This window comes from Rattus rattus, chromosome 2 (assembly GCF_011064425.1).
Source record: "Rattus rattus isolate New Zealand chromosome 2, Rrattus_CSIRO_v1, whole genome shotgun sequence".
NCBI lineage: Eukaryota > Metazoa > Chordata > Mammalia > Rodentia > Muridae > Rattus > Rattus rattus.
The window spans coordinates 61,201,664-61,273,752 of NC_046155.1; the positions used below are offsets into that span (position 1 = coordinate 61,201,664).

The window sequence follows — 72,089 nt, forward strand, 5'->3', positions numbered from 1 at the left end:
TGGTTTTTCTGTATGTTGCCCTTACTATGTTTAGGTATGGACCTTGAATTCCTGATCTTTCTATGACTTCTATCAAGAAGGGTTATTGAATTTTGTCAAATGCTTTCTCAGCATCTATTGAAATGATCATGTGCTTTTTTTCTTTGACTTTGTTTGTATAGTAGATTGCATTGATGGATTTCCATATACTGAACCAACTTTGCATTCTTGGGATGAAGACTACTTGATTGTGGTGAATGATCATTATGATGTAGCATTTCTGTTTTATGTTTTTACCTCCACCTTGAAACACACACAAGGGATTCTTTCAGCAAAGTTAAATCATCTCTCTTGAGAGATTGTTGAATGTGCCCTAAAACTGACTGAAAAATTAGGTGGATTACAGGAATTATCTTTTAAAACATCTATTGTTGGAGAAATGTAGAATGCAAACAATACTAAAAAAAATAACACCAAATGTATTTTGTATTTTGTAGGGCCAATATTTTTAATACAAAAACTTGCAAAGATAATATAGTCCGATATCTTACAAACTTGTAACAAAGCACAAAATAGCAAGAGGAAATCTTCTGGGTCATGAAGTGTTCTCTATAATTATTTTGTTTGATAATAAAAAAATACTGTATAATTTAGGCAACATGTGGTTAATACAAAGGCATATTGTCAAGAACTGGGAGGCAATATTTTAATTGATTATAAAATTAGAATTCAAAAATATTTTTTCTGAATATCTAATTTATACTAGGAAAAACAAGTATACATTTTCCATCATTGACCTCTAATGTTTTTTCTCTCTTAGATAATTGGTTGTCTGCTTTTTTGCTGTGAGACACTGATTTTTTTAACTGAAGTATGTCTGGTACTGAATTTGAATTGTATATTTTATTCATAAAATTTCATTTCTATTTATGAGCACTAAAAGCTGCTTTTTTTATTTAACCACACCTTCATCTGAATTTCTGACACAATTATGAGGATGTTGCTCATTTTATTTAAAAGAATATCCTAACAGAAGCTACTTATTGAAATCCTGCCCATCTTTGAAAACATATTAAGACATTGATCTCAAATATCGGAACAAAGTATAGGAAGAAACCCTATCTTAACACATAATAATAAAGAGATATTAGTCTCCATAGAAAGGAAGAATTAAAGAAAGTCAGGTTTTTGCTCAAATATATGAACAAAGGCAGGAGATAGGGAGAAACTCTATTTCAAAACATAATAAAGAGACATTAATCTTGTTTTAAGAGTTTTGAGTTGTTTTAAATGTCAAAATGATGGTGATTATGATGGTAGCATTAATGATATTACTAATCCTCTGGGAGAGAAGTCAGATTAGAGCAAGCTTAGGAAAAAGAGAGGTTGATAATTTGTCCAATTCCTAAGACTTTGAAAACATTTTCTTAATTTTCATTTGAGTCACTCTATTAACTTGCCAATCTGTGCCAGAGCCCATTCCTGACTGTTCTTTTCTTCTTGGTTCCTCCTGAGGTAGTGGAGGGCAAAGAATGCTAGCAGGGACAAAACTTGGTCATGCGAGATATTTATCGTTGCTGTTTAATAATAAAATGTTTTCCTATCTGAAGTCTAAGTTACTTTCCTACTGAAGCTGACCTGCCTGAGTTCCTTTGAGGCCAGAAACTTCACTGTCTGGTGTTTAGCACCTCATCATAAAACTACAGGGGATTAATTAAAGGATTAGCTGCTGGAGCCTTTTCGTTTATGTTCAGAGGCTTCTTGTTTCTTAAGATAAGGGGAGGTTTGGAGCAATAAACTTCTATTGAACCAGGAGAGTCACAATAGCAGAAGAAAAACTTTCACACCAGCAAATATGGATCTACTTAAATAGATTCATATACAAATTCATTTTTATACATTCATACATCTTTATTCAAACCAGTTGAACCCGGGTTACACAGTTACCTCATAATTAGATATTTATGCACACAATCCCACACACACACATCCATACTTACATGTGTATATAGAGCAAAAGGCCGAGTACCAGTGCAGAAAGAACTCACCCATTCCGAATAAAAAATGATCTCCAATATTTATTCCATCGAGAAAGAAAAAGCTTCTAGCCTTTCATTGCTAAGTAAATTAAAACCAAGTCTGTAAGAGAAAAGCTTTCTTCTCTTTAGTAAGACAAATCCTGCATTGCTATTAAGAAAAGGCCTATCCTGTCCCATGATAAAGAGAAGTTGGCCTATTCCTTCTGCTCTCTCTGCAGCTTTGTTTTTTTTCTTTCCCTCTGCATTATGCATAGTGCCCTCTTAGCTTTTTTAAATGCCTGATTACTTCTAAGCTATCCCATTCTGCCTTCTTCTAATCTTGCTTTCCTCGTGATCTGATTTAACAATGTTCTTGCTCACCAAGACCTTACTACAAAACTAACACCCCACAATGTAATCATTCTTAGTCTTTTGTGCTTTTTCTATAATACATCACATGGTTTTTTTCCAAGCACCTTTTTTTAAAAAAACAAGTTCAGTAGAAATTCAAATATAAATTCAAATAATAAATCGAATAAGATACTTCCCGTGGAGAATATTTACATTAAGAGTAATTATCTGGCTAAACATTCATCATCAGTCACTAGGTCTACAGTTAAAGACCATAACTAAAATGTCATTGAAGATTTGTGTAGATAAACCCAGTCAATCTTGTATCTTCTGTTCTTGTTGCTATAGTAAATCCTTAGTTCCCTTTTTATGACCTTTGAATAAGTCTTCTACAACCTCTTATAATGTGCTCTAAGTTGTGAATGCTCCATTGCTATCTCAGAAGCAATTAACTCATAACACTTGAAGACTGGCAGAGTTCTCAATGCTGTTTTGAATCAGAAAGGATTTAATAGCAGTCCTATTATAAAAGAGCTTAGTTAGTAATTATTAATGTAAGTTCAGGAATTCTTATAGAATCATTATTAAGAATTGAAAAATCATCTATCTTCATAGCAGCATATATATAATATATAACATAATATATAATATAGATAGATGATTGATAGATAGATAGATAGATAGATAGATAGACAGACAGACAGATAGATAGTAGGAATCTTTCCTAAAATGAAATATAGTTGTTCTTGCCTAAAGAAGCAATGCTGTCATTAACTTTTACCGTCCATAGCAAAACTACCTCAGTAAAATCAACTGCTGTTTTTTAGCTACTTCTCGACAGTACCTGAAAATCTGAAACATTTTGACATAAGTTTTTCATACAGAAGCATAATGATACACCATTGGCTATTTGGATTAAGGAAGTCTGAATTCCTCTAAAGTTGTACAGAAACATTTTAATATCCACTTTAAATATGTAGGGCTTTTTTTTATAAATAAGAATTCTAACATAAAGATTAGTTATGTGTCTGGTAAGATGGTCCAGTGTATAATGATGCTTGCCACAATGACTTGAGTTCAGTTCCTAGGACTCACATGATATAAAAAAGAACTGACTCCTGAAAGTTGCCTTCTGATCTCTACATGTGTGTGATGGCATGTATGCTTGCACACACACACACACACACACACACACTTTTAAAAATCACTAATATACTGTCTTTAAGATCTTATTGTTTCCTTGTAGATTTTAATAAAAGCTACTTTCAAATAATTTTTATATTGGCAAGTCTCTCAATTTAAGATGGTCTTGTCTAACGAGTATTTCTTGATATAAGTATAGGACAAGCTGCACTTGTGATGTCTTAAGCCATGCAGCAGTAGGGAAACACAAAGCATGAAAAGTACACTGCATCTGTGCATGTGAGTGATCTGAGCCAAGTGTCTGGCAGAAAGATGTACAATTAAGAGGTCATGGAAAGGACAGAAGCTGTTTTTGAACTATGCATATGCAACTTGGTTAAATTGGCTTTTTTTTTCAAAGCATCTAGGTTATTGTTCAAGACTTTCAAGACTTAATGGGAATTAGTAGACGGCATATAGATTCTTTTAAGTTGGGTTTCTTACTTCCTATAAAATATCGTGTAGTTTGAGTTTCATTGTTGGAGTGAGATCTAGGCAAACCATATCTTTTTCAAATCCTTTCTGAATATATATTTTAGTATATTCATGCTGCAATGAAAGAACATAGAGATAAGAATTGAGTTCTTTTAGCAAACTAAAAACCTTAGGAGATGCTACCTAACCTTTTGGGGGAGTAAAGAAGGTATGGCTTATATCCCACTTCCTCCTAAAGGATTAAAAATTATTAGAATGTAAAGGCAAATCCCATACCAAAAGTAGGTAGGGTATTTTGTTCCTACCAAATACCATTAGTAAATATTTTGTGCTTCTGTCATAAGTCTCTGTGTTGCAACTATTTGATTCTGTTACTGATAATCACCATGGGAACTATAAATATAGACATGTTTCATTAGTACTTTGTTCATAAGAATGGGTGGTATATGGATATTTTCCTTCATGCCTAGGATTACTAACTTTACCCAATGATGTGCCCCTTACTTTCCAATGTGTTTTTCTGCAGTGTTTAAGCTAGAAGCCAGTGGTTTAAAAAGGATAAAAATGACATTGCCTCTGCCTAAATGATTGCCTTCTGCTTACAGATAATTTGGCTCTAGCATCTTATTGAACACCCAGCCTTTAATTTCTGGTAATCACATTATTCTCTGCATCATGGCTTTAGTCGATTTTCTAGTAAGCATGCTTAGGTACAGCACACAGATGCTGTCAAAATCAGATCCCTTCTCCATGTGTTTAGCAGATTTCCTGGTAAGTATATTGGGGCACAGGCATACAGATGCTGACGTACTCAGCACCCTCCTACATGTGGCCTTACTTGTAGGTACAACCCTTTATCATGTCCTGTCAATTTGGTTCAGACACAGTGTCATGGATGACTTTAGTTCTTAGATCAAAGTATGGATTTCAGAGTGCTAACTGAGTCCTCATTTGAGGTTGTTGTCAAAATTTTTCTTATACAGGGAATATGAAATGACTGACCTAGTGCACTCTGCTCAAGCCTAGAAGAACTGAGTTTGATTCCCAGAATTTATAATTGTAGAAAAGAGAACCAACTACACAAAAATTGTCTTTTTCCTTCTAAACACATGTATGGCAAACATATTCCCCACATGCGATTCATGTGTACATTCACACCCCTACACTCACATTCACACCTACATAGCAATAATAATAAAAGAAAAAACATTTTCTCATACAGATGATTCAGTTGTGAGATTAATTATGTCAAAAAATATGAACCCAGGACTATTACTCAACCCTATTTCGCAGGGGTGAAAAAAATATTTTGTATTTCATTCTTCTGAGATTATATATATATATTATATATATATTATATTTATATATATTATATATATATGCGTGTGTGTGTGTGTGTGTGTGTGTGTGTGTGTGTGTACATACACACACACACACGCACGAATGTATCCATACTCTTCTCAAGCACATTCTGGCTCAATTTCTTTTCATATCACTTTTTCATACTTTTAGTATTTGTTCTTTCTCATTGATTAAAATATATGACTTAATTTTACTTATTTGACTATTTAGATATTATTATTATAAGTTTTAAAAAGTTAATACCACAAATAAAATGCAATGTTCCTTAATATATTTCATGTTTTAGAATATTTACATGTTTCTGCCCCAGTGGCTAGCCCCATATCCACATATTTATGGTCAGTTTTAACTGAACTCAAGGTAATAATTATAATAGTAACAGTAGTAGTAGTAGTAGTAGTAGTAGTAGTAGTAGTAGTAGTAGTAGTAGTAGTAGTAGTAATGGAAAGACCATAGAATATGGAAAGAAATGTGGGATAAAGCCGAAGTATCTGAAAGTTAGTAGAAATATATATGATCAAAATACATTGCAACATGAATGAATATTTCAAAGAAAAAAATGAAAATATTATTAAAAATTAAATTATCAAAGTTTTATGTTTAAAAAGAGTTTGGCAAAATCATTTTTTTGAAATTTTACCAGGACAGTTGGAGAGATGGCTCAGTGGTTAAGAGCATTGACTTCTCTTCCAGAGGCCCTGAGTTCAATTCTCAACAACCACATGGTGGCTCACAACCATCTGTAATGGGATCCGATGCCCTCTTCTGGTGTGTCTGAAGACAGCTACAGTGTACTCATATACAAAATTTTCCCAGGAGTTATAAGTATTCTTTGTCAAATTATGCAATAATTTTTTAATGTTGAGAAACAAATTTCCCCCTAGAAATGAATTTCCATGTTTTCTTTAATAATTAAACAGAATTTTGCCTAAGATTAAAGAGAGAAAGAAATTTTGTCTAAGTTTTCAAGGGGCCAGCCCCAGTGGGTCTTCTTTCTCCTTTGGTACTTCATGAAGCAGAGGAGAGGGAAGAGCACTGGCAGGCTAAAACTTGAATTTACTTATTTAGGTTTGCTGTTAATAATAAAAATGTTTTTCTGTGTAATCTAGTCACTTGGCTACTTTAGCTGACCTACCTGAGTTCCTTTGAGGACAGAACCTGCAGTGTCTGGCATTTTGCAATTTATCCTAAAACAGCATGGTATTAAGTAAAGGATAAATTCCTAAAGCATTAAAACTTGTGTTCAGGGGAAGGTCTGGACCAATACCCTTCTATTGGACTAAAAGAAGAGAATCACATTCATGAAAGAAAAAAAAACTTTTACATAAGCAAAAATGTATAAACACATAAATTCATATACAAATTAATGTATGCTTATTTATACATTCTATTGAACCAGTTGTGTCCAGATTTTATAATTTCATAATTACATACTTACACACACACACACACACACACACACACATACACACACACACACACACACACACACACTCACACACCTCCATACTTACATCAGAATATGGAGCAAAAGAACAAGTTGCAGTGCAAACAGAATTCACTCATTTGGGGTGAAAAATGAGCTCAAATATTTATTGCATAGGAAAAGAAAAAGCTTCTACCCTTTTACTACTAAATGAATTATGCCCAACTCTGTAAGAAGAAAGCTTTTTTCTCTAAGGAAGATTAAGTCTGCCTTGCTATTAAGAAAAGACCTGTTCTGTCCCATAGTAAAGAGAAGCCTGCCTGATCCTCCTCCTCTCACTGCAGCTTCTTTTTTCCTCTTTCCCTCTGCATTCTGCATATTACCCTTAGTTTATTTTAAGTTGCATTATACTTTCTAATGTTATTTTAACCTGAAATCTCCTTCTAATCTTTTCTCCTCCTACTCTGAATACACAATAATACTCTTATTCTTAATGCCTTTTCTACCAATGCTATGCCTTTACCCCTAAGTTCTGAATTCCGTTCTGTCTAAAAAGTGTTCTGTCTAAAAAGTTCTTCTCAGATTAGGTCAGTTCTGTCTAAAAAAAATTCTCATCTGTTCAGGTCTATCTGAAAGCTTTCTGTCTAAAAAAAGCTGTCTTCAGCTCAGTCCTGTTTCCTCAGCACTTATACATTTTCCAGAATACATGATCACATGGTAAAAAGTTCATCACAAATTTACACATAAATTCGAATCATTAATCAAATAAAAAGTTTACAACAGAGAATATTTACATGTATATCCATTAGGAGAAATTATCTGGCTGAACATTCATCATCTGCCATAGCTCCACAGGTTCATGAAGAGTTAAAGAAATATAACTACATTAGTGGTGATTTGCTTGGTTTTTTGGTTGGTTTGGTTTTTTGTTGTTGAAGTTGTTTTTGTTTGTTTGTTTGTTTGTTGTTTTTTTTGCTTTTTTTTTGTTAATCCTAGTCAATATTTCATCTTTGGTCCTAACATCTATAGCAAAATGACCTTTGGTTAATGGTTTCACCACCTCTTAGAATGTGCTCTAAGTTGCAGAATGATGGCTTACTATCTCAGAAGTAATTAAATCATGACACTGAAACACTAGTAAGGTTCTCTATGTTATTTTGATTATCAGAAACAATTTAATAGTATTTTTATTTGAAAAGTTTAGTAATTATTATAAATTTAGAAATTCTTGTCCAATCATCGTTAATGCTTAGGAAATCATTTATTTGTCTATATAGCATTACTACAAGACAGTACATCTTGTTGTGCAGAAATGTGTTCAAAACAATGGATTAATGCTTAGAGATCATTATATATGTTTTATAATAACAGGAAAAGTATGTTAATTGCATGAATATTTTTGAAAATGAATTCTTCAGGGCCTTGCCAACTAGAGCAAGTCCATCATGGATTATATTCCAAGGCAGACTCATATCCAGAAGACCATCTGCTAGTTATTAGGTTATCCTATGATGGCACCTGACATAAGAGGGTTTCCAAATAGACTATGAAAAAGTAAAGGACTATGAAAAAGTTAATCTAGCTGAAATAGTAAAAACTTCCAGAAAAATAAAAACTATTCAACTACCTGCTTAAATTCAACATCTTCTTATTTGTGTAAGAGATCTGCAATTTTTTGACTGTGTCATTCAAAGCTTGCTTCACTTGCTTATTTCTCAAAGTATAAATAAATGGATTTAACAAAGGGGCAACAGATGTATTAAGCATAGATACTCCTTTATTAATGTCTACCTGTTCTTTGGCAGAAGGTGTCACATAGATAAAAATGCAGCTGCCATACATGATGGAAACCACAATCATGTGGGAAGAGCAGGTGGAAAATGCTTTCTTCCTCTGATGAGTAGAAGGATATCTAAGAATTGTCCGGATAATGTATACATAAGAGAGAATCACAGCTATTAGTGTAATGACGAAAGTCAGCACTGCACAAGCAATGACAGTCTGCTCCAAAAACCATGTATCTGTGCATGAGATTTTGAAAAGAGGTGACACATCACAGAAAAAGTGATCAATGGTGTTGGAGTCGCAGAATTCCAGCTGGAGAACCATGCCAAGGGGTATGATAATGATCAGCAGCCCAGAAGCCCAGCAACAGAGGACAAGGATGGCACAAAATTTGTTGTCCATTATGGTCATGTAATTCAGGGGCTTGCAGATGGCCACGAAGCGATCATAGGACATAGCAGACAGCAGAAAAAACTCTGTGGCTCCAAAGAGTCCAACAAAAAATATTTGACTGGCACAAGCACTATATGTTATGGTATTAATTCCAGTTGATATACTGTATAGGAATCTAGGAATACAGACGGTTGTGAATGAGATTTCTAAGAAGGAGAAGTTTCGGAGAAAAAAATACATAGGTGTATTAAGATGGGAATCCATCAGGGTAAGAATGACAATTGTCAGGTTCCCCATAATGCTTAAAATATATGTCAAAAATAACATGACAAAAAACAAAACTTGGAGCCCTGGATCATCTGTAAATCCCAACAGGATGAATGTTGTTATTTTTGTGTGGTTTCTCATAACTACTCTTCGTGTTTTAGGCAATTTGTATGCAAATAGTCAAATTATCTAGGCATAAAAAAGGAAATAAAAAATAAAGTAAGTACAATGTATAAGTTTTCAATAAGCTATTATTCAGATAGGTGAAATAAATTCAGACATACCAAAATGATAAAGACCAGAAACCATTTAAAATGGGAAACAAAGAGAAATCAAAAGAATATTAGTAATTAAAATTTGATTTTTTTAAACAGAGAACTAGAAATGATAAACCAGAGAAGGCATTTCAAACAATACACTATGAGGAAGAAAACATATACATTTGTCAAGTACTAAAGAGGGGAATTTACCATAGATCCCTCATGAATGTATATTAAAAGTAGAATATGGCATCATTTCACCATAGATAGAAATGGCTATTATCAGATATAAACAACAATAATAATAATTACTAATGAAGATATACACAAAGAAGTCTCTTTTATATTGGTCAATTATTATAGCCATTATGAACAGAAGTATAAAGATTCCTCAACAAACAAACAAACTGAACCTGAAATCCAGGAATCCCACACATGGATATGTCTGAAAGAAAAACAGAGTCAGCATAATAAATGATTCATGTTTGCCCAGAAAAGTGTATTTGTGAATGTGGGACTATTATTTAGACAAAGAAAAGGAAATCTTGTCAGTTGCAGCAAAATGAATGGAAATAATATGTATTATCTTGAGTGAAATAAGCCAGATATAGAAAGTTGTGAGCCACATTTACTTTTTGAAACGTGGAGCCAAAGAGCAGTATGTATGAATGAATAACAATGATTTCTTCAGGTTGCTAAGGATGGATAGGAGAGTGGACAAAAGCACACTTGATTTGATTGTGTACATTATATGTATGAGTGGAAACATTACACTAAAACTAATTAACATGTAATTAACATATTGAATAAAAATTGAAGTCAATTTTTTAAATTGAAAAATTATAGAAACAAGCTTGCTACTTCGTTTGATTCTTTAATATTCTTTATTTTATATCATTTACTACTAATAATAAAGTTTATTTTATATCATTTACTACTATTAATAATAAACAGTTCATTGTATATCATTTACTAATATTTAACACTATTTTTATATACAACTAGTAATTGCAATATGAGGAAATATTTGTAATTATTTATATTGAGTGTAGAAAATATTAATATATACCCAATTGAAGGCCATCATACTTAAATAAACATTCAAGTAAGAGTTCACATACTCTCTCTCTCTCTCTCTCTCTTTCTCTGTCTCTCTGTCTCTCTCTCTCTCTCTCTCTCTCTCTTACACACACGCACACACAGACACACAAACAAACATAAATCTGGATCTCTATATTCTGACATTACTGTAATTAGTCTGGTTGTTATATGCAGAAATATTAGTTGTACTTATTCAATAGTCCATGATTGATAATTTTTAGTACCATAGTCAATAGTGTATAGATTTTTTTTGCATGCCACTTATCTGATTAGCCTCATTTGGATCATGTTTTTAGATTACATGAGTATAATCTGAATAAATTTTATATACATCATATTTACAACTCCATGAGTTTTCTCTTATACTAAGTGAACCACTCATATACTGACAGACGTCATATCCCCTGTTCCAAATCATCTTTACCAAATGTCCTTGGTGAATTTGGCATAACTTCCATGTTACCATCTCAGCTCCCTTGAGAATGGCAAGTCTAGGTCTATTGTCTCCTTCTCAGGACTATTTCATATTGCTAACTTCTTATTCTTCCTTCCCAAATAATAACATTCTTTTTAGTTAAAATTTAATTAAATTTCTTCCCTCTTACCTTTTCTCTTTCCAGCCCCTCCCATATCACCTCCAGTCAATCCCCTTATACAGCTGGTGGTCTCTATTTCTATGATTATTATGGTTACACACACAAACATTCACTTACACATCACACATATATACACAGACAAGTTGTTGAGCAGCCTATAAGTCTTTCAAACTAGGCATTGTGTCATTAAAATTGCTGGTTACTCCACAGGATTTTTCATTTAAATTCTAATACAGATCATGTGAGAGAAATCAATGAAAACTGAGTGAGAAATTGGAGGGCTCCATCAGGTCTCTCCCCTGGGAGCTCCAGGAGTCCCTCCATAAAGGAGTAAGAAAGATTATAGGAGTCAGAGGACATGGAGATAACCAAAAGGACACAGCCCACTGAATCAATTAAGCACAGTGCATAAAAACTCCCACATACAAAAATATGTAATATTTATTAGTGATAAGTTTTCTGTTATTATGCTAATCTAGCAGGATAATAATAATATTAGGATACTTGTAGATTTCACCATAAATATCAGAACAATTAGTTACATTAAAAACTATAGACATTGAATGCTCATTAAAGGTGATGATTTTATTGTCTATATAGTCTGAAATTTATACAGAAGGAAATTTATACAAGGCTTTGTAGACATATTAATTTGTATCTGGGATTAATACCCTCTCAAAAGAAATAGCATTGAAGACATAAAACTAAATCTTTAATATTTATGTGCTCTCCAAGCTAAATATTCATGAATGTATTTACACACATCTGTACTATCTTTATCTATAAAGTGATAGGTATCAAACTTCACAAAATTTTTGTCTCAAGAAATAAAAAGATACTTACATTTTACCAAATTACACAAAAGAAAAATAGTGCCTTAAAAAAATAAGAAAAAACTTACATTTTAATTTGTCTTCCACGCATTAGTTTTTTTTTCTTTTACCTGAACTGAGACGTGAAATTCAGAGTAAAAGTTGATCTGGCAGCATAAGAATGTGGGTGCGATCACTTGGGAGACTGTGGAAGAAGGATCTCAGTTTGAGGACAACTTTGGTCTATAGACTGAGTTTTAGCTCAGCTTGGAAAACAATCTGTCTAAAAATAAAAGCTGAAAAGCACAGTGAGGTTCTAGGACTGTGACATAGCTTTTGTTTCTCACACACAGAGACCAAAGGTTGAATGATCAGCCCTCAAAATTAAAACACAACAAAGAAAAAATAATTAGTTGTGACACAAATATGATTTAGTCATGGTAAGATAGCAGTCTGAATGCACATAAAAACTGGCCTTAGATTTTTGTTTCTGTATACCTCATAGTTATCAGGCTGAATTTTAAAATGATTGATTTGTTGCCAAATCTGAATAGTTAAATATATTTAGTCTAAATACAGGGATTCCTTTCATTTTTGGAAAGTAAAGGCCTCTTAATGTAGAGTAGGTTTCATAGGAGTTTTATCATGAATATGATTGAGTTAAAAAAACACAGTGTCTTTGTTGACCCTGATTCAGAACTACTAATTGAAAGTAAAATGCAATTTATAGTATTGATAAACTGAAACAAAAGCTTACTAATGCACCTGGGAGTTAAATTGGTCTCTGGAGGGAATGGAAGATACGTTAATTGTATTAAGGGTTATCTTTGCCAAAATTAATGGAAAATGATATTTTGCTACTTTTCTTCAAGCTATTTCTTAATCAAAACTTTAAACACAGTGCTTAACAAGCAACAATGAGTGTGGAACAACTAAGGGGAAATAAGCCACTGTCTCCTGATTTGGAAATTACCTGGAAGCCTACCATACCTACCTCAGTTCAAAACAGAAGCTGCAAAATATACTTTATGGATCATTCTCCTTTCTCTTTGTCCTATTTTCTATACTACACTTACAGAAAGATGTACTCACAGTATAGGCTGGGCCAGACTTTTTTTCTTCTTAACTTTCCCTTAATAATAATTCATTCCTCACACTGCAAAAGACACACACTCTTCCTACTTATCCTGCTGTGTTGCATTACTGTAATATTTGGAATGCAATTATGAAAAGCTCTGGGGTACTAAAATGGCTATTCAAAACACTCCTGTCAGTGGTGCTTCCTTTATTTAAGGTGCAGCCAACCATAATTATCTGTAAGGCCAAATTTTTCACAAAATTTTACTTTAAACTTTCAACATTTTCTTCCTAATAATGTATGTCTTAAAGCATGTAAAATAAATTTATAAACAAAGAATATGCATTTTATATGTTACTATTGACTATGAGTATAGGAAATTGGTGATGATAATGTGTAAATTCAGAAGAACAGATGTTAAACATATAAATAAAATAGTCCATATATTGTGTAAACTATCATAAGTTATAAAACTAATAACTAATTTTTCTGATTTGTTTTCAGTTCTAAAACATATGTATAATGACTTTAAAAAGAGTAAGTTTTCTTTATATTGAATATTAATTAGTAATCAATATGGATTATTTAGTATTATTTGAAAAACTGTCCTCTATATTCAAATGTTTCTAACTAATTGAATACTAATCTTTTTGAATGTTTTTCATTACTGTCAAAACTAATTCAGATTTCATTCAATTAGTTTCTGGAACAAAGGGTAGTTCTTTCTTCTTTCAGTGTGTTTACATTTTTAAATAACATAGTAATTTTTGTTCAGGTGTAATAAACACTTGTTTGTATTTTCTTTTGATTATTTTCAGACTAATTAGATGCTGTGGTAGCACCAAAGAGCCATGAGACACCACCTCATATCACACATCTAAAAGCTCAAAGACCAGAGTTTAAGAACTGGAGGGAGAGGGGTTAGGGGATGTTGTCTGGGAAACCGGGAAGGGGAATAACAATCGAAATGTAAATAAGAAATACTCAAGTGAATAAAGATTAAAAAAAAACCTGATGTTTCTGGAACGGATCACTGGTTAAAGTAGGGGATGGATACCCTCCCTTTTTTATGAAGTTCCTTTCCCTTTTGCAACTATGGTGACTCTTCAAGACCGTGAATGCCTTATTTACTACATTGTATTACAGGATCTTGAGTATTTATTCACATTCCTTTCCCTTAATAGATCAAAGTTTTAGTTTTGAAGTGAAGTTTTTAAAAGTCTTCTATTTGCTGTATGTAATTAATTGTATTATAATCCTTCCATAAAGTTTATTTTTCTCTTTATACACACCTCCACATCTGTAATCATAACCATATTTATGTGTGTGTGTGTGTACTAATGACGTACATTGTTTTTATATAATTGTAGATATCATTGGAGTTACAATGGTTCAATTAACTACCTTTTAGTTTATAACAGTGTGAAAGTGCTAAGTATGGAGTAGAATAATATTTCAAATTTGTCTTTTGAGTTGACTATTGTGCAATGTGCTATTCTTTTCAGTGCTGGGCTGCAGCAGTACTCAGCCACATAATGTTGATGCTAACAGTCTATACACAGAACTCTAGATTGAATTGTGTTTCTAAGCTATAATGCTAAGCAGACTAGAGGCACTGACTGCTCTTGGATTCATGATGTTTTCAATTTGTGGTGAATTTGTGAGATAAAACTCCACAATAAGTCAAGGAACAATTATATTTCTCACAGTAGTTATTCTGTATGGTTTCTGTTTTGCAAATTAGGCCTTTAATTAGTTTCTAATCATTATGAAAATGTCTATAGGTTTTGAATGCATTAGTGGTGTAAAAATACTTTATCAAATGACAGCAAAGCTCAGAAAAAACAAGAAATTTTTACTTATATTCATGTCTTCTATATGAAGTGCCTAGTACCAACTGATATATCTACAATACAATGCCTATACATAAGACTTCAGAAAATTCATGGAGAGGATTATAGGAGGAATGAACAGCCAGAGGACCGGGATGCCTACTGCTAAGAAGTGTCTTCTAGACAAAAAGGGGAGAGTCCTCCATCGAAACCCAAGAATGTGTTTTCAAAACAAGGAAAAAATAATGGCAAACCAGTTGACATGTGAGAACAAATGGAGAAATTTCATAATGTTCCACTACTAGATTGCAATTGACTGATGGTAAGAGTTGGAAAAATCAGTGTTCTCTAGATCAAAGCTGTGTGATAGATTATCGATTCCTCAATGGTCAACTCTAAATACATGAACAATATTAAATAAAACTGGTAATCCGTATATATTTATATGGAGAGATATATGTGTGTAACAATATAATCAAAGAAGAGGTTATTAATTGAGGAGTAGTGGAGGGCATTAGAGGATTAATAAATGGGAGAGGGAGATGTTAAAATAACATAAATACAATATCCAGTTTCTAAATTCTCAAATGAGGTAGCTTAATATACAATGGTTACTTGTGATCATGCCATTTTCCTTTTTCTCTCTCTTTTTAGTTATGTTTAAGTAAAGAATAAATCTATAGAAAAATAAAGGAGAAAATACAATCTAATACAGGTACATCACAAAGAATGATAGTGGAAATTTTCTGTATTATTTAGTACATTTTTTCTTTTTTTTCTGTTTTTTTTTTCCTAAATTGGATATATTTCTTTATTTAATTTCAAATGTTATTCCATTTCCTGGTTTCCTGTCTTAAGCCCCTATCCTCTTCCCTTCCCCTCCCCCATAAGGGTGGTCCCCTTACCATTCCACCCCACCTTACTGGCCCCCCCCCGAAATTCCCCTACACTGGGTGTCCAAATTGACAATACCAAAGGCTCCTCCTTCCACTGGTGCCCAACAAGGCCATCCTCTGCTACATATGCAGTTAGAGTCAGTCCATATATAGTTTTTGGGTAGTGGTTCCAGGTTTAACCTGGAAGCTCTGGTGGGTTGGCACAGTTGTTCTTATGGGGTTGCAAGCCACTTCAACTCTTTCATTCCTTCCTCTAATTCCCCCAACAGGGGTCCTGTTCTCAGTTCAGTGATTTGCTGCTAACATTGATCTCTGAATTTGACATGCTCAGGAGATTTTCTATATCCGGGGCCCTTTCAGCATGCACTTTCTAGCTTCATCAATTTTATCTAGGTTTGGTGGCTGTACATATATGGGCCACATGTGGGGCAGGCTCTGAATAGTCATTCCTTCAGGATCTGCTCTAAACTTTGCCTCCATATCCCCTCCTATAGGTATTTTTGTTCCCCCTTTTAAGAAGGGGTAGGAGGATCCACATTTTGGTCATCCTTCTTCTTCAGCTTCCTCTGGTCTGTGGATTGCACCTTGGGTAATTTGAACTTTTGGGGTAATATCCACATATCAATGAGTGCATACGAAGTGTGTTTTTCTGTAATTGGGTTACCTCACTCAGGATGATATTTTCCAGTTCATCCCATTTGTCTATGAATTTTATGAAGTCATTGTTTTTGATACCTGAGTAGTACTTCATTGTGTAGATGACCACATTTTTTTAATCCATTCCTCTATTGAAGGGCATCTGAGTATTTTCCAGGTTCTGGCTATTATAAATAAGGCTGCTATGAGCATATTGGAGCATGTCTTTGTTGTATGTTGGAGCATCTTTTGGGTATATGCCCAGGATAGGTATAGCTGGGTCATCAGGTAGTGGGATGTCCAATTTTCTGAGGAACCTCCAGACTGATTTTCAGAGTAGTTATACCAATTTGCAATCCCACCAACAATGGAGGAGTGTTCCCCTTTCTCCACATCCTCGCCAGTATCTGCTGCCACCTGAGGTTTTATCTTACCCATTCTGACTGGTGTGAGGTAGAATCTCAGGGTTGTTTTGATTTGCACTTCCCTGATGACTAAGGATTTTGAACATTTCTTTATGTGCTTTTCAGCCATTCGATATTCCTCAGCTGAGAATTTTTTGTTTAGCTACTTACCCCATTTTAATAAGGTTATGTGGCTATCCAGAGTCTAACCTCTTGAGTTCTTTTTATATTTTGTACATTAGCCCTCCAACAGATGTAGGATTGGTAAAGATCTTTTCCCAATCTGTTGGTTGCCATTTGTCCTAATGACAGTGTCCTTTGCCTTACAGAAGCTTTGCAGTTTTATGAGGTTCCATTTGTCAATTCTTGATCTTAGAGCATGAGCCATTGGTATTTTGTTCAGGAAATTTTTCCCAGTGCCCATGTGTTCAAGACTCTTCCCTATTTTTTCTTCTATTAGTTTGAGTGTATCTGGTTTGATTAGGAGGTCCTTGTTTCACTTGGACTTAATGTTTGTACAGGGTGATAATAACGGATTTATTTGTATTCTTCTACATGCTGACCTCCAGTTGAACCATTACCATTTGTTGAAAATGCTCTCTTTTATCCATTGGATGGTTTTAGATCCTTTGCCAAAGATAAAGTGACCATAGGTGTGTGGGTTCATTTCTGGGTCTTCAATTCTATTCCACTAATCAATCTGTTTGTCTCTGTACCAATAACATATATTTTTGATCATTATTGCTCCATAATGCAGTTTGAGGTAAGGGATAGTGATTCCCCCCACTTGTACTGTTACTATTGAGTATAGTTTTAGTTTTTCTGGGTTTTTTGTTATTCCAAATGAATTTGTAAATAGCTCTTTTTATCTCTATGAAGAAGTGAGTTTTAATTTTGATGGGGATTGCATTGAATCTGTAGATTGCTTTTGGAAAAATGGCCATTTTTAAAATATTAATCTTGCCAGTCCATGAGGATGAGAGGTCTTTCAATCTTCTACGATCTTCAATTTCTTTCTTCAGGAACTTGAAGTTCTGGCCACACAGATCTTTCACTTGTTTGATTAAAACCACACCAAGGTATTTTATATTGTTGGGACTATTGTGAAGGGTTTCATTTCACTAATTTATTTCTCAGCCTGTCTATCCTTTGAATAGAGGAAGGCTACTGATTGGTTTGAGTTAACTTTATACCCAGCCACTTTGCTGAAGTTGTTTATCAGATTTAGTAGTTTTCTGGTGGAACTTTGGGGTCACTTAAGTATACTATCATATCATCTGCAAAGAGTGATATATTGACTTCCTCCTTTCCAATATGTATCCTTTTGACCTCCCTTCATTGTCTAATTGCTCTGGCTAGGATTTTGAGTACTATATTGAATAAGTAGTGAGAGAGTGGGCAGCCTTGCCTTGGCCCTGATTCTAGTGAGACTTCTTCAAGTTTCTCTCCATTTCATTTGATGTTAGCTACTGGTTTGCTGTAAACTGCTTTTACTATGTTTAATTATGGTGCCTGAATTCCTGAACTTTCTAGGACTTTTAACATGAAGGGGTGTTGAATTTTGTCAAATGCTTTTTCACCATCTAATGAAATAATCAAGTTGTTTTTATCTTTGAGTTTGTCTATATAGTGGTTTATGTGTATGGATTTATGTATATTGAAACATTGTGCATCCCTGGGATGAAGCCTACTTGATCAAGATGGATGATCATTTTGCTGTGTTCTTGGATTCAGTTTGCAAGAATTTTACTGAGTATATTTGTGTCGATATTCATAAGGGAAATTGGTCTGAAATTCTCTTTCTTTGTTGGGTCTTTGTGTGGTTTAGGTATAAGAGTAATTGTGGCTTCATAGAATGAATTTGTAGTGCTCTGACTGTTTTCATTTTTTGGAATAGTTTGTACAGTATTGGTATGAGGTCTTCTATGAAGGTCTGATAGAAATCTGCACTAAACCTTTCTATCTGTTCCTGGACTTTTTTTGGTTGGGAGACTTTTAATGACTACTTCAATTTTTTAGAAGTTATGTGGTTGTTTAGATGGCTTATCTGTTCTGATTTAACTTTGGTACCTGGTATTTGTCTAGAAAATTGTCCATTTCCTGCAGATTGTCCAGTATTGTCAAACAAAAACTTTTGTAGTAGGGTCCACTGATTTTTTTAAATTTCCTCAGATTCTGTTATGTCTCCCTTTTATTTCTGATTTTGTTAATTTGGATACACTCTCTGTGTACTCTGGATAGTCTGGCTAAGGGTTTATCTTGTTAATTTTCTCAAAGAACCTGCTCCTGGATTTGTTGATTCTTTCTAAAGTTCTTTTTGTTTCTACTTGGTTGTTTTCAGCCCTGAGTTTGATTATTTCATGCATTCTACTCCTCTTGGGTGTATTTGCTTCTTTTTTTCTAGAGTTTTTAGGCATGCTGTCAAGCTGCTTATGTATTCTCTCTCCTCTCTCCTTTTGCAGGCACTCAGAGCTATGTGTTTTCTTCTTAGCCCTGCTTTCATCGTGTCCCATAAGATTTGGTATGTTTTATCTTCAATTTCATTAAATTCTAAGATGTCTTTAATTATTTCATCATTTCTTCCTTAACCGAGTTATCACTGAATAGAGCATTGTTCAATTTCCATGTATATGTCGGCTTTCTGTCATTATTTTAGTGATTGGAGATCAGCCTTAGTCTGTGGTGATGTGATCAAATGCATGGGATTATTCCTATATTGTTGTATCTGTTGAGGCCTCTTTTGTGACAGATTATATGGTCAATTTTGGAGAAGGCAAAATGAGGTGAAGAAAATAAGGTATATCCTTTTGTTTTAGGATTAAATGCTCTTTAAATATCTGTTAAATCCACTTGGTTCTTAACTTCTGTTAATTTCTCTATGTCTATGTTTAATTTCTGTTTCCATGATCTGTCCATTGATGAGGTGTTGAAATCTCCCCCTATTATTGTGTGAGGTGCAATGTGTGATTTGAAGTTTATTAAGGTATCTGTATGAATGTAGGTACCCTTGCTTTTGGAGCATAGATATTTAGAATTGAGAGTTCATCTTGGTGTATTTTTTCTTTGATGAATATGAAGTGTGCTTCCTTAACTTTTTGATGACTTTTGGTTGAAAGTCGAAATTATTCAATATTAGAATGGCTACTCCAGCTTGTTACTTTTGACCATTTGCTTGGAAAGTCATTTTCAGCCTTTTACTCTGAGGTAGTATCTGGCTTTGTCTCTGAGGTATGTTTCCTGTATGCATCAAAATGTTGGTTCTTCTTTATGTATCTAATTTGTTAGTCTATGTCACTTCATTGGGGAATTGAGACCATTGATGTTGAGAGATATTAAAAAACAGTGATTGTTGCTTCCTGTTATTTTCGTATTTAGAGAGGGAATTATGTTTGTATGTCTCTTTTCTTTTGATTTTGTTGCAAGGTTATTACTTTCTTGCTTTTTTCTAAGGTTTAGTTTTCACCCTTGTGTTGGAGGTTTCCATCTATTATCCTTTGTAGGAGGGGTTTTGTAGAAAGATATTCTATGAATTTGGTTTTGTCATGGAATATCTTGGTTTCTCCATCTATGTTAATTGATAGTTTTGCTGGATATAGTAGCATGTGTTTTCTTAGTGTATGTATAACATCTACCCTGGATCTTGTGGCTTTCATGGTCTCTGGTGAGAAGTCTGGTGTAATTCTTATAGGTTGGCCTTTATATGTCATTTGTCTTTTTCAACTTACTGCTTTTAATATTCTTTCTTTTTTTGTGTATTTGGTGTTTTGACTAATATGTGACAGGAGGATTTTCTCTTCTGGTCTAATCTATTTGAAGTTCTGTAGGCATCTTGTATGTGTATGGGCATTGCTTTCTTTACATTAGGGAAGTTTTCTACTATAGTTTTGCTGAAGATATTTACTAGCTCTTTAAGTTGGCGGTCCTTAGTCTCTTTTATACCTTTATCCTTAGGTTTGATGTTTTCATTGTGTCCTGGATTTCCTGGATGTTTTCAGCTAGGAACTTTTTGTATTTAGCATTATCTTTAATGGTTGTGTTGACGTTTTTTATGGTATCTGCTGCCCCTGAGATTCTCTCTTCTATCTCTTATATTCTGTTGTTCATGCTTGCACCTATGAATTTGATTCTCTTACCTAGGTTTTCTATCTCCAGGGTTGTCTCCCTTTGTGCTTTCTTTATTGTTTCTATTTCCATTTTTAAATTCTTGACGATTTTGTTCAATTACTTCACTTGTTTCATTGTGTTTTCCTACAATTCTTAAAGGGATTTTTGTGTTTCCTTTTTAAGGGCTTCTACTTATTTCCTTGTGCTGTCCTGTATTTCTTAAATTGATTTATTTATATCCTTTTTAAAGTCCCCATAGTCATCATAAAATGTGATTTTATGTCTAAATCTTGATTTTCCAGTGTGTTTGAATATCCAGTATTTGCTTTGCTGAGAGAATTGGGCTATGAGGATGCCAAGTTGTCTTGGTTTCTGTTGCTTAGCTTCCTGTGCTTGCCTCTCAACATCAGGTTGTCTCTGGCGTTAGCTTGTTTCTGACAGTGGCTTGAACCTCCTGTTGGCCTCCATGTCAGCACTCCTGTAGACCTGTTTTCCTGTTTTCTTTCAGCCATTTCTAGGAACAGAGTGCTCTGGTCTCAGGTATCTAGGTGCTCCTGGTGACTGTCTTTCAGCTCTTGGCACACACAGGAATGAGAACAGTACTGCTAATGACTGCTCCTAGGCCTCTAAACCCAGGGGCCACAAATAGCACTAGAGAATTCCATCTTGGGGTGGGAACATGGGCAAAGGGTAATCTCCCCTGAATTCTCAGGAGTATCCAAATTTTTGATGGTCCAACTCTATCCCTCATGGGATTTGGGACATAGTTTTCTGTAATGAAAAATGTTGTGCATTTTTCATATGCAAGACATCTGGAATTAATTATTTATTATTTACTATTTTATAGCATCCTTATTCATTTATTTACTTATTTTTTGTTTTATTTTTTCTCCATCTTAATTAAATTGGGTATAGTCTCTTCTGGCTTCCCGCATGTCTGCCCCTCAGAAGGTTTAGCTCTCCCTCCACACAGGATTTGGGTGCAGAGAACTGTTGACAGGTTCCCTTCAGGTCCGGGCAGTGTCTTATTCTATTTCTTTTTATTGGGGAATTGTGTCCATTGATTTTTATGAGATATTAAGGAATACTTATGTTGTTTGCTGTTATTTTTGTTGTTAGAGTTGGAATTATGTTTGTGAGGCTGTCTTCTTTTGGGTTTATTACAAGAAGATTATTTTCTTGCTTGTTCTATGGTGCAGTTTCCCTCCTTGTGTGGTAATTTTCCATCTGTTATCTTTTGTAGGGCTGGATTTTGGGAAAGGCATTGTGTAAATTTGGTCTGTCATGGAATATCTGTTTCCCCAACTATGGTAATTGGGCATTTTGCTGGATATAGTAGCCTAGGCTGGCATTTGTGTTCTTTTATGATATATGTGACATCTATCAAGGATCTCATAGCTTTTATAGTCTTTGTTGAGAAGTCTGGTGTAATTCTGATAAGTCTTCCTTTATATTTTACTTGCTCTTTTCCCCTTACTGCTTCTAAAATTAATTCTTTGTTTGGTGCATTTGGTGTTTTGACTATTATGTGACGGGAGGAATATCTTTTCTGGTCCAATCTATTTGGAGTTCTGTAGGCTTCTTGCATGTTATTGGCATCTCTTTCTCTAGGTTAGGTAAGTTTTCTTCTATAATTTTGTTGCAGATATTTACTGGTTCTTTAAGTTTGGAATTTTGGTCTTCTATACCTCTCATCTTTTTTTTTCTTTTTTTTCATCTTTATTAACTTGGGTATTTGTTATTTACATTTCGATTGTTATTCCCTTTCCCGGTTTCTGGGCCAACATCCCCCTAACCCCTACCCCTCCCCTTCTCTATGAGTGTTCCCCTCCCCATCCTCCCCCATTACTGCCCTCTCCGCTACAATCAGGTTCACTGGGAGTTCAGTCTTGGCAGGACTAAGGGCTTCCCCTTCCACTGGTACTCTTACTAGGCTATTCATTGTTACCTATGAGGTTGGAGCCCAGGGTCAGTCCATGTATAGTCTTTGGGTAGTGGCTTAGTCCCTGGGAGCTCTGGTTGGTTGGCATTGTTGTTCATATGGGGTCTCAAGCCCCTTCAAACTCTTTCAGTCCTTTCTAAGATTCCTTCAACGGGGGTCCTATTCTACGTTCAGTGGTTTAATGATGGCATTTGCCTATGTATTTGCTATATTCTGGGTGTGTCTCTCAGGAGATATCTACATCCGGTTCCTGTCGGCCTGCACTTCTTTGCTTCATCCATCTTATCTAGTTTGGTGAATATATATATATATATATATATATATATATATATATATATATGCGCCACATGTGCGGCTGGCTCTGAATGGGTGTTCCTTCTGACTCTGTTCTAAACTTTGCCTCCCTATTCCCTCCCAAGGGTATTCTTGTTCCCCTTTTAAAGAAGGAGTGAAGCATTCACATTTTTCTCATCCTTCTTGAGTCTCATGTGTTCTGTGCATCTAGGCTAATTCAAGCATTTGGGCTAATAGCCACTTGTCAATGAGTGCATACCATGTGTGTTTTGCTGTGATTGGGTTACCTCACTCAGGATGATATTTTCCAGTTCCAACCATTTGTCTATGAATTTCATAAAGTCATTGTTTTTGATAGCTGAGTAATATTCCATTGTGTAGAAGTACCACATTTAATGTATCAATTCCTCTGTTGAAGGGTATCTGGGTTCTTTCCAGCTTCTGGCTATTATAAATATGGCTGCGATGAACATAGTGGAGCACATGTCTTTGTTATATGTTGGGGCATCTTTTGGGTATATGTCCAAGAGTGGTATAGCTGGGTTGTCAGGTAGTTCAATGTCCAATTTTCTGAGGAACCTCCAGACTGATTTCCAGAATGGTTGTACCAGTCTGCAATCCCACCAACAATGGAGGAGTGTTCCGCTTTCTCCACATCCTCCCCAGCATCTGCTGTCACCTCAGTTTTTGATCTTAGCCATTCTCACTGGTGTGAGGTGAAATCTCAGGGTTGTTTTGATTTGCATTTCCCTTATGACTAAAGATGTTGAACATTTCTTTATATACCTCTCATCTTCATGCTTGATTTTCTCATTGTGTCCTGGATTTTCTGGAGGCTTAGGATTGGGAGCTTTTTGCATTTTACGTTTTCCTTGATGGTTGGATCAATGTTTTCTCTGGTATCTTCTGTCCCTGAGATTCTCTTTTCTATTCCTTGCATTCTGTTGTTGATGCATGCATGTGTGTCTCCTGATCTCTTTTCTATGTTTTCTATTTCCGGGGACTCCCTTTGTGATTTCTTTAGTTTTTCTATTCCCATTTTAGATTCTGGATGGTTTTTGTTCAATTCCTTTACTTGTTTGGTTATGTTTTCCTTTAATTCTTTAAGGGATTTTTGTGTTTTCTCTTTAAGGGCTTGTACTTGTTTACCTGTGTTGTCCTGTATTTCTTTAAGGGAATTATTTATGTCCTTCTCCAAGTCTTCTATCAGCATTATGAGATGTGATTTTAAATCCAAATGTTGCTTTTCCAGTGTATTGCTGTATCCATTATTTGCTTTGTTCGGAGAACTGGGCTCTGATGATGCTAAGTATTCTTGGTTTCTGTTGCTTAGGTTCCTGTGCTTGCCTTTAGCCATCATGTTGTCTCTGGTGTTAGCGCTTCTTGCTGTCTCTGACAGTGGCTTGAACTTCTTGGAATTCTATGTGTCAGCAATGCTGGAGACCAGCTTTCTTCCAGTGGGATATGAGTACAGGGTACTGTGTCACAGGGTCAGCTCCAGGCACATTTGGAAGCTGGAAGTATCCTGTCCCAGACTCCTCCTTGGTTCCTGTGTCTAGCGGACTCCTGGTAGGTTCCTCTTGGGCCAAGAAATTGAGAAGTGGTGGTCTTCCCCATGCTTTCAGGATTGCTCACACTTCTGAGAGTCCTGATCTCTCTCCATGGTATCTGGTTACGGACAGCTGTGTTACAGGGTCAGTTCCAGTCCCAGGCAGAAGCCAGAAAGATCTTGCCCCCAGACACCTCCTAGGTTCTTGTGTCCTGAGGGCTCTAGGCAGACACCTCAGAGCAGAATTAGCAGTCTTAACTCTACTCTCAGGTGTGTCAGAACTCTCAGAGACTGGCTTTCAGCACTGGGCACAGGCAGAGACCAGAAGGATCTTGTTCCTGACCATTCCTAGGTTCCTGTGTCCAGAGGGGTTTAAACATTCCTCTTGGGCCAGAAATATGAGCAGAAGTGGTGTTCGACCCTGAGTTCTCAGGATTGCCTGCACTTCTGAGAGTCCTGTTCTCTCCCCCAAGGGATTTGGGTACACAGAGCTGTAGGACCAGGTCAGCTTCAGATGTAGACAGAAACTGAACTGATCCTGTTCCAGACTGCTTCTGGGTTATTGTGTCCTGAGGGGTCGACACACCCAAACCTATGGGATACTATGAAAACAGTGCTAAGAGAGAAGTTCATAACACAAAGTGCTCATAAAGAAATTGGGGGCCAGACTCCGGGGCCGGCGGATCCCTGCCCTCAGCAGCTCTCTGCTCCCAGGCCCCCTGGTCGGGCGGGCACTCCTGAGGCAGCAGAGCAGAGGAGACCACCAACGCTGCCCACCCCTGCCCACATCCCTGGCCCAGGAGGAAACTGTTAACGAGCTCTGAAGACCACACGTCTGAACTCCAGGAGCAGCAGGTCCACCGCGTCTGAGACACCGCACCTGAAGGGACCGACCGGATAAACAGTTCTCTGCACCCAAATCCCGTGGGAGGGAGAGCTAAACCTTCAGAGAGGCGGACACGCCTGGGAAACCAGAAGAGACTGCACGCTGCACACAGTACTGAGCCCAGAGGAAAACAACAAAAGATATCTGGAACCCTGGTGCACAGAACCTCCCGGAAGGGGCGGCGCAGATCTTCCTGGTTGCTGCCGCAGCGGAGAGCCCGTGGGCAGCACCCTGCAAGCAAACTTGAGCCTCGGGTCCGCAGGTAAGACCAACTTTTCTGCTACAAACGACTTGCCTGGTAAACTCAGGTCTCACAGAGGCGGAGTTCCTCTGGGACCGGACTACTTCGCGTGTTACTCCAGACTCCGCGGCCGGCGGATCCCTGCCCTCAGCAGCTCTCTGCTCCCAGGCCCCCTGGTCGGGCGGGCACTCCTGAGGCAGCAGAGCAGAGGAGACCACCAACGCTGCCCACCCCTGCCCACATCCCTGGCCCAGGAGGAAACTGTTAACGGCCTCTGGGTACCCGTAGAGGAGGGCCCAGGAGCAGCAGGTCCACCGCGTCTGAGACACCGCACCTGAAGGGACCGACCGGATAAACAGTTCTCTGCACCCAAATCCCGTGGGAGGGAGAGCTAAACCTTCAGAGAGGCGGACACGCCTGGGAAACCAGAAGAGACTGCACGCTGCACACAGTACTGAGCCCAGAGGAAAACAACAAAAGATATCTGGAACCCTGGTGCACGAACCTCCCGGAAGGGACGGCGAGATCTTCCTGGTTGCTGCCGCAGAGCGGAGAGCCAGTGGGCAGCACCCCGCAGCGAACTTGAGCCTCGGGTCCACAGGTAAGACCAACTTTTCTGCTGCAAGTGACTTGCCTGGTGAACTCAAGACACAGGTCCACAGGAACAGCTGAAGACCTGTAGAGAGGAAAACTACACGCCCAAAGCAGAACACTCTGTCCCGATAACTGGCAGAAAGAAAACAGGAAAACAGGTCTACAGCACTCCTGACACACAGGCTTATAGGACAGTTTAGCCACTGTCAGAAATAGCAGAACAAAGTAACACTAGAGATAATCTGATGGCGAGAGGCAAGCGCAGGAACCCAAGCAACAGAAACCAAGACTACCTGGCACCATCGGAGCCCAATTCTCCCATCAAAACAAACATGGAATATCCAAACACACCAGAAAAGCAAGATCTAGATTCAAAATCATATTTGACCATGATGCTGGAGGACTTCAAGAAAGACGGGAAGAACTCCCTTAGAGAACAAGAAGAAGCCTACAGAGAGGAATCGCAAAAAATGCCTGAAAGAATTCCAGGAAAACATAAATAAACAAGTAGAAGCCCATCCCTGAGAGAGGAGACACAAAAATCCCTGAAAGAATTCCAGGAAAACACAATCAAACAGTTGAAGGAATTAAAAATGGAAATAGAAGCAATCAAGAAAGAACACATGGAAACAACCCTGATATAGAAAACCAAAAGAAGAGACAAGGAGCTGTAGATACAAGCTTCACCAACAGAATACAAGAGATGGAAGAGAGAATCTCAGAGCAGAAGATTCCATAGAAATCATTGACTCAACTGTCAAAGATAATGTAAAGCGGAAAAGCTACTGGTCCAAAACATACAGGAAATCCAGGACTCAATGAGAAGATCAAACCTAAGGATGATAGGTATAGAAGAGAGTGAAGACTCCCAACTCAAAGGACCAGTAAATATCTTCAACAAAATCATAGAAGAAAACTTCCCTACCCTAAAAAAAGAGATACCAATAGGCATACAAGAAGCCTACAGAACTCCAAATAGATTGGACCAGAAAAGAAACACCTCCCGTCACATAATAGTCAAAACACCAAACGCACAAAATAAAGAAAGAATATTAAAAGCAGTAAGGGAAAAAGGCCAAGTAACATATAAAGGCAGACCTATCAGAATCACACCAGACTTTTCGCCAGAAACTATGAAGGCCAGAAGATCCTGGACTGATGTCATACAGACCCTAAGAGAACACAAATGCCAGCCCAGGTTACTGTATCCTGCAAAACTCTCAATCAACATAGATGGAGAAACCAAGATATTCCATGACAAAACCAAATTTACACAATATCTTTCTACAAATCCAGCACTACAAAGGATAATAAATGGTAAAGCCCAACATAAGGAGGCAAGCTATACCCTAGAAGAAGCAAGAAACTAATCGTCTTGGCAACAAAACAAAGAGAAGAAAAGCACACAAACATAACCTCACATCCAAATATGAATACAACCGAAGCAATAATCACTATTCCTTAATATCTCTCAACATCAATGGCCTCAACTCTCCAATAAAAAGACATAGATTAACAAACTGGATACGCAACGAGGACCCTGCATTCTGCTGCCTACAGGAAACACACCTCAGAGACAAAGACAGACACTACCTCAGAGTGAAAGGCTGGAAAACAACTTTCCAGGCAAATGGTCAGAAGAAGCAAGCTGGAGTAGCCATTCTAATATCAGATAAAATCAATTTTCAACTAAAAGTCATCAAAAAAGATAAGGAAGGCCACTTCATATTCATCAAAGGAAAAATCCACCAAGATGAACTCTCAATCCTAAATATCTATGCCCCAAATACAAGGGCACCTACATACGTAAAAGAAACCTTACTAAAGCTCAAAACACACATTGCACCTCACACAATAATAGTGGGAGATTTCAACACCCCACTCTCATCAATGGACAGATCATGGAAACAGAAATTAAACAGAGATGTAGACAGACTAAGAGAAGTCATGAGCCAAATGGACTTAACGGATATTTATAGAACATTCTATCCTAAAGTAAAAGGATATACCTTCTTCTCAGCTCCTCATGGCACTTTCTCCAAAATTGACCATATAATTGGTCAAAAAACGGGCCTCAACAGGTACAGAAAGATAGAAATAATCCCATGCGTGCTATCAGACCACCACGGCCTAAAACTGGTCTTCAATAACAATAAGGGAAGAATGCCCACATATACGGGAAATTGAACAATGCTCTACTCAATGATAACCTGGTCAAGGAAGAAATAAAGAAAGAAATTAAAAACTTTTTAGAATTTAATGAAAATGAAGGTACAACATACCCAAACTTATGGGACACAATGAAAGCTGTGCTAAGAGGAAAACTCATAGCGCTGAGTGCCTGCAGAAAGAAACAGGAAAGAGCATATGTCAGCAGCTTGACAGCACACCTAAAAGCTCTAGAACAAAAAGAAGCAAATACACCCAGGAGGAGTAGAAGGCAGGAAATAATCAAACTCAGAGCCGAAATCAACCAAGTAGAAACAAAAAGAACCATAGAAAGAATCAACAGAACCAAAAGTTGGTTCTTTGAGAAAATCAACAAGATAGATAAACCCTTAGCCAGATTAACGAGAGGACACAGAGAGTGTGTCCAAATTAACAAAATCAGAAATGAAAAGGGAGACATAACTACAGATTCAGAGGAAATTCAAAAATCATCAGATCTTACTATAAAAGCCTATATTCAACAAAACTTGAAAATCTGCAGGAAATGGACAATTTCCTAGACAGATACCAGGTACCGAAGTTAAATCAGGAACAGATAAACCAGTTAAACAACCCCATAACTCCTAAGGAAATAGAAGCAGTCATTAAAGGTCTCCCAACCAAAAAGAGCCCAGGTCCAGACGGGTTCAGTGCAGAATTCTATCAGACCTTCATAGAAGACCTCATACCAATACTATCCAAACTATTCCACAAAATTGAAATAGATGGAGCACTACCGAATTCCTTCTATGATGCTACAATTACTCCTATACCTAGACCACACAAAGACCCAACAAAGAAAGAGAACTTCAGACCAATTTCCTTTATGAATATCGACGCAAAAATACTCAATAAAATCCTGGCAAACCGAATCCAAGAGCACATCAAAACAATCATCCACCATGATCAAGTAGGCTTCATCCCAGACATGCAGGGATGGTTTAATATACGGAAAACCATCAACGTGATCCATTATATAAACAAACTGAAAGAGCAAAACCACATGATCATTTCATTAGATGCTGAGAAAGCATTTGACAAAATTCAACACCCCTTCATGATAAAAGTCCTGGAAAGAATAGGAATTCAAGGCCCATACCTAAACATAGTAAAAGCTATATACAGCAAAAACCAGTTGCTAACATTAAACTAAATGGAGAGAAACTTGAAGCAATCCCACTAAAATCAGGGGACTAGACAAGGCTGCCCACTCTCTCCCTACTTATTCAATATAGTTCTTGAAGTTCTAGCCAGAGCAATCAGACAACAAAAGGAGGTCAAGGGGATACAGATCGAAAAGAAGAAGTCAAAATATCACTATTTGCAGATGATATGATAGTATATTTAAGATCCCAAAAGTTCCACCAGAGAACTACTAAAGCTGATAGACAACTTCAGCAAAGTGGCTGGGTATAAAATTAACTCAAATAAATCAGTAGCCTTCTCACACAAAAGAGAAACAGGCCGAGAAAGAAATTAGGGAAATGACACCCTTCATAATAGACCCAAATAATATAAAGTACCTCGTGTGACTTTAACCAAGCAAGGGAAAGATCTGTACAATAAGAACTTCAAGACTCTGAAGAAAGAAATTGAAGAAGATCTCAGAAGATGGAAAGATTCCCATGCTCATGGATTGGCAGGATTAATATAGTAAAAATGGCCATTCTACCAAAAAGCGATCTACAGATTCAATGCAATCCCCATCAAAATACCAATCCAATTCTTCAAAGAGTTAGACAGAACAATTTGCAAATTCATCTGAATAATGAAAACCCAGGATAGCTAAAACTATCCTCAACAATAAAAGGACTTCAGGGGAATCACTATCCCAGAACTCAAGCAGTATTATAGAGCAATAGTGATAAAACTGCATGGTATTGGTACAGAGACAGACAGATAGACCAATGGAACAGAATTGAAGACCCAGAAATGAACCCACACACCTATGGGCACTTGATTTTTGACAAAGGAGCCAAAAGCATCCAATGGAAAAAAGATAGCATTTTCAGCAAATGGTGCTGGTTCAACTGGAGGTCAACATGTAGAAGAATGCAGATCGATCCATGCTTATCACCCTGTACAAAGCTTAAGTCCAAGTGGATAAAGGACCTCCACATCAAACCAGATACACTCAAACTAATAGAAGAAAAACTAGGGAAGCATTTGGAACACATGGGCACTGGAAAAAAATTTCCTGAACAAAACACCAATGGCTTATGCTTAAGATCAAGAATCGACAAATGGGATCTCATAAAACTGCAAAGCTTCTGTAAGGCAAAGGACACTGTGGTTAGGACAAACGACAACCAACAGATTGGGAAAAGATCTTTACCAATCCTACAACAGATAGAGGGCTTATATCCAAAATATACAAAGAACTCAAGAAGTTAGACCGAAGGGAGACAAATAACCCTATTAAAAAATGGGGTTCAGAGCTAAACAAAGAATTCACAGCTGAGGAATGCTGAATGGCCGAGAAACACCTAAAGAAATGTTCAACATCGTTAGTCATAAGGGAAATGCAAATCAAAACAACCCTGAGATTTCACCTCACACCAGTGAGAATGTCTAAGATCAAAACTCAGGTGACAGCAAATGCTGGCGAGGATGTGGAGAAAGGGGAACACTCCTCCATTGTTGGTGGGGTTGCAGACTGCTACAACCATTCTGGAAATCAGTCTGAGGTTCCTCAGAAAATTGGACATTGAACTGCCTGAGGATCCAGCTATTCCTCTCCTGGGCATATACCCAAAAGATGCCCCAACATATAAAAAAGACACGTGTTCCACTATGTTCATCGCAGCCTTATTTATAATAGCCAGAAGCTGAAAGAACCCAGATGCCCTTCAACAGAGGAATGGATACAGAAAATGTGGTACATCTACACAATGGAATATTACTCAGCTATCAAAAAAACAATGACTTTATGAAATTCAGTAGGCAAATGGTTGAACTGGAAAATATCATCCTGAGTGAGCTAACCTAATCACAGAAAGACATACATGGTATGTACTCATTGATAAGTGGCTATTAGCCCAAATGCTCGAATTACCCTAGATGCCTAGAACAAATGAAACTCAAGACGGATGATCAAAAAGTGAATGCATAATGCTCCTGAGAGACACAGCCAGAATACAGCAAATACAGAGGCGTATGCCAGCAGGAAACCACTGAACTGAGAACAGGACCCCTGCTGAAGGAATCAGAGAAAGAACTGGAAGAGCTTGAAGGAGCTCGAGACCCCATATGTACAGCAATGCCAACCAAACAGAGCTTCCAGGGACAAGCCACCACCCAAAGACTATACATGGACTGACCCTGGACTTGACCTCATAGGTAGCAATGAATATCCTAGTAAGAGCACCAGGAAGGGGAAGCCCTGGGTCCTGCAAGACTGAACCCCAGTGAACTAGACTGTTGGGAGAGGGAAGCAAGGGGGAGGGTTGGGAGGGGAACACCCATAAGGAAGGAGGGGGAGGGGATGTTTGCCCGAAACCGGAAAGGGAATAACACCAAATGTATATAAGAAATACCAAGTTAATAAAAAAAAAAAAAAAAAACCATCAAAAAAAAAAAAAAAAAAAAAAAAAAAAAAAAAAAAAAGAAATTGGGGAGATAATATACTAATGAATTAAAAGTACATCTCAAAGCTCTAGAAAAAAAAAAGAATCAAACACACCCAAGAGAAAGGTCTTGGACAAAGCAGGGATACAAGGCAGATACCTAAACACAATAAAGGCAATATGTAGCAATTCAATAGTGAACATAAAATTAAATGGAGAGAACTTAAATTAATTCCATTAAAATTAGGGAAAAGACAAGACTGTCCACTCTCTCCTTATCTCTTTAATATAGTACTTGTAGTCTTAGGTAGTGCAATAAGACAACTAAAGGAGACCAGGGCAATAGAAATTGGGAAGGAAGAATTCAAAGTATCACTCTGAAGGCACAGAAATAAACCCATGCACCTATGGACACTCGCTTTTTGATAAAGAAGACAAAACCAAACAAAAAAAGTATCTTCAAGATTAGTGCTTGCCTAATGGGATGTCTGAATGCAGGAGAATACAAATAGATCCATACTGATCACACTACATAAAACTCAATCCAAGTGGATCACAGACCTCAAGATAAAACCAGATACACTAAATGTAATAGAATAGAAAGTGGAGAATAGCCTTGAACTCATTAGTACAGGGGACAACTTCCTGAACAGAACACCAACAGCTCATTTTCTAAGTTCAATAATTAATAAATGGGCCTCAAGAAACTGAAAATCTTCTCTAAGTCAGAGGACACTGGCAATAGGACAAAACAACCTACAGATTGAGAAAAGATCTTCATCAGCCCTGCACCTGACAGAGGGCTAATATCTAGAATACATAAAGAACTGAAGATGTTAGACACCAACAACCCAAGTTACACAATTTAAAAAATGAGGCATAGAGCTAAACAGAGAATTCTTAACAGAGGAATATGAAATGCCTGAGAAGCACTTAAAGTAACATGCAGCATCCTTAGTCATCAAGGAAATGCAAATCACAACTCTGAGGTTCCATCTGACAGCCATTAGAATGGCTAAGATAAAAACTGAAGGGACAGTCAATGCTGGCAAGAATATATGGCAAGGGAAACACTCCTTTATCACTGGTGGGATTGAAAATGAATCACTCTTGGGCATATACACAAAAGGTGTTGCACCATACAACAAGGACCCCTTTGGTAATCCAGACCCAAAAGAACATGCATCATATGTATTCACTGATTAGTAGATGTGGCCAAAATGTACAAAACACCCAGGATATACCCCATGACCCAAAGCAGTTAATCAAGAAGGAAGGCCCAATTGAGGATGTTTCAATCCTATGTAGAAGGGGGAACAAAGTAGTCGTGGGAGACAGGGGGAGGAAAGGGGGATATGATTGGGAGGGAAGGAGTGGGAGGCAGGATCAGTTGTGGGGAAGGGCAGCAGAGAGGTACTGAAGCCATCAGAATGATTGGAAATATGCAGCTGCTGGGAATGAGGAGTGGGAAGGGCATGGGAATTTCTGTTGTAAGTTCCAGAGACCTGGGATGGGGGAGCCTCCCAGGAGTCAATATGGTTGTCCTTAGCTTATATTTCCAAAGTATTGTTATGGAACCTAAAGATATCATGTCCAGTAGCCAGACAGTACCCCCAGTGGAGGAGTTGGGACACTAACCCACCTACAAAACTTTTGACCTCTAATTGATTCTGTCTAAAAGAATTTCAGGGACAAAAATGAAGATGGAGGAATGGCCAAACAGGGACTGGCCCAACCTAAGATCCATCCCATGAGTGGCCATTGATTCCTGACACTATTAATGCTGCTATGTTGTACTTGCAGACAGGAGCCTAGCATACTTGTCTTCTGAGAGGCTCTGACTGAATCAGAGCAGACAACCAAAATAGATGAAGGTATCCACAGGCAAGGATTGAGTGGACGTTGGGGGACCCCTATAGAATAGTTTGGGCAAGGATTGAAGGCCCTAAAGGGGGTGGCAACCCCACAGGAAGGCCAACAGTGTCAACTAACCTGGATCCTTGAGAGCTACTAGAGACTAAGCTACCAACCAAACAGCATACACAGTCTAATCTGAGGCTACTGGCACATGTGTAGCAGAGGCCTTGTCTGGCCTTAGTGGGAGAGTATGTGCTTAATCCTGCAGAGATTCGATACACCAGGGTTGGGGGGAACCCTCTCACAGGTGAAGGGGTCAGAGGATCAGGGGAGAAATCCTGTGAGGAGGACTAAGCAGTGATATGTAAAAAAATATATATATAAAGCAAAAAATAGTTTCAAGGGGAAAATGGCAAGGAAATATAAAGCCAGACCTATCAGAATTACACCTGACTTCTCAACAGAGACTCTGAAAACCAGAAGAGCCTGGGCAGATGTCTCGCAGACCCTAAGAGACCACAGAAGTCAGCCCACGCTACTATTCTCTTGCAGCTTTTAATATTTTTTGTTCTGTTTATTTAGTGTTTGATCATTATGTGTCAGGAGGATTTTCGTTTCTGTTCCCACCTTTTGGTGATCTGTGTGCTTGTTGTACAGACAACTCCTTCTTTAGATTATGCTTTAGTTGAAAATAGTTTTCTGATTCCCTCTCCCCCCAGTTTCTTCTCTTTCCTCTGTCCCTAGTATTCAAAGGTTTTAGTCTTTACATAGTGTCCCATAATTAGTGGATTTTTTGTTCCTGAATTTCTTTAATATTGGGATTTTTGATTGGGATATTCATTCTTGTATCTTATCTTCAAGATTTGATAATTTCTGGTAAAGGCATATTGTCTTGATGTTTAGTATTTGTGTTTTGTTTTTGTGCTGGTGTCGAAATATCTGGAATGAAGTGACTAAGTTGATTCTGGTTCTTGATAACTGGTTTTGTCTTTTTGTTGAGCAAGTGTTCCATTCCATGGTTTCTAATGAACTCTGGATATTAGGAAAGTGTGGTGGCCTAGTGCTTGTGCAAGTCAGTGGATGACAGAGAGAGGGGGAGGGAATGGATGGGGAGGACTGGGAGGGAAATAGGGAGGGAAGGGGGAAGAGAGAGATAGGGGCTAGGAGAAGAGTGGGGATCCTGTTCACACCTATGACTGGGGTCCACAGGCAATTGTATGTGTGGTTAGGAAGAGGGATCATGGAAGTAGGTTACTATAAAACAGAATTATCTGGGCAAAGATGAAAATATTAAGGGACCCTGGGTCTAAACCAAAATTTAGAGTCTCTAGTGAATGTAGTTGAAGGGGGATGTAAGCAGGCTCTAACTGGTTGTGGTTAATGTTGGTATTCTGTCTAAGCTCCACCCCCACAGCTACCTGGAAATAAGCAGGAATGCTTAGCCCCACAGTTCCCTGGCAACAACCAGCTGTGCCTGACACCAAAAAAGGCTGCTTGCCCCCAACTCATTCTCCTTGTTCTTTCTCTGCTCTCTTCCCCACTGTCCTTGTCCCTTTTCTCCCCATACTCCCCTCCCCTCCTTTTCCCTTCATGTGCTTATCCCCTCTGCTACTCTTCTCTTTTTAAATCTCTCCACAAGGAACTATGTTGGTTTGATGTGCTTTTCCAGGCAGGTGCAGGCCAAGTTTTAAACCCTAAAAGTTGAGAAGGGAGAGATCAAAGGACAGGAAGAATAGCGTGATTCAAGGACTGGGCAGAGGCTGAATGAAGGGTGGGAGAACCCTCTAGTATTTTTCAAGTCCTCAATAAGTCTAGATTTTTTTTTTTTTTTTTCGAGTACGAATCTTTTTTTTTTTTATTAACTTGAATATTTCTTATATACATTTCCTTTGAGTATTATTCCTTTCCCTGGTTTCCTCGCAAACATCCCCTCCCCCTCCCCTTCCTTATGGGTGTTCCCCCTCCCGACCCTCCCCCATTGCCGCCCTCCCCAACAGTCTAGTTCACTGGGGTTCAGTCTTAGCAGGACCCAGGGCTTCCTTCCACTGGTGCTCTTACTAGGATATTCATTGCTACCTATGAGGTCAGAGTCCAGGGTCAGTCCATGTATAGTCTTTGGTAGTGGCTTAGTCCCTGGAAGCTCTGGTTGCTTGGCATTGTTGTACATATGGGGTCTGAGCCCCTTCAAGCTCTTCCAGTTCTTTCTCTGATTCCTTCAACGGGGTCCTATTCTCAGTTCAGAGGTTTGCTGCTGATATTCGCCTCTGTATTTGCTGTATTCTGGCTGTGTCTCTCACGAGCGATCTACACTTCTGCACTTCTTTGCTTCATCCATCTTGTCTAATTGGGTGGCTGTATATATATGGGCCACATGTGGGGCAGGCTCTGAATGGATGTTCCTTCAGTCTCTGTTTTAATCTTTGCCTCTCTCTTCCCTGCCAAGGGTATTCTTGTTCCCCTTTTAAAGAAGGAGTGAAGCATTCACATTTTGATCATCCGTCTTGAGTTTCATTTGTTCTAGGCATCTAGGGTAATTCAGGCATTTGGGCTAATAGCCACTTATCAATGAGTGCATACCATGTATGTCTTTCTGTGATTGGGTTAGCTCACTCAGGATGATATTTTCCAGTTCCAACCATTTGCCTACAAATTTCATAAACTCGTTGTTTTTGATAGCTGAGTAATATTCCATTGTGTAGATATACCACATTTTCTGTATCCATTCCTCTGTTGAAGGGCATCTGGGTTCTTTCCAGCTTCTGGCTATTATAAATAAGGCTGCGATGAACATAGTGGAGCACGTGTCTTTTTTATATGTTGGGGCATCTTTTGGGTATATGCCCAAGAGAGGGATAGCTGGATCCTCAGGCAGTTTAATGTCCAATTTTCTGAGGAACCTCCAGACTGATTTCCAGAATGGTTGTACCAGTCTGCAATCCCACCAACAATGGAGGAGTGTTCCTCTTTCTCCACATCCTCGCCAGCATTTGCTGTCACCTGAGTTTTTGATCTTAGCCATTCTCACTGGTGTGAGGTTAAATCTCAGGGTTGTTTTGATTTGCATTTCCCTGATGACTAAAGATGTTGAACATTTCTTTTAGGTGTTTCTCAGCCATTCGGCATTCCTCAGCTGTGAATTCTTTGTTTAGCTCTGAACCCCATTTTTAATAGGGTTATTTGTCTCCCTCTGTCTAACTTTTGAGTTCTTTGTATATTTTGGATATAAGGCCTCTATCTGTTGTAGGATTGGTAAAGATCTTTTCCCAATCTGTTGGTTGCCGTTTTGTCCTAACCACAGTGTCCTTTGCCTTACAGAAGCTTTGCAGTTTTATGAGATCCCATTTGTCGATTCTTGATCTTAGAGCATAAGCCATTGGTGTTTTGTTCAGGAAATTTTTCCAGTGCCCATGTGTTCCAGATGCTTCCCTAGTTTTTCTTCTATTAGTTTGAGTGTGTCTGGTTTGATGTGGAGGTCCTTGATCCACTTGGACTTAAGCTTTGTACAGGGTGATAAGCATGGATCGATCTGCATTCTTCTACATGTTGACCTCCAGTTGAACCAGCACCATTTGCTGAAAATGCTATCTTTTTTCCATTGGATGGATTTGGCTCCTTTGTCAAAAATCAAGTGACCATAGGTGTGTGGATTCATTTCTGGGTCTTCAATTCTGTTCCATTGGTCTATCTGTCTGTCTCTGTACCAACACCATGCAGTTTTTATCACTATTGCTCTGTAATACTGCTTGAGTTCAGGGATAGTGATTCCCCCTGAAGTCCTTTAATGGTTGAGGATAGTTTTAGCTATCCTGGGTTTTTTGTTATTCCAGATGAATTTGCAAATTGTTCTGTCTAACTCTTTGAAGAATTGGATTGGTATTTTGATGGGGATTGCATTGAATCTGTAGATCGCTTTTGGTAAAATGGCCATTTTTACTATATTAATCCTGCCAATCCATGAGCATGGGAGATCTTTCCACCTTCTGAGGTCTTCTTCAATTTCTTTCTTCAGTGTCTTGAAGTTCTTATTGTACAGATCTTTTACTTGCTTGGTTAAAGTCACACCGAGGTATTTTATATTATTTGGGTCTATTATGAAGGTTGTCGTTTCCCTAATTTCTTTCTTGGCTTGTTTCTCTTTTGTGTAGAGGAAGGCTACTGATTTATTTGAGTTAATTTTATACCCAGCCACTTTGCTGAAGTTGTTTATCAGCTTTAGTAGTTCTCTGGTGGAACTTTTGGCATCACTTAAATATACTATCATATCATCTGCAAATAGTGATATTTTTGACTTCTTCTTTTCCGATCTGTATCCCTTGATCTCCTTTTTGTTGTCTGATTGCTCTGGCTAGAACTTCAAGAACTATATTGAATAAGTAGGAGAGAGTGGGCAGCCTTGTCTAGTCCCTGATTTTAGTGGGATTGCTTCAAGTTTCTCTCCATTTAGTTTAATGTTAGCAACTGGTTTGCTGTATATGGCTTTTCTATGTTTAGGTATGGGCCTTGTATTCCTATTCTTTCCAGGACTTTTATCATGAAGGGGTGTTGAATTTTGTCAAATGCTTTCTCAGCATCTAATGAAATGATCATGTGGTTTTGTTCTTTCAGTTCGTTTATATAATGGATCACGTTGATGGTTTTCCGTATATTAAACCATCCCTGCATGCCTGGGATGAAGCCTACTTGATCATGGTGGATGATTGTTTTGATGTGCTCTTGGATTCGGTTTGCCAGAATTTTGTTGAGTATTTTTGCGTCAATGTTCATAAGGGAAATTGGTCTGAAGTTCTCTTTCTTTGTTGGGTCTTTGTGTGGTTTAGGTATAAGAGTAATTGTGGCTTCATAGAAGGAATTCGGTAGTGCTCCATCTGTTTCAATTTTGTGGAATAGTTTGGATAATATTGGTATGAGGTCTTCTATGAAGGTCTGATAGAATTCTGCACTAAACCCGTCTGGACCTGGGCTCTTTTGGTTGGGAGACCTTTAATGACTGCTTCTATTTCCTTAGGAGTTATGGGGTTGTTTAACTGGTTTATCTGTTCCTGATTTAACTTCGGTACCTGGTATCTGTCTAGGAAATTGTCCATTTCCTGTAGATTTTCAAGTTTTGTTGAATATAGGCTTTTATAGTAAGATCTGATGATTTTTTGAATTTCCTCTGAATCTGTAGTTATGTCTCCCTTTTCATTTCTGATTTTGTTAATTTGGACACACTCTCTGTGTCCTCTCGTTAGTCTGGCTAGGGGTTTATCTATCTTGTTGATTTTCTCAAAGAACCAACTTTTGGTTCTGTTGATTCTTTCTATGGTCCTTTTTGTTTCTACTTGGTTGATTTCAGCTCTGAGTTTGATTATTTCCTGCCTTCTACTCCTCCTGGGTGTATTTGCTTCTTTTTGTTCTAGAGCTTTTAGGTGTGCTGTCAAGCTGCTGACATATGCTCTTTCCTGTTTCTTTCTGCAGGCACTCAGCGCTATGAGTTTTCCTCTTAGCACAGCTTTCATTGTGTCCCATAAGTTTGGGTATGTTGTACCTTCATTTTCATTAAATTCTAAAAGTTTTTAATTTCTTTCTTTATTTCTTCCTTTACCAGGTTATCATTGAGTAGAGCATTGTTCAGTTTCCACGTATATGTGGGCATTCTTCCCTTATTGTTATTGAAGACCAGCTTTAGGCCGTGGTGGTCCGATAGCACGCATGGGATTATTTCTATCTTTCTGTATCTGTTGAGGCCTGTTTTTTGACCAATTATATGGTCAATTTTGGAGAAAGTACCATGAGGAGCTGAGAAGAAGGTATATCCTTTTCCTTTAGGGTAGAACGTTCTATAAATATCCGTTAAGTCCATTTGGCTCATGACTTCTCTTAGTCTGTCTACGTCTCTGTTTAATTTCTGTTTCCATGATCTGTCCATTGATGAGAGTGGGGTGTTGAAATCTCCTACTATTATTGTGTGAGGTGCAATGTGTGTTTTTTGAGCTTTAGTAAGGTTTCTTTTTATGTAGGTGCCCTAGTATTTGGGGCATAGATATTTAGGATTGAGAGTTCATCTTGGTGGATTTTTCCTTTGATGAATATAAAGTGTCCTTCCTTATCTTTTTTGATGACTTTTAGTTGGAAATTGATTTTATTTGATATTAGAATGGCTACTCCAGCTTGCTTCTTCTGACCATTTGCTTGGAAAGTTGTTTCCCAGCCTTTCACTCTGAGGTAGTGTCTGTCTTTGTCTCTGAGGTGTGTTTCCTGTAGGCAGCAGAATGCAGGGTCCTCGTTGCGTATCCAGTTTGTTAATCTATGTCTTTTTATTGGGGATTTGAGGCCATTGATGTTGAGAGATATTAAGGAATAGTGATTATTGCTTCCTGTTATATTCATATTTGGATGTGAGGTTGTATTTGTGTGCTTTTCTTCTCTTTGTTTTGTTGCCAAGACGATTAGATTCTTGCCTCTTCTTGGGTATAGCTTGCCTCCTTATGTTGGGCTTTACCATTTATTATCCTTTGTAGTGCTGGATTTGTAGAAAGATATTGTGTAAATTTGGTTTTGTCATGGAATATCTTGGTTTCTCCATCTATGTTAATTGAGAGTTTTGCAGGATACAGTAGCCTGGGCTGGTATTTGTGTTTCTTAGGGTCTGTATGACATCAGTCCAGGATCTTCTGGCCTTCATAGTGTCTGGCGAGAAGTCTGGTGTGATTCTGATATGTCTGCCTTTATATGTTACTTGACCTTTTTCTCTTACTGCTTTTAATATTCTTTCTTTATTTTGAGCGTTTAGTGTTTTGACTATTATGTGATGGGAGGTGTTTCTTTTCTGGTCCAATCTATTTGGAGTTCTGTAGGCTTCTTGTATGCCTATGGGTATCTCTTTTTTAGGTTAGGGAAGTTTTCTTCTATGATTTTGTTGAAGATATTTACTGGTCCTTTGAGCTGGGAGTCTTCACTCTCTTCTATACCTATTATCCTTAGGTTTGATCTTCTCATTGAGTCCTGGATTTCCTGTATGTTTTGGACCAGTAGCTTTTTCCGCTTTCCTTTATCTTTGAGAGTTGAGTCAATGATTTCTATGGAATCTTCTGCTCCTGAGATTCTCTCTTCCATCTCTTGTATTCTGTTGGTGAAGCTTGTATCTACAGCTCCTTGTCTCTTCTTTTGGTTTTCTATATCCAGGGTTATTTCCATGTGTTCTTTCTTGATTGCTTCTATTTCCATTTTTAATTCCTTCAACAGTTTGTTTGTGTTTTCCTGGAATTCTTTCAGGGATTTTTTGCGATTCCTCTCTGTAGGCTTCTACTTGTTCTCTAAGGGAGTTCTTCATGTCTTTCTTGAAGTCCTCCAGCATCATGATCAAATCTGATTTTGAAACTAGATCTTGCTTTTCTGGTGTGTTTGGATATTCCATGTTTGTTTTGGTGGGAGAATTGGGCTCCGATGATGCCATGTAGTCTTGGTTTCTGTTGCTTGTGTTCCTGCGCTTGCCTCTCGCCATCAGATTATCTCTAGTGTTACTTTGTTCTGCTAATTCTGACAGTGGCTAGACTGTCCTATAAGCCTGTGTGTCAGGAGTGCTGTAGACCTGTTTTACTGTTTTCTTTCAGCCAGTTATGGGGACAGAGTGTTCTGCTTTCGTGTGTGTAGTTTTGTCCCTCTACAGGTCTTCAGCTGTTCCTGTGGGCCTGTGTCTTGAGTTCACCAGGCAGGTCACTTGCAGCAGAAAAGTTGGTCTTACCTGTGGTCCCGAGGCTCAAGTTTGCTCGCGGGGTGCTGCCCACGGGCTCTCTGCGGTGGCAGCAACCGGGAAGATCTGCGCTGCCTCTTCCGGGAGCCTCCGTGCACCAGGGTTCCAGATGGCCTCCGGTGTTTTCCTCTGGAATCAGCAATGTGTGTAGAGAGCAGTCTCTTCTGGTTTCGCAGGCGTGTCTGCCTCTCTGAAGGTTTAGCTCTCCCTCCCACGGGATTTGGGTGCAGAGAACTGTTTATCCGGTCTGTTTCCTTCAGGTTCCGGCGGTGTCTCAGGCAGGGCTCCTGCCTCACCTGGGCCCTCTCCCACGGGAGCCCAGAGGCCTTATACAGTTTCCTCTTGGGCCAGGGATGTGGGCAGGGGTGGGCAGTGTTGGTGGTCTCTTCTGCTCTGCAGCCTCAGGAGTGCCCACCTGACCAGGCGGTAAGGTATCTCTCCCACGGGTTCTGGGAGCAGAGAGCTGCTGCGGGCCGGGATCTAGATTTCTTTTAATATGTTATTTCTGACAATAAAAAACTTAAGCTATGATGATGCATTGGCAACAACCAATGGTAGGGATACCAAATAAAATGAAAGGAGAAATTACCGTACTAAAAGCTGTGTGGGTTTGTGTGTGTATGCCGTCTGTCTGTCTGTCTCTCTTTATTATAAATATTAGTGAGTATAGATTTTAAAAGTTGAAATACAAATGCTTACATTGCTTCTGAACTTTAAATTTTAAAATTTAAAAGTTAAAGAAAATAAAGTATTTTCTAAACCAAGGATGCCATTTCCAACACTACTGTTTCTGTATCTGGGGAAACTGAAGACATTTAACATCCCATACATTTGTCTTGGGAAGGAAGTGTGAGAATGTACACTGGTGAACTTGAGGGCCCATCACAGACACTTTTTTGAGGAACAAGGCTTTCATAGGAACAGTCGGATGAGTGTGCAACCCCTCAGAGTGCTGACATGCTGAGACATGCAGCGGAACAGCATGGGACCTTGGACTTTGCCTGCTCCAGCTCACAGCGTGACTCAACTCTAACAAGGTTAGATACAAAATGTAGAGGGTCCCTTTCCCAAACATACTTTGTCACCACAGCCTGAAAAACAGGCAGTTATGGCCCCTAATGTTGGAGAAATCTGAGATGCTTTTCTGGAGAACTTTAGCAGTGAACACCTGCCCCTGCACTCTCTCCTGCTGGGTTCTCAACAGTTACTTGAATGAGAAGTGAGCTCCAACTGGGAAAGCAACTGAGCTCCTGCCACAGCAAGCAGAAGCACTGTCCTTCCCATCTGCCCTTGGGGCCAGCCCCTCTCCACCTTCACTTTCCACTTGACAGATAGTTGCAAGGTCACCTCAGCCAGGGCCCTGGAGCAGGCCTCCCATGGGGCCATGGCTACTTTAGGTTGCATCATATAGCCAAAGCTATCAAGATTTAAGCCAGGATTACCTGAAGCAAACAGACACCTCTGTACTCCTCAGGACCAAGGCATCACTGCAGCCCAAATGGTGTGGTAAGGATATGTATGACCTACCTGCACCTCCTTTATAAGGTTCAGATTCATCTCTAGGCAGGAGTCACCAACCCTATGTCAAGGTCTTAGGGACTCAGCTGGAAAAAATCCTTAGTTTTAAAAACTCTTAATGTGTATTGCTGCTTAAGTTGGCTATGTCTCTTCTTTCCTATCAGCTGTTCAATCAGAAGATAAGTTTGTAGAATCTGGGGTGTTTTACGGTCCACAACCTCTCCAAAATCAGAAGAACATATTTGTGTTTCTATAGATGTTTCTGAGAGCCAGAGAAGAAAATCAACAGAGTCAAGAATTATCTCAAAGCAGTGAGATAAGGGCTGGAGAAATATGTAATAGTACATTTTAAGACTCTCTCTTTCTCCTTCTCTCTCTTTCTCTCCCTTTCCCTCTTCTTCCCCTTCCCTTCCCCTCCCCTCCCCTTGCCTTTCTTCCTTTCCTCACCTCAGGTTTCTACATGCTTTGTTGAACACCCAGCCACATGCCTGTGGACATATAGGTAGGTTTCACACTAATATGACTTTTCTAGCTTTTAAGAAATGGAGACAGTCTCTTCTTTGATAGATTTCGGGTGGCTTGCTCACAACTATACAAAGATATGGTAAAAATGTTCAAGTTGTGATTTTAGAGTAAGTAAGGTACAATCCTAATAGGAAGTAAGAGCTGATGAGAGGTTTGTTTGGGGGTAAAACCCAGCAACAGTTCGTGCACCCAGCTCCTTTACCTCTCTGGGGCACCTGTTACCATGAACTTTTAACCTTCATCCTAATGGGGACAACCTACTGAAGTCACATCACTCTCTCCAGGATGTAGAATGGTCCTGGACTTCACTTTTTGATTATCTTGTCAGGGTGTCTAGACAGCACAGACAACCAGTTGCTCCTGACCCCTCAACAAGGCCAACCATTACGGCAACTATTAGAAGTAAATGTGGGGCAGGGAGCATATTCTCATGTTGTTTGACATGGTGGTTCATCTCCGAGATATGTGAATATGGGTGCAAGGTCATCCTCAATTGCTGCTGGACTCTTAGACACATAAGGAGAGGGATGCATGCACTTGGGTGGACTTCACTGGCTAGAAAAAGTATAGAAGTTGAGATCAATCTGCATTTTAGATCAGCAACAAATACTATTTAGAATCAGAATTTCAAAGACAGGATTTGAGACAATTGATTTTCTGTTTATCTCAGCTTCCTACATTTTGTCTGCTAAATCAGGCAATGGGGTCTGTTATTATTGGTGTTCAGGGATACCATGTGCACACCCTAGCCACTTCCTAGTGACTAGTAGAACTCTTTGTCAAATGAAAGGGTACAGGATGCATGCAGTCTTTTCTGAGGCCCTTTGGAAATAAAGCATGAAGTTTGACCTCAGGAGAAGTTTCCGAGGACTGCCAACCCAGGCTATGCCATCATTACAATGAGCTTGATTTGCTGGAAGAGAGGTGGGAACAGAGCCAGAGCAGTATAATCATCCATACCCCTTTCCTCGCAAACATTTCTAGAGCACATCTGGTGCACAGTGTGTTGGGAGCTTCAGTAGATGAATGTCCTAAAATATTCTCAGTTTCAGAATGTTTTTCTCTGGAAATACATTAAATGCTTTACTCTGAAACCTGAAATGTCATTTCATGCTAGATTTGATAACTGGATGAGAGTGTCTTGATCGTACCCTTCCCTCCATGTGACAGGCAACAATGGAATGTTCTGTCACCAGTCATTGTCAGCCTGCACTTACAATTTGACTCTTCACTCACACTCAAGAACATATTATTCTCAATATCTTAACTGACAGAGTCTGGTGGTGGGAAAGGACAAGAGGCCAGTACATACATAATCCATGACCCTAGTCTTGGTGACCACAGCTCCTTCTCCTATCAACAGAAGGCTTCTTTCTTCTGCTTTTAGCATTTGGGGCCTGTGTATTTCAGATACGTAATGGGCAGTGACAGGCAATGTGAAGTCCTATAGGAATTACTTGATTTGCCTCTGGGCAATCTTGCAGGAGTTGGGTTTGAAACAAGCTGAGTTCCTATAGCTCAAGGGAGAGGGCACCCTAGGACTCAGAGCATAGCTCCATATTCTCTACAAATTGGGTATGATGTTGAGTGTTATCCTCTAGCTTCATGTGCTAGTGGGATAGAGTTCCAAGATAGGAAATTCTGGGTTCATTGCTATCATCTGGATGAGAAGCCATGTTTTCATAAGGACCACACATATTTTTTTTCTACAGAGAGACATCCTGTTAATATTCTCTCTGTCATCCCCCATACTCTGGGAAAAGCAGCCAGCATCAGAGTAAACAATTCTGAGTGCCCCTTCACCCTTCCTCAGCTTTTTCATAATTACTCATGTCTTCCCTACAATGACAAAACTCTCTCCAGTAACTAAACCCTGGTTGGCTCGCACAAGCATGGCAATCTCTCCCACCTTGATAAATGGACTGCAGCATGCATGATACAATTTGCTTAGAAACCTTCATTCAGAGTCCACCTGTGCTCAGACTCTGAATCTGTATAGTGTATGTCTTAGACCTGCTATTTTTGTTAGTCTGTGAGACATAAGAATAAAACTAAACCACTTTTTCCTTACCAGAACAGGTTCCTTATACAGAATTTATTGCCACCTGAGCTTTCAAAGGGTTTTTGAGCAATCGTGAGACTAGCGACATTTTCCATGGCTTCTGGAAACCAGTCAGCTATTACCATGTTCATCCTGCAAAGCTTTATTGATGACCCCTGGATCCAGAATGTTCTCTTTTGCCTTTTCTTTGCCTTGTTCGTGGCAGCCATAGCTGGCAATGGCCTGATTATCACAGTCATCCACAGCAGTGCCAACCTCCACACTCCCATGTACTTCTTCCTAGTCAATCTTTCCCTCATGGATGTGATCTGCACTGTGACTGTCTTGCCCAAAGTCCTGCAGAGCCTGGTGGCAGAGAACGCCATTTCTTATGGAGGATGTCTCACACAAATGTTCATCTTCACCTGGGTACTGGGCTCTGAGCTTCTGCTTTTTTCTGCCATGGCCTATGACCGCTACCTTGCAATCTGCCGGCCACTGCACTATGGTACCCTCATGAGTGGCAGGGTCTGCATGGCCCTTGCAACCTTTGTGTGGTTCACTGGAGCTCTCAATTCCTTGGTGCTCACTTGTCTGGTGTTGCCACTGTCCTTCTGTGGTCCCAATCTCATCACACACTTCTTCTGTGAGATCCCCTCCGTGTTGACACTGTCCTGCAGCCCCACCTTTACCAATGACATCATGACTGTGGTTGCAGACATGTTCCTGACAGGCCTGAACTTCCTATTGACCATGACATCCTATGTGTTCATCATTGCCAGCATCCTGCGCATCCGCTCAGCTGAAGGCAAGAAACGTGCCTTCTCCACCTGCTCTGCTCACCTGGTTGTGGTCACCCTTTATTATTCCACTGCTCTATATACTTATGTCCGGCCAGCCCTAGGAAATGCTGGACTCCTGGACAAGTTCATTGCTATTCCATACACCACTGTGACGCCGTCTCTGAACCCTCTCATCTATACCCTGAGAAACAAAGAATTCAAAACATCCTTTAAAAGACTTTTATTTGCCCATTGATGACTTTGAGCTTGGAGAAGAACTCTAGAATCATCTGGCAAGGAGCTAAAAAGATCACTCAAGCCTTCTTTTTCTTATCTTCTGACTCTGGAGGACACAGGCCAAATTATAGCCTGGGCTAGCTGTCCAAAGTTTTTATTCAGAAAATCATGGTATCTACAAGGTGGTACCAATTTCTACTCTTCTAATGTTTTAGTAAGCTTTAACCATTTCTACTTCATACATTGAAGTGTGTGCTTATAATTTCAGTGTTATTAAATGTTAAGATATTTCTATGACTGAATCAAACGTAGTTAACTATTTAGAATAGTTGTTTCAATGACCTACTTAAAATTTCTTGATCCTCAGTGGCATTGGCCACACGCAAATGTTTAAAATGATAAGGAAACATGACACCTTTTCCCCAACACACACACACACACACACACACACACACACACACACACACACACACACACACACACACCTGCTCTAGGGAATTACTGGCTTGATTTGACTGTTTTCATATTTTTTTATTTTTATCTTACAGTTTACACTGGTGCTTGGCTCAGTTAACACTTTAATGAAGGAGCTCTCATAAAAACCTGAATTAGGGCTGGGTATGGGAGTCTAAGATACCTATGTAAATGTGTCTGGTCTCAAGATCCAAAGATGTCAGATTAGAGTTAGACACTGGCATGGTGGCCTCTTCTCAGGCCCAATGTCATTGCAGAGGTTTGCCAAAATATAACTCTACTTTGCACCTGAGCATTTCTCCTGCTGAATGAGTTTTGTGTGCATGACCATTCTTCACAGGTTATTATTATTCAACACTGCATGCAGTATGTAATGTTCATGTGACAGGAAAGAACTGCTTTAATGTAAGAGGAGCTCAGAAATAAAGAGTTTATCAGATGGGTTCATGTTAGTGTGACCATTTTGAGCATTTAATCCAACGTAGTGTTTGTCTATATTTTATAGAGAGTCATGCAACTAATTCAGAAGAGATGGCGGCAAACACACAAAACAACAACAACAAAATACATGATTAAGAAATGAGGTAAGCAGGATGCAGGAAAATAACAGGAAAAACAAGATGATGTCAATGAATTGTGGGTGTGATGATGAATGTATTCATAGTTATTTTGACTAGACTAATCTCCAAAAATATTGGTGAGAGACCCTCTATGGTTATCTGTAAATATTTTCCAAATAGGATTCCCCAAGCAGCTGTACCCCATTTCCAGTGTGGCTAGAAGTTTGAAATGCACTGTGGTCAGGCAAGAATGGGACAAGGTGGGAAGGAGAAACCAGCTTAAATTCTTCCATTTTTTATCTGCTGAATGACTGCAGTCAAGGCAGAAATAAGGAAATAAATTAAATACTACTTAGGCATCAATGAAAATGAATTCACAATATACCAAAATTACAAGTCACAACAAAAGCAATGCATTCATAGCACAACATAGCTAAATAAAAAGTTGAAGAGATCTCCTACTGGAAAATTAACAGCAGAACTGAAAGTCCTAGAATACTGCAAGACTAGGTGTATTCTTTTATGCTGAGGCCAGACACGGCAGCCTAGATAGGGGGAAAGAATTCACAGTCAGGTAACTGATTTAGGGACAGTCATTGTTCCAGTTGTTGGGAAGCCTTTGCATGAAGACTGAGCTGCACATCTGCTACATATGTGTGTGTTGGGGAGGGGTTTGGGAATGGGAGACATCCCGTGTATGCTCTTTGGTTGGTTCAGTCTCTGGGAGCCACCAAGGTTCCAAGCAAGTTGACTTTGTTGGCCTTCCTGTGGGATTCCTATCACATCTGGGTCCCTTAATCCTTCCCCCAATTCTTCCACAAGACTCCTCAAGTTCTATCCAATGTTTGGCTGTGGGTCTCTATATCTGGTTCAGTGAGCTGCTGATTCAAACCTCTCAGAGGACAGTTATGCTAAGCTCTTGTCTCTAAGCATAAAGAGTATCATGAGTAGTGTCAGGGATAGGTTCTTGCCCATGGGATGGCTCTCAAGCTGGACACGCCATTGGTTGGCCTGTCCTCAGTCCCTATTCCATCTTTAAATCTGTACTTCTTGTAGGCAGGAGAAATTTTGGGTTAAAGATTTTATGGGTGGGTTGGTGTCATTATCCCTTCACTGGGGGTTCTGCCTGGCTACAGAATATGGCCACATCAGGTTCCATATCCCACATTGCTGGGAGTCTTAGCTAGAGTCACCCCCATAGACTCCTGGGAGCCTTGCCCATCATAGGTCTCTGGCATGTTGTAGAGATGCTCCCACCCTGCCAGCTGCCAATTTCCATTCACTCACCTGGCCCTGTCTCTTAGTCTCTCCCCACACTTGATTCTGACCCCCTTTTTCCCATTGCCCTGCCACCCAGTTTCTTCTCTCCATCTGCCTCCAATGACTATCTTATTTCCCCTTCTGAGTGAAATGCAAGCATCCTTGCCTGGGATCTCCTTGTTATTTAGCTTGTTTAGGTCTGTGGGTTTTAGAATGGGTGTCCTGTACTTTATGGCTAATAACCACTTACAAATTTACTATGCATGCATGTCCTTTTGGGTCTGTGTTACCTAACTCAGGATGATATTTTCTGATTTCATTAATTTGCCTGCAAATTTCATGATGTCTTGGTTTTTAAGCTGAGTGATATTTCATTGTGTAAACAAACCACATTTTCTGTATCCATTCTTTGGTTGAGGTCATCTGTGTTGTTACCAGTTTCTGGGTATTATGAATAAAGTTGCTGCGAGTAATATACTGGAGTCTGTGTCCTTGTGGTATGGTGGAGTTTCTTTTGGGTGCATGCCCAGAAGTGGTATAGCTGTGTTCTGACATAGAACTATTTACATTTTTCTGAAAAACTGCCAGATTGATTTCCACAGTGTTTGTGCCAGCAATGGCAGAATGTTCCCCTTGTTCCATGTCCTTGCCAGCATGTGCTGTTACCTGAGTTTTTGTTGTTAAACATGCTGATTGGTGCATAGTGGAATCTCATGGTTGTTTTTATTTGTGTATCCCTGCAAACTAAGGACGTTAAGCATTTCTTTAGTGTCTCACAGCCATTCAAGATTCCATTGTTGATAATTCTCTGTTTAGGTCTGTACCCCATTTATTTAAAAAGATTTATTTTATTTATTTCATGTATATGAATACACTGTAGCTGTCTTCAGACACACCAAAAGGGGACATCAGATCCCATCACAGATGGTTGTGAGCCACCATGTGGTTGCTAGGAATTGAAATCAGGACTTCTGGAAGAGCAGTCAGTGCTCTTAACTGCTCCAGTCCTGTACCCCATTTTTTGATTGGGCTATTAGGTGTGTTAGTGTCTAATTCCTTGACTTCCTTATACATTTTGCATATTAGCCATTCTTTGGATGTACAGTTGGTGAAGATCTTTTCCCATTCTGCAGGCTGCCAATTTGTCCAATTGATGGTGTCCTTTACCTTACAGAAGATTCTCAGTTTGATGAGGTCCCATCTATTAGAGTTTGATCTTCAGGAAGTTGTATCCTGGTTTCTCTCCCAGTCTGTTTGTGAAATATATATATATATATATATATATATATATATGAAGTTATATATATATATATATGAAGTTATATATATATATGAAGTTATATATATATACATATATATATGAAGTTAGTAAATTTACTGATTTTTGGCATGTTAATTTGTGGAATTAACTTTTCTGAAAGTGTTCATCAGAGTAAGGGTTTTCTCAGACAGTTTTTTTTTTATTATTATAAACTTGAGTATTTCTTATATACATTTCGAGTGTTATTCCCTTTCCCTGTTTCCGGGCAAACATCCCCTTCCCTCCCCCCCTTCCTTATGGGTGTTCCCCTCCCAACCCTCCCCCCATTGCTGCCCTCTCCCCAACAGTCTAGTTCACTGTGGGTTCAGTCTTAGCAGGACCCAGGGCTTCCCCTTCCACTGGTGCTCTTACTAGGATATTCATTGCTACCTATGAGGTCAGAGTCCAGGGTCAGTCCATGTATAGTCTTTGGGTAGTGGCTTAGTCCCTGGAAGCTCTGATTGGTTGGCATTGCTGTACATATGGGGTCTCGAGCTCCTTCAAGCTCTTCCAGTTCTTTCTCTGATTCCTTCAACGGGGGTCCTGTTCTCAGTTCAGTGGTTTCCTGCTGGCATACGCCTCTGTATTTGCTGTATTCTGGCTGTGTCTCTCAGGAGCGATATGCATTCACATTTTGATCATCCGTCTCAGACAGTTTTTTAAAAGAGACAATCCTATTGATTCTCCGAAACAGCACTCTGCCATTCATTTGTAGTTCTGAGGAAGTGTTTGGTCCTCAGAATAAACTGACACAATCCAAAAGAGAAAAGAAACTGTGTATGTCAGTTTCATTTGAAAGTAGGATTTATTACTCAATTAGCCCTTACTACTTCTACCCTTGGATGAAAATTTGTTTACAATCTGAAAAGGAGAAAATGGTTTACTTGGGTAATGTATAAACTAATCTTACTTGAGCACCAATAAGACAGTCCAGTGGGAAATGTCTGTTATGTACAAAGCTGGCAACCTGACCTTGATTAAAATATGAAGGCGATCAAAAGATGATCCAACAAAGTTGTCTTCTGGTTTCCATGAATCTGCAATGCTCCATAAATACATAATCACACTACACACACACACACACACACACACACACACACACACACACACACACACACACTGGAAATATTTGTCAAAAAATAAATCTCAGTACAATTACAATATCTGTCACCTCCAGACAATTCCTTTAGGAAGTAGTACTTCAAACTGAAGTGTAAAACAGACAACAAATAGAGGCATGAAGTGTGGAACTTCCAATTATATATACATGTCCATAGTCCATCAAGCTATGTTATGAGATACTCAGTTAATTGCTTATCATCTTCTTGTTAAATAAATTCCAAATAGATGAAAAATTGCTTTGGATACACACATGAGGAATTTAATGTTTCTTATATTCTCTTCTATTAAGCATTTTAACATTAACATTGTTAAATTACATTGACAAAACAGGATACATTACAGGGTCCATCTTCTATCATTGGACTTCTACACAGAGGCTGACACATATGGATCTAGAGTTCAAATGTAGCCCTGACTAATTACTGACATCCTAGCCAGTCTGGATAACAAATCTCAAGAGATTTTGTGAAAATATGGAATATAAGATCAGGCACAATCCCTTACCCTTTCTTAGATACCCTTATGTAGATAGCAAGATCATACAATGCTGATATTAACTAAACAATGGCTCACTTACATGATGGGCATTTCATTCTATACATTTCAGCAGAAAAATACCTACCATCAAATGACAGCACAAAAGAAGATGATAAAAGAGCCAGAGAAGGAATATATGAACCATGAAATAATATTCCCTAAATGGATTTAACACACATAAAGCACACTTTTTTTTTTTATTAACTTGAGTATTTCTTATATACATTTCGAGTGTTATTCCCTTTCCTGGTTTCCGGGCAAACATCCCCCTCCCCACTCCCCTTCTTTATGGGTGTTCCTCCCATCCTCCCCCTGCTGCCCTCCCCAACAATCTAGTTCACTGGGGGTTCAGTCTTAGCAGGACCCAGGGCTTCCTTCCACTGGTTTTTTTTTTTTTTACTTTTTTTTTTTTGTGACTTTTTTTTTGGTTCTTTTTTTTTGGAGCTGGGGCCAGAACCCAGGGCCTTGCGCTTCCTAGGCAAGCGCTCTACCACTGAGCTAAATCCCCAACCCCCATAAAGCACACTTTAATATATACTCCAAATGTTCCAAAATAGAAACCACATTTTAGTGATTTCTATCATCAGTCTTGGGTGAATATGGCAAATGATATACTTGCTTCAAGCCTCTGATGAAAAAAAGATAAAAAAGGTTTCTTGAAATTGGATACAACTGTGATGCTAAAAGTCTTTCCCAAATTGTTTTCATAAATAGAATTTTTCTCTTGTGTGAGTTCTCCCCTATTTCCAAACATCAATAGCATATATAAAAACTTAAACATAAATGGAGGCATGGTGGAACAGGTAATATAATTTCATTCCCAGAACTACTAAAGCTAGGCTTTTGATAACTCCCTGTAATTCATGAGAAACAAAGACCCAAGGGCCTATCCCTGGGAACAAACATGCACATACTCACACAAAGACACACTAACATCACATAATTAAAATTAAGACAAATCATTAAACAAAAATTTACTCACAACCGTTTTTTTCCTTCTGTAAATGTTAATTTTTGTAACCTAGATGCTGAAACATGTAGATGCTTACTTACAGAGTTTTTCTTGATAATGATTTATTACATGGAACAGAAAGCAAGCATGGAAGCTTGAAGTCAAAGAAATTTGTCCTTTTCTGTTGGTGCTTTCCTCAGGGAAGATTTGGGATATCCTTTTCTCCTGGAGCAAATATGTCACTGGGAGTGGCCTTTGAGAGTTTACATTCACATCACATTTCTATTCCCACTCTCTGCTTCATGCTTCTGGTGGAGGATAGGAGCTCTGAGCTTCCTGCTTTAGCTGTCGTGTCTAACACTTGTGCCACTTTCACGGTAATCCGATATTCCTCTGAAACCATTAGCCAGATTAAACTCTTGTAAAAGTTGCTTGACACAGTGTGTTTTATCTGTAACAGGAAAGACACTACTGCACTTCCATAAAGTTTTACACTTCTAAAACTTAGTTTATGTTTGAGAAGAACTGTGAAATCTAAATGGTTTACCTTATCATTTACATTCAAGGGGCTGTTGTCCAGGGGTTGGGGATTTAGCTCAGTGGTAGAGCGCTTGCCTAGGAAGCGCAAGGCCCTGGGTTCGATCCCCTGCTCCAAAAAAAAGAACCAAAAAAAATAAAGGGGGGGGCTGTTGTCCAAAATAAAAGCAAAATATGATAATGCTAGAAAAATTGATGATACTTGTCAGTTTTTTATTCTTTTATTGTTTTACAGTCTAGTTGATGCCACCCTCCCACACTTCCTCATCCTATTCCTCCTCCCCCAAGTCTCCAAGAGGATGCCCCCCCATGCCAGGCCCCCACACTATCTTGGGCCTTATGTAGTTTTAAGAGTATTTTTGGCAAGCAATTGTATTATCTGAAAATAAGGTTATTTTGACTTATTCCTTTCCTTGATCTCCTTTAGTTGTCTTACTTCTCTAGCTAAGACTTCAAGTCATAAAATAGCTATGGAGAGACTACCCCATACAAAGAAACATCCTTGTACTGTTCCTGAGCTAGTGGAAATACTTTTCAGTTTCTCTTCATTTAGTGTGAAGTTGGAAGTGGGCTTGCTGAAAATCGCCTTTACATTGTTGAGGTTTTTTTTCCCTTTTATCCTTTGTTTCATTAGCACTCTTATTACAAAAGGTTCTGAATTTTGTCAAAGACATTTTCTGCCTCTAAGTAGTAATTTTTGCCTTTCAGCCTGTGTCTGTGGTAGATTACATTCATTGATTTACACATGTTGTACCACAGCTGTATTTCTGGGATAAAGCCTACTTTACCAAGGTGGATGACCTTTCTGATGTGTTCTTGGATTCAATTTGCAAACTTTTTATTGAGAATTAATATCTATGTTGATAGTGGAAATTAGTATATAATTCAACTTCTCTTTTGAGTTTTTGTATTGTTTAGCTATCATGTGGCCTTGTAAAAAGAATTAAGCAATGTGCCTTCCATTTCTACTTTGTTGAATAATTTGAGGAATATTCTTTTTAACATGCTGGTAGTACTCTGCAAATTGCTTATCTGATTCTTTTAATTGTTTATTTACAGTTCAAATAGGATCCTCCTTCCAAGGTTCCCCTCTGAAAACCCCCTATCCTACTCTCCATACTTCCTGCTTCTATGAGGGTGATCCCCAACCCACCAACTCACTCACCCCTGCCTCACTGCCCTAGCATTCCCCTACACTGGGATATTGAGCTTTCACAGGACCAAGGGCTTCCCCTCCAATTGATGCCAGTGAAAGCCATCCTCTGCTACATACACAGCTGGAGCCATGGGTCCTTCCATGGGTACTCTTTGGTTGGTGTTTTAGTCCCTAGGAGCATTGGGGGGGTCCAGTTAGTTGATATTGTTGTTCTTCCTATGGGGTTGCAAATCCTTTTAGCTCCTCTGTCCTACCCCTACCTCCTCCATTGGGTCCCTGTGCTCAGTCTGACAGGTGGCTGTAAGAATCCATATCTGTATTTGTCAGACTCTTGGCAGAGCTTCTCAGGAGACAGCCATATCAGGCTCATGTCATCAAGTACTTTTTGGCATCAGCAATAGTATCTGGGTTTGATGTCTGCAAATGGGGTGGATCCCTAGGTGAGACAGTCTCTGGATGGCCTTTCCTTCAGTCTGTGCTCTGTTCTTTGTCCCTGTATTTCCTTTAGACAGGAGCAATTCTGGGTTAAAATTTTGAGAAGGGTTGGTGACCCGAGCCCTCAACTAGGAGCTATATATAACCTCTGGATATGGTCTTACAGATTCTCTCTCCCCTTTGTTGGGTATTTCAGCTAATTTCATCCCCGTTAGGTCCTGGGAGCATTTGCTTTCTTGGTATCTGGGACTTTCTGGTGGTTATCCCAAGTTCCCCATCCTCCACTGCTACACACCTCCTTTCAATTTCCTGACCCTCTGTAGATCTTCCCCATCTCCTCCCATACCTGATCCTGTCCCCCTTTTTTCCTCATCTTCCTTTTCTCTCCCAGGTCCTTCCCTCCTTCTACCTCCCATGATTATTTTCTTCCCCCTTCTAAGTAGGACTGAAACATCCACACTTTGGTCTTCTTCCTTGGGCTTCATATGAGTTGTATCGTGAGTATTTTTCCTCTAATATCCTCTTATCAGTGAATACATACTATGTGTGTTCTTTTGTGGATTGCCTCACTCAGGATGATATTCTAGTTCCATTCATTTGCCTGCAAATTTCATGAAGTCATTGTTTTTAATAGCTGAGTTACCCCATTGTGTAAATGTACCACATTTTCTGTATCCATTATTCTGTTGAGGGAAATCTGGGTTGTTTCCAGCTTCTGGCTATTATAAATAAGGCTGCTATGAACATAGTGGGGCATGTGTTCTTGTTGTATGTTGGAGCATCATTTGGGAACATGACCAGGAGTGGTATTGCTGGGCCTCAGGTAGTAATATGTCCAATTTTCTGAGGAACCGCCAGACTGATTTTCAGAATGGTTGTACCATCTTGCAATCTCACCAGCAATGGAAGAGTGTTCCTCTTTCTCCACATCCTTGCCAGCATCTATCACCTGAGTTTTTTATTTTATCCATTTTGACTGGTATGGGGTGCAATCTCAGGATTGTTTTGATTCACATTTCCCTGATGACTAAGGATGTTGAACATTTCTTTAGTTGCTTCTCAGCATTCAAGGTTCCTCAGTTGAGAATTTTTTATTGAGCTCTGTATCCATTTTAACAGAGTTATTTCATTATCTGGAGTCTAACTTCTTGAGTTCTTTATATATATTGGATATTAGGCCTCTCTTGGATATAGGGTTGGTAAACATTTCTGGGTCTTTAGTTCTATTCCATTGATCTGCCTGTCTCTGTAATGATACCATGCATTTTTATGACTATTGCTGTGTAGTAGAGCTTGAAGTCAGGGATGGGGTTCTTCCAGAAGTTCTCTTACTGTTAAGAATAGTTTTTGCTATCCTGCTTTTTTGTTTGTTTGTTTTGTTTTTTGTCTTTTGTTGGTTTTTTTGTAATTCCAAATGAATTTGAGAATTGCTCTTTCTATATGAAGAATTTAGTTGTAATTTTGATGGGAATTGCATTGAATCTGTATATTGCTTTTGGTAAGATGGCCATTTTTGCTGTTTGTCAAGCTGATCCATGGGCATGGGAGATCTTTCCATCTACTGAAGTCTTCTTGAATTTCTTCAGAGACTTGAAATTCTTGTCATACAGATCTTTCACTTGCTTCATTAGAGTCACACCAAGATATTTTATGTTATCTGTGACTATTGTGAAGGGTGTGGTTTCCCTAATTTCATTCTCAACCTGTTTATCCTTTGAGTAGAGGAAGGATACTGATTTGTTAAATTTTATATCCAGCCAATTTGCTGAAGTTATCAGGTTTAGGAGTTTTCTAGTGTCATTTTTGGGGTCACTTAAATATACTATCATATCATCTGCAAATAATGATATTTTGATTTCTGCCTTTCCAATTTGGATTCCTTAGACCTCCTTTTTACTGTCTAATCGCTCTGGCTAGAACTTTGAGTACTATATTTCATAGATAGAAAGAGAGTGTGCAGCTTTTTATTTTCCCTGATTTTAGTTAGATTGCTTCAAATTTCTCTCCATTTAGTTTGATGTTGACTACTGGTTTGCTGTATATTACTTTTACTATGTTTAAGTATGGGCTTTGAATTCCTGATCTTTTAAGACTTTTATCATGAAGGAGTGCTATATTTTGTTAAATGCTTTTTCTGCCTCTAATGAGGTGATTGTGTGGGTTTTTTCTTTGTGTTTGCTTTTATAGTGGATTATGTTGATGGATTTTTGTATATTGAACCATTCCAGCATCCCTGGGATGAAGCCAACTTGATCATGGTGAATGATCGTTCTGATGTGTTCTTGGATTTTGTTTGTGAGGGTCTTATTGATCGATATTCATAAGCAAAACTGGTCTAAAGTTCTCTTGTTTTGTTGGTTCTTTATGTGGTTTAGGTATCAGCATAACTGTGGCTTCATAGAACGATCCTTATCTGATCTTGCTTTAGCTTTGGTAGATGACATATATCAAGAAATTAATTAGTTTTTTTAAATTTTCCAGGTTTTGTGGGTACACATTTTTAAAAGTATGTTGTTATGATTATCTGGATTTTGTTGTTTGTCCTTTTCTAGTCTCTAAGTTTACTAAGTTTGATCTTCTACCTCCACCTTTTAGTCATATTTGTGAAGGGTTTATTAATAGTTGATTTTCCTTTAAGATTCAAGTCTTTGTTTCATTGATTCTTTGCAGTTTTTGTTTCATTTCATTGATTTCAGCCCTGTTTGATTTTGATTATTTATTGTCATGTACTCCCTTTGCATGTTATTATTTTCTTTTAGTTATAGGGCTTTCACTCTCTGTTTGCCTTTAAGTTGGTAATAGGAGATCTCTCCATTTTTTTGATGTAGGTGATTAGTGCTATACACTTACCTTTGATTCTTCCTTTATTGTGTCCCATAGGTTTGGTCAGGTTGAGTTCTCATTTTCATTCAATTCTGAACACTTTTAAATGTTCATCTTAATTTCTGTCTTGACCCAATTTTCATCAGTATTGAGTTATTCATTTTCCATGAGTTTGTTCCTTTATGTTGTTGCTGTTGCTGTTGACATTCAGCTTTAATCCACAGTGATCAGAAAGGATGCTGAGTATCTTTCAGTGTTCTTGTACCTGTTGAAATGTGTTTTATATCTGAATATGTGGCCAATTTTGGAGAAAGTTTCATGAGCTTCTGAGAAAAGGGTATTATTGATTCTTGTTTGTGTGAAATGTTTTATAAATACCTGCTGGGTTGATGTGATTCATTATATCATTTAGCTCCAGCACTTCTGTTTAATTTTAGTATGAATGATCTGTCTATTAGAGAGTTGGATATTTAATTTAGTGGGTATTACTGTTTAAGAGTTAATGTGTGATTGTAGTTACAGTGGGGTTTCTTGTACTAACATGGGTGCCCTTGCCCTTGGTACACAAATGTTTAGAATTGCAATATTTTCTTGTTAGATTTTTTTCTCTCAGTGGACACATATTGTCCTTCAACATGCCTTCTAATTAGTTTTGGTTTGAATCTATTTTGTCAGATATTAAAATGGCTAGCCCAGCTTGAGTCTTAGTTACATTTGATTGCAATAACTCTTGTTATCCTCTTAATGAGAAGTGGTATCTATTTTTGATATTAAAATGTGTTTCTTTATGGAGAAAAATGATGGATTCTGTTTTCAAATATGATTGATTAGCCTGTGTCTCTTTTGGGGGGTCATTGAGACTATTGATTGATGGTGAGAGTTATTAATGAACAGAGGTTTCAATCCTGCTTATCTTTCTTGCATGAGTTTCCCCACCTGTTTTGATTTGTAGTGTGAGATCATTTATCCCTTGTATGTTCTCAAGTGTGTTCAATTTCTTCATGCTGAAGTTTTCCTTCTAATGCCCATTCTCAAAGTGGATTTGTAGATAGATATTACTTAACTTTAGGGTCATTGCTATGCCATGTTGGATGTTGTAGAGAATATTAACATGCAATAAAGGCATATCCCACTATTATGGAATCTAATACTGCAGGAAAAAGGGCCACCCACTCAATTCAGATTATAAATTAGCCAAATTTATTAAAACTGCTATCGGGGTCTCAGTCTGTAACCCAAACCAGAGACACACAGCCTAGAGGCAGGTGAATGAAAGGCTTTTAAAGGTAAAAATCACAAGAAGTCATTGAATATCTGTACAGGCAAGTGACAGAAGCAAAAGAGCTGTTCAGTTCTACAAAGATTAAGCGGTCACAGAGACCTTAAAATAGTCCTTGGACATCTGCATAAGCAGTTACAGAAGCCAAAATTTATCAGTAAACCATGATAAAAAACAGATGATTACAATTGTAGATTTCTGAGTAGGGATCGAGGAGTCAGAGATATTGAAACTTATCTTCTAGGAACCTGAGTCAGAGACAAATGGCTATTAGGTGCCAGGATGGATGCCTAGCACAAAATGGAGTTTCTTTAACCATTTTACCATCATGATAAGAATTTCCAAATGATGTATTTATGAGATATGCACATGTATATGTGTTTAGAACTATTTGTATACTTAGGGTTTGGATGGTTATCAGTTGTTCTATAGGTTATAGTCATGAGATGAATAAAAGAAGAAATGGTACAAAACATGACTTAACAACAAAGCAAATAGTGTCAAAGAAACCAACCGATGAAAAGACCCAGGTAAAAGATTCACAAATGTTACTCTTTATTGTCACCACAACTAAATTAAAAATTACCTAGGAGATCAGAGAGACACCTCTTCCCATGCACATCAGAGTGTTTTTAGAAAGGATTCATTGCAATAGGTGATCCATTCTATGAAGGCAGCACCACCTCAAGGATTGGGGACTAGAAAGCAGCTAGTCAAGGACTGGCTAAAGGGAAAGGAGAAAGTAAATTGAGCACAGATGTGTTCTTTTTTATGTGTTCTGGGCTGCTATAGTAAGAGGAAGCTTTTCTGCCATATACTTCTACTGTCATGAGGCCTTGCCTCATTATAGGCCAAAACAAATAGTCCAAGTGGCTATGAACTGAAGCTTCCAAAACCATGAGAAAGAAAAAAGTGTTTTGAAAAGATATTTTGGTCCTAAGGACAAAAAAACTAATTAATACAACATACCTGATTTGATTTGATTAACAAGTCCTGGTGTGGTACACCATTTAAGATGAATAAGGAAGTAAGTTGATGAAGAATGGATTTAGTCTGAAAAAGGTACAGAATTCTTTTGGCAACACTTGCTAGATATTCTGCCTTTTTTCCATGTAGTTCTCTTTCTATGAATATGTTAGCAGAGGTTGCCAATACACTTCCCCTTCCTCTTTACGCCCTTCCTACTTTATTTCTGTTCTCAGAGACTTTTATGAGTCTACCCAGAAGTAATTGGTCAATGCAAAATGGACTTCATTGTGTGTGTATGTGTGATATTTTATTTGTTTTGGTATATCTTTTTGGTCTTTATCTGTTTTAGTTCCTTGTAGTTTTGTACTTTGAGAGAGAGAGAAACAGAAAGAGAGAGACAGAGGCACAGAGAGACAGAGACTTGATTGGGTGGGTAGGTAAGTAGGTAGGTAGGCTCTGGAAGGAATTGTGAGGAAGGAGAAAGAATATGATGTATGAATATAATGTATCCTAGCATTTTTGTCTAGTTTCTCTTTTTTGATGATTTTTATTTATAATGTGATGTAAGACTTCTACTTTGCTCTTGACAAGTAGACATTTGCCAGGAGCCATCTAGAAGAGTGATTCTGTGTTTCTGCCCCACAACTAGAGTGTCAGGATGCTGCTTGGGAGGTGAAACCCATCCTAAGATAGGGGCCAAATCCCATGTTTCTCTGGGTGAGAAATGTCAAGGGCAAGGGCAGATGCAGAGGCTGTGGTTCTCAAATTCCTGGGTATGCAGAAACCACTGGGAACCTCAAAGAGTTGAGAAGAGGGGCAGGCTTGAGATGAGCCCAAGAAGTGGGGGGTGCAGAATCCAGTTTAGCTCAGGGTGATTGCCAGGGATGCAGAGGAACTTTCTGTGGGAGACTTAGGTGTGGCTATATATGATGAAGGCTCTCCCTCCTACCACCTGGTGCTCTTTAATGAAGGAGACAGTGCTTGCTTGTCCAAATGGTTTATTTGTGGCAGGAAGGATGTCTGAGAAGGGAACCTTATTAGCTAAACTCTCGGGGTGCATCTAGAAACTTTATTAGCATGAGAACTCTGGGTTTCTATGCTACGTGACCAGTTATCATGGTCTTAGTGGTGTGTTGTGGTCACATGCTCCAGGACAGGAAACTGGTTGAGAGTGGTTTCAAATGCCTACTGTTTTGAATTATGAGGATTGCTGAATTTCCTTAATCTGCTTGACCTTACCAGGTTTTCTGTCTGGTGAGTGTTCCATTTGCTTCACATAGGAGAAGCGATAAACTAGCAGGTCATCTTCCTGAAATGGTTCAACTATGGACCCTAAAGTTATGACAGATTCACTTCTTTAAGCAAGGCTGAGGAGCTTACATGAGAGGAAAGATTCATGCTATTAATAAGACTTTCATGTTATAATTAAATTTATATAACAATCACTAGATATTTTCCCACCCTTTTGAGCAGATTTCTGCAGAATAATGAAGATGTACTGTCTTGTAGTGATGCTATAGACAAATAATTTCTTAATTCTTAATGGTGATCCTATAAGAAGTCCTAAAATTATATTTGTAATTTTTAAGATCTTTTATAATAGGACTTTTATAATAAGTCTTTTTGATATCAAATTTGCAACGAGAGCTCTTCCAGTCTTCCAATGTCATGAGTCATTTGCATCTGAGATGGAAAGCAGGCATTAATAACTTAGAGCACCTAAACCACATCAAGAATGGACAAAAAAGAAAACTTCAGACCAACTTCCCTTATGAATATCAATGCAAAAATCCTCAAAGAAATTCTCCCAAACAAATCCAAGAACACATCAAAATGATCATCCATCATGATCAAGTAGGCTTCATCCCAGGGATGCAGGGACGGTTCAATAAATGGAATCCATCAATGTACTCCACTATATAAACAAACTCATAGAAAAAAACACATGATATTTCATAGATGCTGAGGAAACATTTGACAAAATTAAACACCCCTTCATTTAAAAGTCTTGGAAAGATCAGGAATTCAAAATTTACATAAACATAGTAAAAGCAATATACAGTAAACTAGTAGCCAACATCAAACTAAATGGAGAGAAACTTGAAACAGCCCCATTCAAAGCAGGAACTAGACAAGGCTGCCCACTCTCTCCCTACTTCTTCAATATAGTTCTTGAAGTTCTAGCCAGAGCAATCAGAAAACAAAAGGAGGTCAAAGGGATACAAAATTGGAAAGGAAGAAGTCAAAATATCACTATTTGCAGATGATCTGATAGTATAGTTAAGTGACCTCAACAATTCCACCAGAGAACTCCTAAACCTGATAAATAACTTAAGCAGAGTGGATAGATATAAAACTAATACAAACAATTCAGTAGCCTTACTCTACTCAAAGGATAAACAGGTTGAGAAAGAAATGAGAGAAATGACACCCTTCATAATAGTCACAAATAATATAAAATACCTTGGTGTGACTCTAACCAAGCAAGTGTTATGTCTGGATGACAAGAACTCCAGCTGTATATGTAGCAGAGGATGGCATTGTTAGACACCAGTAGGAGGAGAAGCCCTTGGTCCTGCCAAGGCTCGAACCCTCAGTGTAAGGGAATGTCAGAGCAGGAAGGTGGGAAGGGTTGGGTGGATGGGTAGGGGGAACACCCTCATACAAGAATGGGGAGAGGATGGGATAGAAGGTTTATGGACAGGAAACTGGGAAGGGGGACAGCATTTGAAATGTAAATAAAAATATCCAATAAAATATTTATGTAAAAAATTAAGGAAAGGTCATAAAAAGGGAAGTAATGATTTACTATAGGTGCAAGGACAGAAGATTTAAAAAAAGTTGACTGAGTTTATCTATATAAAACTGCAGGAGTAACTTAGACACAAAAATTATGGTTTATAACTTTCAATAAACCTGTGAGCTTGTGACAGAAAATAAATGTTTAGCTAGATAATTACTCTTAATGGATATGCATGTAAACATTCTATGCTGTAAACTTATTCAACTTATGGTTTGAATTTATGCATAAACTTGTGGTGAACTTTTTACCATGTGATCATGTATTCTGAAAAATGTCCAAGTGTTGAGAGAAAAGGGGGAAAGGAGAACCTGAGAATTTTAGCTGAGCAGTTCCTGTGGAGATAAAACAAATGTGACTTTATTTACTCTTCCCACATCCACTGCTATTAAGCTACAGGTGTCAATCATCTAAGGAGGCAATTTTTAACCCTCAGAATGAGCAAGAAAGTTGTTATGACTTGTTAGAAATTATCAACAAGCATTCAGTATTGTCAAAGAGTTCGAACAGTCAGAGACTGAGCCCAACTCTCTGTTCCACTTCGACCCATTCCAGGCCAGGCAGGCTCCCAGTGAACATTCATTTAGTTTTCCCAAAGCTACTTGTTGGAAAAATATAATCTTTCCAATATTTGATTATCATCATTTTCTTAAGCAAGTTGGACTCACATATGTGAATAAATCTTTGAAACATATATTCTATCCCTGCTCCATAGATTACCTCTTTCTCCATGCCAGCTTTGACAGCCACGGCTTAGTAGGAAGCTATGAAATGGAGAAACTGAGTCAATAAACTTTGGACTTCTCAAGATACTGTGTCCATTCCACCCTACAAATTCCTTTATAAAGTATATATTTATTAGCCATAGTCCTAGAATAAAGTCCTATGTTGTTTACATGGTGGCATTGGTTAAAAACATTTTGTTTTACATAAATCACCACGTCACCCACTAAAAACTTTTCTAGTCCTGTTATGTAGAATTTTCATTTAGATAAACTTGACTTTTGAAATGGTTTGTACTTGTCAGGAAAAATCCTTGTTGCTTTTTTCATATTTTACATCTGAAGAATTTTGTTGCTTTGGAGGTTGCAGTAAGTGAAAATGTCCAGACCTTGCATCAGAGAATAGTTTTCTAAAGCAACAGTAGATACAACACTTCTATGTAGCTGCTCTCAGAAAAGCATGATTAGGAACAGCCCAAGCCAGGAGAAGAGAATGTACATCTCCACTTAATGGGAGAAAGAGGGCAAGAGTTTGCCTAGGGCAATCTTGACATCCTTGTTCCTCAGTGTATAGATAAGGGGGTTTAGGGTTGGGCTGAGGAGTGAGTACAGCACCGAGGAAACCTTGCTTCTTTCTGGGCTGTAGCTGGAAGCAGGACTGATATAGGCACAGAACACAGATGAATAGTACACAGAGACCACAATTAGGTGGGATGAGCAGGTAGAAAATGCCTTCCTCTTGCCCTCAGCAGAACGCATGCGCAGGATGCTGGCAATGATGTAGCCATAGGATACCAGGGTTAGAACAAAATTGATGCCTCCATAAAAGGCATCTGCCACAAGAGTCATAATGCTATTCACATATGTGGGGCTACAGGAGAGCAGGAGGAGTGGGGGTATCTCACAGAAGAAGTGGATGATGACCTTGGGGCCACAGAATGTCAGCTGTGTCATCAGACCAGTGTTGATAGATGCATTCAGTGCGCAGACAGACCATACACCCATGGCCAGTATCCCACACAGTTGTGGACTCATCCTAGAGCTGTAGTGGAGGGGACAGCAGATGGCCACATAACGGTCATAGGCCATAACTGTGAGCAGCAGCAGCTCAGAGGATGCAGACCACACAAGGAAGAAGAGCTGGGCCATGCATCCCTTGAAGGAGATGGTGTTTTCCTCAGACAGTAGACCAACCAGGGCCTTGGGAATCACAGAGGATGTGCACATAATATCCATGGTAGCCAGGTTGCACAGGAAAAAGTACATGGGACTGTGGAGTCCAGTGCTAGAGGTGACCAAAGCAATGATCACAATGTTGCCCATTAAAGCCATTGTATAGAGAGATAGGAAGCAGCCTGTCAGGAACAGTCTTAGACCAGGGTGCTCTGAGAACCCCTGCAGCACAAATTCTGTAACCACTGTCTGGTTGGGACTCAACATCATCATGGAAACTATTGAGTCCCCTTATATATCTTTTAGCTTTTGAGAAAATATCACGGTTTGCCACTTCAAAATCTGGTTTCCAAATATTATTATCTCAAACTTCTCTGTTGCCAGAAAGAGAAGAAGTGAATGTATTTCCTTCATAGGCACCCATTTTTCTTATTATTTGTATCACACATCTGAAAAAACATACATTTTATTAGTTTTAGTTGCCCACCTAGCAACTTTCACCTTGTAGAATCAAAAGGAATGTCTTCCCCTCCGCATCTTCTTGAACTTGTGGAATGGGTACAGCCTCCCTCACTCAGTACCTGCCTTTACTTTCCTTCTTTATTACATGAAAATACTGTTCTCTGTTGACAGTGTTGGAATCAATGCTGTACCTCTTCCTAATCACAGCATGTGTTTCCCATTGATGGCAAGTTTTGTGTGGGCACACACTCTTGTGCTTACCTGGTCTACTGGCTTCTCAATCACCTTTTTCCTCTCATATTTGGAACAGGGAGTCTTCCACCCATTTCAACTTTGTAGTTGACATCTCTAGGGCCAAGCAGGCATGCATTTTCTGCATTTTATTTACTATAATCTTTTGAATTTTCCTGTGGTTGAATCTGTCCTGACTCTAACAGACTTCAAATCTATCAACCCAGAGAGCATTTCTCAAAACCTCAGCCTATAGATATAATGCACCTATGTGACTTTCTATCTCAACAAACCATAATAACATCAAAGTCAACATACCCACAACTAAAATCATTCCCATTATCTACAGATGGTCCCGTGTGCTTTCAATGGCCATGAATAAAAACTTAGCATCACCTCCCTAGTGTGTCAGGCTGCTTAGTTTATAAAGCACAGTTCCTCTTACCTCTCTCGTCCAACAAGATAGCAACAAACATTTAGGAATCATGTTAACCCTATTTCCCTTTAGTAGAAAAACAGTCATTAATTTTCATCTATGACTTACCATCTATCTAGCCACAGGTTCCTGGCCTTTTTAAGAGTTGTAAGCATGAGTTCTACACACTGAAGTGAGCTCATCCAGTCCTCAAACTCTGAAACTGTAGCTTTCTAAACATCATAATTCATGTTCTGCGTCTTCAGCTGTTTCAAAATTTTTTACTTCTTTTCATTTCCAAAACTTCCCTTTTTCTCCTCTATCACCTAAGGACTACAAACTACTATGGCATTTTTATGATAAAAACCCTCTTTCCCTAGCCCAAATTTACTATGTCTCTCCACAGCCTTTTAGCAAATCACAGGCTTGCTTGATAAAAAAAAGACACATCTGGCATTACCCATTAGCATTTCCCATAGGTTCCTACCTGTGTCCATATGTGAACACACTATTTCCCTACCTAAAAACTTGTTAGTGGCAATTATTTGTACTTCTCTGCAAATTCTTTGCTTTTCATCTATCCTTCATTTCCCAAGATAGAAGGATGCTATCCTTTTATGGCCAAGCACATTCACATTAGTCAGTGAAGTGTGTTCCACTTACTGAATTGAGTGGATCTTACCACTTGTACTCTTTGCCCTACATCCATCTTCTTCTAACACTTTATTTTTATAAGTCATATTTTATCTACTATATCTTCTCTATAGTATGGCTTACAGCCTACATTTTTCTCATCTGAGTAGGAAATGTTGAATTTCAAACATTATAGCTGTCTCCATTTCAAACTAGAAGTACACAAAAGTTGTATTTACCCTTTGGAACTATGTGGACAATGTCACATCTGACAATCTTTCAAACCCACTCTCATATTTATTGCACCAGAGAATGTCAACATATCATTTGGTATTGTAATTTGTTCTCCATAATCAGAATTACCAAAGAAATTCCTCAAATGATCTTGGTAGTTTCTGGATCTTGGTACCTTAGATTGTAAAATATCTTCTGATAGAACTAATAATATATTGATGATATTAAATCCCAATACTCAAGATTCACTTCCCTCAGAGTCCAAAGAGTGTTAATATTGACCTACCAGGTTCACCTACCAGGGAAGATTTAAAAATTATTGAAACCTTAAAAAAATTCTGTTTGATAGAATTATCCTTTATACTACATCAATAGACATCTAATTACACAGATAATAATTGATTTCAAAGTGACATACATGAGAAGAAATGTCAGATTAGTATAAATACTATGGTAATTTGAGGACCGAAACATATGTCCACCCACCTAAGGCCACATGACCTATTACAAAGAAGTAAACACACACACACACATACACACACACACACACACACACACACACACACACACACATTAGAAAAAAAGCCATCTTCAACAAATGGTGCTAGTCAACCTTGACAGTTTCATGTAAAATAATGAAACAATATCCTGTACAAAATTAAACTCTAAGTAGATTAAGGACAACAGTATATGACACAAACATTTAAATGACAGAGAAGAAAGTATAGAATATCCTTGAGCTCATTCTTATAGGAAAGAACTTTCTAAGCAGGACCATTGTATGACAGGAATTAAGATTATTAGTTGACAAACAGATAAAATGAAACAATAAAGCTTCTGTACAGCAAAAAGCATCATTATTTGAATGAAAAAACAGTTTACAGATTTGCAAAAATATTGCCAACTATACAAATGACAGAAGGCTAATATTTAGAATATAAAAATGATTTAAAAATTAAACTTGAGAGGAAAAATTGCTATTGATCTCACCCTGCTCAGAATAATATGAACTACAACAATAACCTGCTTGACAAGATAGTGGTTCAAATGCTATGGGGTAACCAACCACTTTTTGACTAAATATAAGCCTCACCTCACTTTCTGGAACCCATACATGGAACTCTTCAGAAGGCCAAGTATGTGTGGCTAGATAGATCTTAGCCCACGATGAAAACCTACTAATGTTTTTATGCTAAATAGACATGTCAATAACATGACTACTAATTATTTATTGCTATAACCATAGATCAGTACATCATTCAAGTCACATTAGGGAAGCTTCTTCTTGTAATATATGACAATTAACACAAGCATCTACATGTGGTCAATGTGAACAGATTAAGAAACTTTGTAGTGTGCAGATCTAAATGGAAAATCACACACCTTTTCTCGAGATCAAGAGTTCTTCATGGAAGAGGGAGAGAAACAAAGATTGTAGGAACCAGAGGTGCCATATGACTTCCAGAAAAGAATATTTCCTAGCACCAATGGGGCAGATACACATATGAACTTACAACTATTTTACAGCATACACAAAATCTGTGCAAGGCAGACAACATCCCAGCTTTGAGGAGGAGGTAGGCACATAGTTTCGCTCTTAGCTGAGGAGCTGTTGGCATTTGATAGCTCCTGGGGAAGGCAGAATCAGTTTTATTTAATGATATGATCTCTCTATATAAGCCACACTCCAAAGTTAGACCACACACTGAAGAGTAGTTGGCCAGTAAAACTGAATCCAACAAGTTTTAAAAAAGAAAAATGTTTTTAAAAAATGAGAGAGAAGGTGATGTTTCTAAGAGATGTTGGGGAAGAAAAGTGAACCAGATTAAAATACAGTGTATGGAATTCTTAAAGAATTAATAAAAATATTATTTTAAAATGACATTATTTAAATATACTGGTCATGTTGGCAATATACCTTTAACCCCAGCTGTTGGGAGAAAAGGACAAAGCCAGGCTGGTGTAAAAAATGACTTCCAAATTGACCAAAGCAACATAGTGAGACATTGTTTCAAAAAGCAGGAAAGTATTTCCCAAAGAAATAATAAGAACACATCAGAGTGATACCAACACTCCCTGGTGGAGAGGTAGTCACACTGGCGAATATGCAGAATATGCCTAGGCATCTGTCTAGAGAAGAGGAAATGAAAAACAGGTATCATATATGCTCAAAGTAACATTATTCAACCATTGAAAAAGCATAATCCCTTTAATGTATATTAAGATGAATGGAAATGGAGAATGATCTGTGAAGAAAAATAAGCCAGGCACAGAAAGAGATTTATATCTCACATTCAGAAACTAGAAAACTTAATCATAGTAGAATAATGATGTGTAGACATGGCAAAGATGAGAAAGTGTTAAGCAAGAAAGGTCAGTGAGAACCAAGTACATTTAGACGGAAAAATAACTTCTTGGGTTCTGCATGTGGAGTGACAACAATCTGCAATCATCTCTTGAGTATGTACAAATAAAATAAAGAAAGGAACTCAGAGCTTTATAAACAGAGATGACAAAGTCACAGAAACAAACATTTGCTTAGAATATGTGTAAACATATTGAAATTTCAACCTTTGTCTGATTAACATATGCAACAGCCTTCTGTTACAACTAATGGCAATGACTAACACCATTCATTTCAGACATTGGTATTCATAATGTAAATTCAGGAGAATATAGAACAGAAAAGCCAGATATAAACAGACAGCAATATGGACAGAGCCTAAAGTTTAAGATGTGCAAAATAACTATTAACAATGAAGTTGTATATGTTCACGTGGAGGGAAATGCACTTCAAAGTTGATCTGTAGAAGAAGTTGCACATCTGTGCTAACTTTTAATTACTGTTACTGTTAATGCAGGAGGGTGTATGGTACTTCTAGAATTATGACGATGTGCTACATCTTCATGGAACTGGACTACATGAAAGCATTTCAGAAAATGCACAAAAAAAAAACATGAAAACCTGTGAAAAAAGATTACTTTCACTTTTAAAGTTTCCTTTAACCAAAGCCTTGACATCTATCTTGAAAATGTTTTAAATGTGTTAGACCAGAGTTCTGCCAGCCTTGATCTGCAGCAGACAGGGCACGACTAACACCAACAGGGCTGGGCTGGTTGTTTTTAACTCCATGGAACTTGCAGATCATTATCCATATTTCCACAGTGGACTCTAGATGATAGAATATGGAAATCTCTCTGTGGCATCTACTCCCCTCCTCTGTGAAATTCATGTCCAAGAAAAAAAACCAGCCTGCATTTTCTAGCTACTCATCAATATAGATCTTAGATTAATTTAAATCTGTTGGTTTCATTTTAAAATTAGTATGAGTACTATGTGTGATGATTTTTTGATATAAGGAAGAATCACACATAATAAATTCTGTGATTGTGATTAGAAGTTAGACATACTGTTGTTCATACAATAGAACATGGAATTCAACCTTTCTATCATAATCTGTTCTCTGACCCATTGATCTTTAAACTCAGGACTCATTGAGGACATAATTATGCTGTTTTTTTCTCTGCAGTGATATCCAAACACTTGGACAAATGTCACTTTTATAGTGACACTTTTGCTTTGGAGCTCCACTGTTAGCCAGAAAAGTCACACAGTGGAAGATTAGCATTTACTCACCTTTCCATGTCACAGAGAAGTCAGATGACAGATTGATTCCACAAAAGTGTACACTGACCTGCCCATTTCCCTGCAAGCAGCAAGTCTTTAGTGTCCCTTGGAAGCTCTGTCTCCTTTTTTGTAGAAGTCATTGGCCTTAGGAATACCTGATGTGTCTGAGACCAAGGACAAATGCTTGTCCTGCTGCCTCCTGGGATAGAAACTCAAGGAGAAAGCTCTTAGGATCAATTAAAGAGGACTCATGGATGCATGACCCAAGCTCCCTATTGGCTGGTAAGGAGGACTGTGGTCAGAGGAGTCACATACCGTGGACAGAAGCATTTTCCTCTCAATACCTTCCCTCTGCCAACCTTATAAATACATACCCAGAACGACTGGGATTCTCAAATCCTGTGTGGAAGGTCTCATCATGGTATAAATTGACTCCTCTACATTCTGCTGTGATAGCTTCATCTGACTCAGACTTACACACAATGGGTTTATTCTAAGAACCTTGTACTCTCTACCTCTCCCTTACTATACTCAAGCCTTTCCATATAGAGTTATGAATTAATGTTGCTTCAGCACTTTCATTTTATTTGTTACATTTTTAAGCATTTAAAGTATTTATTCAGCCCCATATCATTATACAGACTTAATGGGTTATATTTATCACTATAGATTTACATAAATATATACATGCCATAACAATTAGTAATAACAAATAGGTCATGCATTTGGATGAGAGTAATTCAAAGCATATGAGAAAGGTCAGAATGACATGTGATCAAATTATAACCTCAAGAATTAAAGACCAAGAGTCACGCTCTGGCATGACAAATACAGAGACGGATGCTCACATTCAACCATTGAACTGAGAACAGGGTTCCAATTGGAGGAGTTAAAGAACATAAGAACAGCAATACCAACCAAACAGAGCTCCCAGTGACTAAACCACCATGCAAAGAATACACATGGACAGACCCATGGCTCAAGCTGCATATGTAGCAGAAGATGGCTTTGGTGGGCATCGATGGGAAAAGAAGCCCTTGGTCCTGCCAAAATTCAATGGTCCAGTGTAGGGGAATGTCAGGGTGGGGAGGCAGGAAGGGGTGGCTGGGGGAACACCCTCATAGAAGAATGGAGAGGGGGGATGAGATAGGGGGTTTATGAATGGAAACTGGGAAAGGTGATAACATTTGAAATGTAAATAAAAAATAGTCAATAAAAAAAGAAACTATGCTAAAGTTCAAAGGACACATTGCACCTCACACAATAATAGGTGGAGACTTCCACACTCCACTCTCATCAATGGACAGATCATGGAAACAGAAAATAAACAGAGACACAGTGAAACTAACAGAAGTAGTGAAACAAATGAATTTAACAAATATCTTTAGAACATTTCATTCTAAAACAAAATATTATACCTTCTTCTCAGCACCTCATGTTACTTTCTCCAAAATTGACCTTATAATCAGTCACAAAACAAGCTTCAACAGATACAAGA

The 72,089-nt window shown here is 38.3% G+C and overlaps 3 protein-coding genes across 3 annotated transcripts; 1 reads left to right on the forward strand and 2 right to left on the reverse strand.

Moving 5' to 3' along the window:
- Nucleotides 1-8,376: 8,376 nt before the first annotated feature.
- Nucleotides 8,377-9,339, reverse strand: LOC116893847 (olfactory receptor 6C2-like). Its single transcript, XM_032895567.1, has one exon. It carries the CDS (start codon nucleotides 9,337-9,339, stop codon nucleotides 8,377-8,379), a length of 963 nt encoding a protein of 320 aa, XP_032751458.1.
- Nucleotides 9,340-45,984: 36,645 nt separating this feature from the next.
- Nucleotides 45,985-46,908, forward strand: LOC116893848 (olfactory receptor 13A1-like). The gene has a single exon (XM_032895568.1). It carries the CDS (start codon nucleotides 45,985-45,987, stop codon nucleotides 46,906-46,908), a length of 924 nt encoding a protein of 307 aa, XP_032751459.1.
- A 17,414-nt stretch (nucleotides 46,909-64,322) lies between these two features.
- On the reverse strand, nucleotides 64,323-65,264 carry LOC116893849 (olfactory receptor 13A1-like). Its single transcript, XM_032895569.1, has one exon. It carries the CDS (start codon nucleotides 65,259-65,261, stop codon nucleotides 64,323-64,325), a length of 939 nt encoding a protein of 312 aa, XP_032751460.1. The 5' UTR covers nucleotides 65,262-65,264.
- Between the last annotated feature and the right edge of the window lie 6,825 nt (nucleotides 65,265-72,089).

What these genes read in the sequence shown, in the direction of transcription:
- LOC116893847 (XM_032895567.1), bottom strand. Translation starts at nt 9,339, where the DNA reads ATGAGAAACCACACAAAAATAACAACATTCATCCTGTTGGGATTTACA.
- LOC116893848 (XM_032895568.1), top strand. Translation starts at nt 45,985, where the DNA reads ATGGCTTCTGGAAACCAGTCAGCTATTACCATGTTCATCCTGCAAAGC.
- LOC116893849 (XM_032895569.1), bottom strand. Translation starts at nt 65,261, where the DNA reads ATGATGATGTTGAGTCCCAACCAGACAGTGGTTACAGAATTTGTGCTG.